Source organism: Eupeodes corollae, chromosome 3 (genome assembly GCF_945859685.1).
Source record: "Eupeodes corollae chromosome 3, idEupCoro1.1, whole genome shotgun sequence".
Taxonomy (NCBI): Eukaryota; Metazoa; Arthropoda; class Insecta; order Diptera; family Syrphidae; genus Eupeodes; species Eupeodes corollae.
In genome coordinates, this window is record NC_079149.1 from 62810334 (window position 1) to 62874115 (window position 63782).

The 63782-nt window shown below is 34.8% G+C and overlaps 2 protein-coding genes and 1 pseudogene across 3 annotated transcripts; 2 read left to right on the top strand and 1 right to left on the bottom strand.

Moving 5' to 3' along the window:
• The first annotated feature begins 12708 nt into the window (after positions 1 to 12708).
• On the top strand, positions 12709 to 13303 carry LOC129950510 (ATP synthase mitochondrial F1 complex assembly factor 2-like; annotated as a pseudogene).
• A 23938-nt stretch (positions 13304 to 37241) lies between these two features.
• Positions 37242 to 44474, bottom strand: LOC129951954 (acyl-coenzyme A diphosphatase NUDT19-like). Its single transcript, XM_056064344.1, has 6 exons — positions 44235 to 44474; positions 43970 to 44181; positions 43593 to 43853; positions 38097 to 38178; positions 37562 to 37763; positions 37242 to 37506 (listed from the first exon to the last, which is right to left on the bottom strand). Exons 1-6 carry the CDS (start codon positions 44319 to 44321, stop codon positions 37301 to 37303), a joined length of 1050 nt encoding a protein of 349 aa, XP_055920319.1. The 5' UTR covers positions 44322 to 44474; the 3' UTR covers positions 37242 to 37300.
• Positions 44475 to 47941: 3467 nt separating this feature from the next.
• On the top strand, positions 47942 to 60507 carry LOC129952063 (DNA topoisomerase 3-alpha). Of its 2 annotated transcripts, XM_056064488.1 has the most exons (13): positions 47942 to 48203; positions 48269 to 48902; positions 48989 to 49304; positions 56989 to 57128; positions 57197 to 57412; positions 57705 to 57860; positions 57934 to 58189; positions 58288 to 59473; positions 59531 to 59610; positions 59671 to 59886; positions 59944 to 60071; positions 60162 to 60212; positions 60286 to 60507. In XM_056064488.1, exons 1-13 carry the CDS (start codon positions 48048 to 48050, stop codon positions 60417 to 60419), a joined length of 3669 nt encoding a protein of 1222 aa, XP_055920463.1. In that variant the 5' UTR covers positions 47942 to 48047; the 3' UTR covers positions 60420 to 60507. The 2 variants fall into 2 exon arrangements, with proteins under 2 accessions (XP_055920463.1, XP_055920462.1); XM_056064487.1 differs by having other exon boundaries at positions 58288 to 59610.
• Positions 60508 to 63782: the final 3275 nt, after the last annotated feature.

The following is a 63782-nucleotide window of genomic DNA, read 5'->3' on the forward strand; positions in this document are numbered from 1 at the left end:
AAGGGTTTTTTGAAGACAAACTTATTTTTTGGGTAAAATTTTGAATCTCAAAATATATTCTTTTTATAAAATATTTTAACTGTGCATGAGCCCAGCCCCCGAAAGAGCTCATTATTTTGACAAAATTGTAATTACATTACTATCTTTTATCCAAATTAATGCATTTGGTACACATTTATATGATATACTAGCGGCTCGGTACGTGCTTCGCTACGTAAACAAAAAATATTTTAAATTGTTTGCTATTTAAAAGTACAAATGACCCAAATGATATATTATTTATAGTATATTTATCAGTAAAGGGTAAAAACTAAAAAATAACAAAGAATTGGGTACTCTTACTAGGTGTTAGTCTAAAACAGTTGGATAAACAATATTTTTTGTTTTTTCCATTTTGGGCATAAATAAATAAACAGTTGGGGGTACCGACTCTGAAACAGGCAACATAAATTTGGCCATGTGAAAAATATGATTCATCCAAATTGACACCACAAACGTGAAGTGTTTGCCCTTGGATATTGTAATCTTTTGAATTCAAATGGCATGTCAGTTGGAACCATAGGGATACGCGGTATTAAACAAGCTTCTCCTTTTGATTTAAAAGTTAAAATTGTAGCTTCAATCAAATTTGGCATCAGTAACTTTTTTACTGCCAATCTGGTGCCATTACACAGTTTTAGTGGATTAATATTTCGCAATAATATAATGTAAGAAATAATTGTTAGATTCAAGCAATGTGGTGGTATACCAGGCGGTTCAAATGAATTTAAGAATTCAATTGGATAATTCATTGCATCATCTTGAATAATAACATTGTCGATTGATGACGTGACTACACCTGGCAGTTTCGCTTGAATTTGAAAATGCTGCTAAAATGGCGCTTTCTCTTAACCAATCATGATTTCTGTAATTCTGAAGAATATTTGGAAAAACACATTAAATCAACTCATCTATAGATTGCGCAACTGTACAAAAATTGTTCGGTAAAGTGATCAATCCGTTGGTAATGTCGATTAGTATTTTGCCATCACCAATTCATAGGCAGTTGCATCATTATGTAGGTGAATACGCATATTAATGTTCAGTGTCAAATTTCGTACATATCTCCAAAGAACTGATGACTTCAAACAGGCGTTTATTTCATGACATATGACAGGCAATGTTTGACGAAAGTCCCCTGACAGCAATATCAGAGCACCACCAAAACAGATGTTGATTACCGTGTGAATTTTGTATTGTTCGATTTAATGCTTCTATTGATTTTTTATTCGCCATTGTGCACTCATCCCATAAAATGATTGACATTAATCGCAGAACTTTTGCTATAGCAGAATTTCTCGAAATATTGCAAGTTGTAGTTTCAATCACCAGTACATTCAATGGCAATTTTAACGCAGAGTGTGCGGTCCGACCACCTTCTAATAATGTAGCAGCAATTCCCGAAGATGCAAATGTCAATGCAATTTTCGGTTCCGTTCGAATAGTCGCTAAAATCAATGATACAAAGAAAGTATCCTTTCAAGGAATTAGAAACGGCTTACACGATTGTGACATATTCATGTTTTTGTTTAATATTCAATTAGGTTACATTCGATTGTACAAATAAACATTAGAACTGAACTCCTGCTCACTTTGCAATTCACGAAAAAAAACATGTATCTCACGATTTGGTGCGGTCATACCCAAGTGTGCTAATGCTTTATTTACAATCGTTAGACACATATCTTGAATTATTATTAAAGCATCGTTGTACATTTCCAAGGCAATCAACAAATCGGGATTTCTTTAAGTATTAGTACAATTTGTTTGTATATGCGAGTATAGAATGATGTTGATTTTACACCTTTTCAAGATTTGTTTTTAAATTTTCTCTACGTATAAACATTCTATGGGCTTTCACGAATAATTCAAGACCAAAATTAGCCAAATTTTTTAACGTATTGTTTAGTTATAACATTACAACGAAAAGTGGCATTGATTTTTATATATATAGATTTAATCAACAATCTATTTTAAAGTGTCTATCAAGAAGTATTATCTTGGTACCTTCGTATATGTGATTTTAAAATATTATTCTTTACGAATAAGGTTGCTGCACACATATTTTACTTGCCTTCGCCTATATAAGAGAATAAATACTTGGTACAAGTTTGAGAAACGGACCAGAAAGAGTAGGTATTTGTATTTTCTATTAGAATCACTTTTTCAACGTATGTATACACATTATACCTGTATAGCCGTTACGTACAACCTCTAAAACTATTGCTTTACTGTCACCTCATAACTAAAAATCACATAAGAACCTGACTGTTAACAATACAAGAATAGCAATTTCTTGTTCTTTCATTCATGACAATTGTCATCATAAACATAGCTGAGCACGCCAATGAACTATTCTTTATTCGTTTTAGACAACAGCCTAACTTCACAACCAATAGGCGATCGCTTTACAATTTAAACATACATGTTCTGCCTCTTTCTTATCTTCAGATAATTTACTTTCCATCCTGGTCCTTCTAATATGAAATTAAAATAAAGCTATCCAAAGGAAAAAGCTTTGAACGAACTAGTTGAATACACAAACAATTGTTTTTGTTAAGTACGTTTTCAAGTATTTTTCATTTCTGGGATGAGTTATCCTAGGATGAGTTGTGTCTTGGGATGAATCACACGTTTTTGGACAAATCAAATGGCATTTATATCTTTGAAGACAAACTTATTTTACAGGTATATTTTTAAATCTTCTATATATACTTTTTAAAATAGACTCTTTGCATATAGGAGCAAGTTCGTGCAACCCAGTCGTGCATTTTATTTTTGTAAAGTACTAGCAATAAATGTTAAAACCAAAGTGCTAATATTGAAAAAAAGTTAGTTTCCACCCTCACCTTTGACCAAACTTAAAAAATTGTGATTTTAATTATCAAAACCTGTTTTTATTATGTATATTGTTATAATAAATATTTCATCTCAGAATCAACAAACAGAAAGCTGCTGTAGCTGTACGGAGACTTTTTGGACTATGTGTATATATTTTTAGAGGTACTAAAATATTGCTAGTAATTGCTAGCAAACTTCTTTTTTTTAATCACTTCAGCACATCTTTGAGACCAGGATACAATTAAATTGCTTGTTCTGCTATTTCGAATACTTTCCCAAACCTATTTAATTTGATCAAAGAGATCGTTTTTATTTTTGCAATTAGGCCTTACAATTCGTCGGTCTACAATTTCCCATAGATTTTCTATAGGGTTGAGATCTGGGGACAGTGTTGGCCATTGTAACATGTCAATCTGGTTTTCTTGAAAACTCGCCTTAACCGTATTGGACATGAGCTTTGTGTCGTTGTCCTACCGAAATACCCATTTCAGAGGCAACTGATCCTCAGCGTGTGGCAGCATTATATCTTGCATAATGTAAGGGTACACAAAACGATCCATTGTACCGTCTATTTGCTGAGTTGGTCCCAGTCCATGAACAGAAAAACATCCCCCCACTATTACATTGCCTTCTAAGTGTATCGTAGTAGCTTTGGTGTAACGTGGATTAAGTGCCTCTTTGACTTGAATTTGAAACTCGTCCGAAAAGAGTACTTTCCTTCATTTTTCAACAGCCTAGTTGATGTGGACATGAGCAAATTTTAACACCGCCAGCTTGTTTTTTGGTTAAAAATTAAAGGTTTTTTTACAGCTTTGAAAGATTTTAGTCATCCATCAAAAGTTTGCCTCCGAATTATTTTCGCGCTTACGTTCAGATCGAGTTGGGTTAGTATTTCTCTTGTTAAAATAAAACGGACTTATACAATTAATTTTACTATTGCAGAATCATCTCGTTTCGTTGTTTTTCTTGGTATAAAATTAATTAAAAGTTTATATTAAAATTTTGTATATTTATGATAAAATAAGTTGGATTTCAAAATATTTTTTTAATGATTTTAGTAACATTTTTTGAACGTTTTTATTTCTTAGAAAAAAATACCGATTGGATTTTTCTAAGCAACTTTTATGTTAAAAACAATATTTTACACAGAAACAACAAACTTGAAGTCAATACCTCAATTACTCTGGTTATATGGAAGGCGAAAATTAGTTTTTATAAATTTTGTGCAGTATTTAGTTTTTTATAAAACAAAACTGAATATTGGGGTTATATATATACATGTATATATCAGGATTCAGGGGTTTAACAATTTACTTGTTAGAAATTCGTTAAATATTTAGAAATTTACTAATTGAGCCCAAAATTTTAAATCTTTGCTTACTAGTAAATTGCTGATTACCTTTTATAGACGAGCATCCAAACATGCCCAAAAAGCGACAGATTGGGAAAATAATCAAAGCAAATATGCTTAAACGGACCTATTAATTGGAATTTCCAACTGTTAAATCGACCACTCCATGTTACAAGGATAATTGTACACTTGTCATATTGATTTAGCAAATTGTTTAAAAGTTGAAGTAGCTATTCCGTGATTTTAACTTTAGCAAGTTGTTAAGAGATATTAATCACCTTTTTAGCCTAAAGTAAATTTCTAAAAATGGATTTAACAATCGTTTGCAATTTAGCGCCAATATTTTTTCATAACGTCAAATTAGTTTGAAAGCGACTTCATCTAATTATTGCAAAGTTATTCTGGTAGAAAATTTTTACCAACTTTTAGTAGTTTTTTTGTATTGCTTTTTAGTATTTGTAAAAAAAAACTTAAAATTCGATTTTGTTAAATTCACGAAAATGTCAAAAGACGATGCAATATTTTATCGTTTTGTGTTCGCAAAAAATTGCACGTGAAAAATGTTCAGCTTTTGTGATTTATAAAAACAACGTTGGTTATTTTTTTTTGGAAGTTATTCCAATTAAGTAAAACAAATTTGACATTTTTGATCTATTATTAAGACAATAGGACAGCGTGTGCAGAAAAATAATACTGAAATTTTTCCATGAATACCTGAGAAAATTTGGAAACAAAACAAAATGGTTCTATGGGAGGTGCCACTTTCGAATAATACAACTATTTTTTATTGAATGAAACCAAAATTTCAATATTAATTTGAATTTTAATTTTTGACTAACAACTTTCTATGGAGACTACAATTATACTTGACATTAAAAGAAAAATGAAAAAACGACGCTTTACACGAATCTGCTTTAAACTTTAACTACCAAGTTTGAAATCAATCGATGGTTTAGGCTGAAGGAGGGAGGACAGCCAGACAAACAGACGGAACCGATTAATCTACTATCGTAACATCATGTTCAAAATGTCTTACGAATGTAAAACTTGCCATAAAGTCCTTTCCCTATCTTTCGTATTATTATATTTAAATAAAAGTGTATTTGTAGTCGGTATCTTTGACGGTTCTTGAGATATGGCCGAAGAAGAGAGGTATCCCGAACGTACGGACGTTCGAAAACTCGGACACACGCACGCACAGATATATCTCTAAAATCCTTTTATTTAGATTCCAGGGACCTTGAAACGACGGAAAATGTCAAAATTATCAATTCCACCAATCGTACCGATTACAATAATTTCCTATGGGGAGTTAAGAAATATTGTTATTTTTTAAGTATATTTCATGCTCATTCAAGCCCACAACACCATGTGTAATAGTGAGCGAGCTACCTTCAAAAAGGTGATCGTATCGTGTAACAGGTTCATGTAATCTAAGTCTAGAATTTCTGATTTTACTAAAGCTATCGATACTAAAGTGCAATTCATTAGAGCACATAACTACGTCTGCAAATAAAAGCTTATTATTGTTTAAATTCTTAACAAAGTAAATCAATGGGCATATACCAATACAAATTTAAATAGAGAATATTCGGAATTAAAAACAAAACACATTTTGATAGTTTCTATGCGACCAACAACTAAAAACTGCCAAATATAAATTTGCACTCCACAAATAAAAGACACATTCCAAAAAGCTACTAACAAAAAACTCGCTCGAATTCAACCTCAAAACTTAAATGTCACTTCTGTTTGTCGTAATGGCCTCGGTGTTTTGTTTCAAAAATATGTCTGATTCCGATGGAAAGCCAATAAAGAACTTAAAAATGCGTTTCTTCCGATGAATGTTAATCGACTATTATCGCACAGGCACACGCAGAATGAAACTGGATTTCTTCTTATAAAAAAACTTAAATTCTAAATTTTGGACTTAGATAAAGAATTTTTGTTTATGAAGTTTACGTTTACGTACTGCAAGGCCTCAAAATCATAAAATTTGTCAATATTTTGCCTGTGGTAGTTCCCACTGCTAATATAGTATATGGTTTTCAAATTGAGGCGGTAAGATTTTGGCACCCCGTGGTAGCCATTTTGTTTTGGTGATATCTGTAAAATCATTTGTCTTTTATTCAGTTGGTATAAGGCCAAGCCATCATTGCAAGTTACAACTTTATTAACAAAATGAGTGTCTCTAACGCAAACGTTGCACGCTTTGCGCCCATTTTACGGTGGACGTGGTAGCCCTTCACAGTAGACTCTTCAAAGTTTGGTGTGCAAATTTGAGACGACCGGTTCAGTAAACAATCAGCCAACACCCGTATGTTCAAAGAATGGAAGATCGGCCCAGAACATCGCTGCGGTCCATAAAAATGTACAGCAGAACCCGAGGCAGTCTATTCCTCGTCGTGCACAAGAACTCGGCTTTTCTCAGATTTCAACTTGGCGAATTTCGCTCCAACTTTTTAAAACTGACAAATGCGCTCAAAGTTCATGACCAAAGACACAAAAAGTGACCTTTTGGTGTGAGTTTTGAGCTACTTTGCGAACATCCATATGATTTAAATGCAAAATTCAGCTATTTTAGCATTTCAAATGGCATTTTCAAAGCCCAAAAATAAACTTTGTAAACCATTATAAAACGGGCACGGGCATGTGCTATGAATTAAAATTTTAAAGATGGATTAAGTTTTTCCTTAATGAAAACAAAATTTACATGGAAACTTATCCAGGAACCCCTTATATGGAAGTTGTAAATGTTCTGAGCTAACAGTATGGTGACTAAGTAAGAGAACTCTCAAAAACAAAGAGGCCACTTAACTTAATGTATTTTTTTTTAAATACTTTTTGCTACCTTAAAAAAAAATCGAATACCTTTGTTTATTCATTCATTATTCTCTTTTACACAATAAACTAACGTATATACATAGTTACAAAATCTTACTTTTTACAATTGAGAATAGCTAGTGACATTTTGTATTTTGCTTATAAAAGCTATAAATAGTGTTAGATGTCACTTTAAAAATGACAAAATTAATCAAAGTGGGGTGACAGTCATTATTGTTTTTTTTTTTCTTTGTTTTTTTCTTTTTTACAAAATTAACAATAAAATTTACAAATATAATTAAAATTTTAAAGATTTTAAACTAATATTTATGCAACATAGGAGAGCAAATCTTCTATCTCATCGTGATCAAAATCAAGAAGCCATGATTTAACATTTTTTAAAAATTTACTTTGGGTTCTTATAACTCTTATATCATGAGGAAGATTATTAAAAAGTTTACAAGACACAACTGGGTAGGAGTTCCTAAAATGAGTAGTGCGGAAAGCTGGAATTAAGACAACATGACGGCTAATGCTACGTAAGTTACGTGAATCAAATATAGGACTTTGCATATAGCCACCTCTCATATAAAATATTTTAGAGACCCTAAAATAAAATAAATGCCTAACTGGAAGAATTCTCAAGGATCTAAACAATGACATAGAGTGAGCAAGGCGATGAGCGTTACTAATTTTTCTTATGGCGCACTTTTGTAAGATGACGATTGGCCTTAGATTGGACATGTAGGCACCTCCCCAAACACTAATCCCATATTGCAGTTTTGAATGGAAGATTCCATGGTAAACAGTAATGAGTGTTCTATTAGAACAACACTTTCTTAACCGATATAAACACCTAATAGAAGAGCGCAAGTACTGTTTCAAACTAGAAATGTGTTGCATCCAACTCATGTTTTGATCGATCGTAGTACCAAGATATTTAAAGTTCCTGACCACTTCAATTTGAAAACAACTCGAACTGCAGGCCTCATTTTCATTAAAGGTTGCTTCAGACACAGATGTACAAACACAACCATTTAAGCTGAAACGCTGACAGTCAAACGAGTGGAACTTGACATCGACATATGGTGGCTCAAGTGAACCTAATCTGAAAAACATTAATTTAGTTTTTCCACTTACAATTAACTTATGTGAAGCAAACCATAATCTCAATAAGTGAATATCGTGGTTTAGTTCAGCTGTCAGATTCAGTGGGCTCGTTGAGCCATATGCGATTCCAAGATCATCTGCAAAAGCTGTAACTCTACCTGCAAACGGTAGGGAAAACAGAGAGTTAATGAAAATCAAAAACAGAACCGGTCCTAAGACTGACCCTTGGGGGACACCTAACCTTAGCACCTGGGGGCTACTTAAGAAATCACCGATTTTTACTCTTAGTTTACGGTTCTTTAAGTAAGAAGCGAACCAGTTGTATATAAAGCCACGAAAACCGACATTATATAGTTTATCCAAAAGAATATCATGAACAACCATGTCAAATGCTTTGGTAATATCCACAAAGAGACCAGCGCAAAACTTCCTTTCATCCAAGGCTTTGTTAATAAAAAAGCAAAAACATAAAAGAGCATCCTCAGTGGAACATCCTTCCCTAAACCCAAACTGAACTGGACTAAAAAAGTTAATTTTTGCTAGATGCGCGCACATTCGTTTTTTTATCATTTTTTCAAAAACCTTAGAGATTGAAGATATCAAAGAAATGGGCCTATAGTTGTTTTTCTCTTTACGATTACCCTTTTTAAACAGTGGTAATACATCTGCACATTTCAGTTGATCAGGAAAAGTTCCACTAAGAACACTTAAATTGAATAAATGTGCAAGGATTTCAGCTAAATTTGGCGCAATTTTCTTAAGTAGTACATTAGAAATGCCATCGTTACCACAAGAATTCGAGTTCTTCAGAGAGTAGATCGTGCTGACTTCTAACCCAGTTATTTCTTCAAAAAAGAAGCTATTTGCAGTCGTGGTACTAACATACACTTGATAACTTACACATCTGTTGCAAAGCGACCTACAGTTTGATTGGAAAGACATATCTCCTACTGAAACAAAGAATTCATTAAATGTATTAGCTACAACTACAGGCTCAAAAATGTCAACTCCTGCTTCTTTCAGCACAATGGGGTTAAATTGATAAGGCGTGATTGTTTTTACAAACACATACTTTTATTTGGACCTTTCACAAAAAAAAATTCATAAACCCGCCATATTTATAATTTGTAATAATTCCGATAAACCGCGATCACAAAGCACTTTATGCGCCCTCGTTCTTAATTTGTCCACTCTAAGCATGGTCTACATAAAATACAATGTTCTAATTGACACTTTTTGAGCTATTTCCTATCGATTTGGTGGTTATAGTGTTTTCATGATCTATGGTTTTCACATAAGGACTACAAATTTTCTGTATTTTTGTCTCTTTTTTTGAAGCTGTTGAATAGACCTTGCAAAACAACTTCACGCAGACTTTTCTCAAATTCGACAAACTATTTTGGCAGAAAAAATGTTACCAACTTAAAAAATATTAAAAAGGACTGTTAAGGTAAAAACGTTGAGTATGACCAATGAAAAACGACAGAACTTTATATAAACTTTATAGACGATTGACAATATGTTTTGGCGGTACTCCGAACATAAGATAAATTACATGTTTTGCAAATAAATGTAGACTTCAAACGGTTTGAAGGAGATATATTAAATATATTATGAAAACGTTATAAATAAAATTCCTAAATATTTTTACAGTAATAATTAAATATAATAAAACACTGTTATAAAGATTCAAACTGCCTCATCATCCTGACGTTCTTTCACAATAAGCTTCTCTTGACACTCCTCCGAAATATTTTACCCAGAAGAAGACCACCAAAATAAAAGAACCACAAAAGCTTCCAAAACAAAAAAAAATCCAGAATTTACGAAAACAAAACGCTTTAGTTTTCGAATGAATTTTTGACAAATTTTAGAATTTAAATCATAGATTTTATTTTTTGAATACGTATATATACACATTTTTATCATTGTAAATTTAAACATGAATTTAGTATATCGTCTATAAAATCAGTCAAACTCCAAAACACCAATTTCATCTCTCTCCGGATTATACATAATATAGCATGTTTTTCAAATTAAAATAGACTTCGCACGTGCCTGTTATTGAACTGAAAGAAGAAAGTGTGAAAAATTGAAAATATGAAATTTTCTCTTGGGTAAAACTTTAGAATATCTTTAGACGTGCGGAAACAATATCAATTTTAAATTTATTTTTTTATTATACACTGAATCCTTAACCCTTTCTCGTTTTCGATGCTTCTCTTTTCTTAAATAAATCCAATTGCCGGAACGTCAAAAATTTCTTCAAGGTTTTACAATTTACATAGTTATATATACTTTTACATATGTATGTATATGTTCATAAATATTAAGTCATAAAAAGGTGGGTGCTATAGTCTTTCCAGATATATGTTTATAACATGGCAAATTAAATGCATGAGTGCACGCACAACGAACGACTTTAAATTTCTATAAAAGTTGTATCCTCCATAGATTGGATAGATTGGAATACTTTCTTATGGGGAAATCAATAAAGAGATTTAAGTATCTAGAGCTAGACAGACATTTCAGGAGGATGTACTATGGTCTTTTTGTTTTGACTGCTAAGTCTGCTATTATAGATAGTTAACGACTTTTGAGTTATGAATCTTTTCGAAGCAAAAATCAAATCAATGGTGGATAAACTTGCCTGACTTTAGTGGTGGGTGAAGATTTCAGGAGTTAATGTTTAGAAGAAGGTTTTAAGCTCTCATATTGCGTTTTTTATTTATATTTATATCAGTAGACTATTTAGTATCATTCTTTATCAAGTTCAAGAGGATAAAATCAATAACGCGTTTAGGTACAACTTCAAGGCTGCCTCCCTTCTCATGTCCATAAAATGACCCACACAATTAAAATTGTTTTTGAATTTTGGATCACAGCAGCGTAAATAGCTGTTGCAATTTTTTTATTTTAAATGAATAATATATGGTTTTTTTCTAAGTTAGTTTTGACGATGAAGTCAATACAAAATAGTCCCACGGCTGACAGAAAGTTTTTTGCTTGAAGTCATAATCGAATTTCAAAAACAGGTAAGTTGAAGTGCTAGAGTGTTGATTTCGAAACCATTTGTCTGGCTGTTTTTTTTTTGTCGCTGATACAAGGGGTGCTGGCTTGAAAACAGGGATTTTCCGCATTTTTTGATTGGCAGGTATACAATTTTTTAAATAAATGTAAACCAGTCCAAGTCGTTTTATGTTAGAGCCGATGCAACTTTAAATTCGACAAAACCATCTGTGGAAAGAAATATTTAAATTTGTAGCTTATTGTAAAGCAAGAAAGTATGATTATTGATATTTCCAACGTATTTGATAGGATTTTGAATTAAGGTCTCTTATAGAAAATCCTTACAATTGATTTCGATTAATCTTTTTTTTGTAGCAATATTAATAGTTTTGATAGGACACTTGACTTAGTATTTGTTGATAAGGATTTTGGAATGTCAGTAAATGAATCACTTTTTCCAATTTTTCCTAATTATATGCATCATATTGCTCTAACTTTAAATTTCAAAATACTTAATTTCTTTAAACATACAACTAATAACTCATTTAACTTTGCAAAAGCCAATTTTGTTGGCATGGCGAATTATTTGGGTTGTTTAGTTTTGCCCGATGATTTTAATAATAATTTTGATTTGTCTTACTTCTATAGTGACTTTCTAAGTACTCTTAAGGAAGCAATTGACATTTTTGTCCCTAAAGCACAAATTAAAAATAACCCTAAGCCACAATTGTACAACAAAAGACTCATATATTTGAACAATAAAAAGAATAAAGTTTATAAACTGTTACGGGTTTTGTCCGTCTGATGCCAATTTGAAAGTTGAATACATTGCTCTTGAAAAGAGCTTCAAGTTATTAAATACATTTCTTTTTAAAAACTATATTCGTTCAATGGAATCTAAAAGCATCTTTTATAACTCCTATTCATAAAAGAAGTCCAAAACAGGACATATCCAACTATCGCCCGATTTGCAAGTTATCCGCTATACCAAAAATTTTTGAAAAAATTGTTTGCGATAAGCTTTCGTTTTTATTAAAAGAGACTATATCCACATTTCAACACGGATTTGTATCCGGGAGATCAACTTCTACAAATCTTACAATTTTCTCTAACTTTGTTTTAAATAATCTAAAAAAAAGATATCAAGTCGATGTCATATATACGGATTTTGCCAAAGCATTTGACAGAGTTCACCATACAATTTAAATTCATAAACTGGAAAAACTATGTATACATTCTAACTTGCTAAATTGGTTGCGTTCATATCTTACAGGACGCATTCAATATGTCCGTATTGATTCGATCGTCTCACGTCTAATAGATGTTTCCTCGGGTGTTCCACAAGGTAGCCATCTTGGACCACTTTTGTTTCTTATAGGCTTTTCACACCAAACCCAAAACCGGGTTTTCGGCATTAAGTTTTTTAAAACCGAAAATCGTTCATACCGAACATTTACACGTTTTCATTTGACATTTAAATTTGTTTAACACCAGCTGTCAAATTTTGTATTGATGAAAAAAAAAAACATTTCAGAATGAGCTGCAGAACTTTAGATATACTCTGCAATGAACTAAAGGATCTGGAAATGCAAGATACAAACCTTAGCCTTATGAAGGTACTTATCAAGTTGAAAAAGGAAGGTAAAGATCTATACGAGCTCCAAAAGAACGAATGGGATCCGGTCATTGTGTGGTTTAACAAACGTTTCGATATGAATATACAAAAAATTCCCAGTATATCGCCACCCACCGTGTCGGATGGGGATAAAATGAAAATATCCAAGTAATTCCTTTCACACAGTGAAGATGTTCTATATGGTATGTATTCTCTCATGATTCAATTTTTTGAAAATTCTTGAAGTGCAAACATTCTCCTAAGGATTTTTCTTTGCTGTCGACACCCTTGAGTTGATAATCCTTTCCCATGCTGTGATAGAGCAGCATATCAGCGTAGACAAGTCCGTAATACCAGCTCGTCTCGAAGAGGAGTTTCAACTGAAGTTCTGGGAACGGGTGGAATGGGCTCACGACATGAACCATCAAAAACTAGAAGCTCGATTGGCTGCAGCTATCCTCTTTGTTTACTTCAACCGGTCAGAAAAATTCACCAAAGAGAAGATTATTGTGTAGAAAATATATGATCAAATCAATAAACACAAAACTGTTATAACAAAAATTAACTTTACTTAAAACATATTCTTTTTTTTTCACAACAAACTCAATCTAAAATACTGCTTATGACTATTGCTTCTGTTGGATAATGTGCCTTCAGAATCGCCATGTATTGTGACCGACCAAGCAGCTTATAGGCGGGCTTGAGAAGATTCTGAACGATTTCGTGTAGGTCCTTATGGCCGGAACAGTGAAGGTTAATTCCTAGTTCCAGATTCGTACCAAAATCACACTCGCCTGGCTTGTCCAAAGCACTGAGGATCTTATTGATGTTGGCATCGCTGTCCATCAAAGGGCGATAGCCCACTGTTGTGGTTTTATTCACTGGAACAATGATTCCCACATTGTGGAATATTTTGGCGCAAATTTTCCTAGCTTGCTGCAATTTAGCTCCCACCAGAGATTTCCTTTCATACTTATTTTCTTAAACAAATTAACTTATAGACTTTCTCATATCCCCCAAAACCTTGTGATTGAACGGAGTTACCGGAAAGTCTCTCTCCAGGTAGTAAGCGAAAGTTTCTAACATATTTGTGACGACGAGTTGAAAGACGCATCCCTTTGAAACGTCATTACGAACTATGAGCGAGTCTTCCTCGTCCTTGGGGTCGTCACACCAGTAGCCATAGTGAATCCCGGTTCCTCGCTTAACAAAGTGCGTTTGAAACTCTGGAGGATCATAAAAGAACCGCCATCCAGTGCCGCAAATAGTCACCGAGGCTCTTATGCTCGACGTTTGCAAATTTTCCATATTCTGTACATAAAAAACAAAAAGCAATAATTCTTATTTTGTAAAGAAATTGTATAAATAATATTACTTACCACGACCAAATTTATTTCAAAATGAAATATTTTTTTTACAGAAGCCATCAGCTGTTTTGTTTACATTAATTTGAGCGCTGAATTTTACGAAACGTTTGTTTGTAACTAGTTTTCGAGTGGTTTTATATAAAGCTTGTCGTTTACTTGTGGTTAATCAAAAATGTATAGGAAAACTTGAGTTTCCGATGTAGGTTTTCGGCGAAAACCGATATTTTGGCGAAAACCGGGCTTTGGGTGTGGTGTGAACAGCCTATTATATTCATAAATGATCTACATGCCTGATTTTCTCTTAAATTCCTTTTCCTTGATGTTTGTTGATGATTTAAAATTTCTGAGATGCATTAAGGATCCGGTTGACTGTATGCTTTTTCAAGAAGATCTTCAAAGCTTATCAACATTTTGTATATGATTATCATATTGAGAACAGAGTTCTCGATAGAGTCTCAACAAAAAAAGATCTGGGAGTCATTTTTGGCTTTAAATTCAACTTCGCTAATCAATTAGAATTCTTAGTTAATAATGCCAACTCTATGCTTGGATTTGTTTTCCGAAACTCTAAAGGTCTAAGTGATTCCTATTCCTTAAAAACGCTTTACATTGCTTATGTTAGATCAGTTCTGGAGTACTGCTGTGTGCTATGGAATCCGTTTTAAAAAACAGATTCTGTTAGAATTGAAACAATTCAAAGAAAATTTACAAGAATAGTTATTTATAAACTTAGATGAAACGTTCTTTTACATAGATGGCTCAAAGACCAAAGAAGGGGTTGGTGGTGGTGTGTACTCTGAACGACTGAAATTAAGTCTCTCATTCCGCCTTCCCAATCATTGTAGCGTGTTTCAGGCGGAACTTTTGGCGATTAAGGAAGTCTTGTCTTGGCTCAAAGAAAACGTGATATCAACATCTGATATCCGTATTTCCTCCGACAGCCAGGCCGCTATCAAATCTCTGGACTCAGTCTCTACAAACTCTATAACAGTCCATAACTGTCGATCATCTCTAATGGAGATGGCGCAACAGTTTAATATTCACCTTTGCTGTGTGCCGGGCCATAGAGACATTCCAGGTAACTGTAAGGCAGATGAACTCGCCAGGAACGGTACAGTACAACCCATCCTACCACGTTTGGCAAGTACTGGCATACCGATCGCTACTTGTAAACTGCTACTAATGCAAGACGCTGTGAGGAGGGCAGGCACCAGGTGGACCAACATCACCACGTGTCAAGCCACAAAAAACATCTGGCCAACACTGGATTTAAAACGTTCAAGGTGCTTGCTCTCTCTAAGCAAATCGCATATAAGCTCGATAATAGGTGTCATAACCGGACACTGTCTAATAGGAAAGCACGCCATGAGACTAGGCGTATTCTCAAATGACTTTTGCAGAAGCTGTATAGACGAGGAAGAAACGGTTCTTCATCTTCTCTGCACATGCCCTGCTCTAGCTCGAAAACGCAAGAATTACCTAGGAGAATTCTTTTTTAACGATCTAAACGATCTAAATCATATCGGGATAATCAGCCTCTCACGTTTCGTAAGGGACTCAAGCTGGTTCCATTGAGCTTAGGAGGAAGCCTCAAGATTCATGTGGTATCACAATGGGCCATTAAACTGGCCTAAGTGTGTCCGTTTCCAACTTGGACAGCCACTATAACCTAACCTAACCTATTGTATCATATTGACTGTCCGTTTCAACTGTCTCTTATAAATTTGCATACCCCAACTCAAGTGCTTAGGAATTATTATTTATTCCATTTAATTATGCTGTTAACAAACCAATATCTAGCTGTGTAAGAGAAATTTAATTAATTTAAATGTTCATTTAAGAAGGAATACATTTAAAAATATGCTCAGCCGATTCTTTCTGGTTAAATATATATTAAGACAAATTTATTTATATTTCGCTAGTCTCTATAAGAGCTATTATAAACTCTAATTGATGATGAAAATAAATAAATAATTTGCCTTTCAAATCGTTTATTACAAGAAGCATCGGTTTTAAATGTGATATCCAAAAAAAGGAGCCCAGGGCAACTTTTTGTCTCCAATACTCTTCCTTATTTTTACAAATCATCTTGTATCTGAAACTTCTTATCCACTACATTAACAATACCCTAAACTTTCCATATCCGTTTTTAGAATACAGTCAGCTTTTCATATCCGTTTTTAGATTGACATCCTTGTTCTTCGTAGGAGGACTACTAACACAGCGTATGATAAGCTCATTAAATTATGATCTCGACAGTATTGTCCAATAGTGAAACAAAAATCGTGTAGTATCAAATGTTTCGAAAATTCAATGCTGTCTGCTTTTCAAAAGCTTAAACCTCTCCAAATACAACTATCCATGGGTGACACTTGCATCGAGGAGACTTAATAGCTTTCAGTTCTGGATATCTGCATCACAACCCATCTCTTGTTGAGTGAGCACATATTTTAAGCTAAACGATGCTATGTACTTAGGTTTTCTCCGAACATGAAGGAAGTTTTGCTTTCTCTTCTAGCTATAATTTATAAAGCCTTTATTCATCAAAAACTGCAGTACAACTCCCATTTTCAAGCAGGTGCTCCAATAAATAATTTGAATCTCTTAGACAGAATTCAAAATAAGGCTCTTAATATTATAAGTAACCCTTAAAATATTTGTATCTATTGAGAACTGCTGAAAGGTTACATGTCTATAATTATTGTATAGCTATTTTAGTAAAAGTTGCAAAAGTTTGGCAGAATGATGTTTGCCAGATTTCTAAGAATGCTCATCAGTTAACCTTTGATTCCAATTTCGGATTAACTGCGAAGGAAGGGATTCTTTTTAAGTCCCACTATACTAATGTGGAATGCTTTACCTGACTTAATATTTCACAGTCATTGAAATGTGCAGACATTTTATCACATCATCTTCCTTAATTACCTGCATTGTGTTTAATCATTATAAGTGAGAGAGTTTATTAAATTAATTAATAATTGATTTTTTCGCTCAAACAAATTATTTTATATTTTCGTATAATCCTTATAAATGGTAAAAATAGAAAGAAACCCGTTTTTTCAATCGATTTTTTTTATCGAACAAAGACAATAAAATGTAATTATTCAAAATAGTGACAACTACATATTACCTTTACCGATTATAATGTAAGTAAATACATATCCCCTGACCTTTTTGTTCTCATCTCATTCAACCCCCAAGTTATATCCTATTAATGAAATTCCCACAGGGCCTAAAGAAGCTACACACATCTACAACTAAGTGACAAATTACTTTCCATTTCCGAACAAATTCTCACTCATCAGTTGATAGTGCTTCCGATAATGACAACTATAAATCCTTTCAGGATTTGCAATAGCCTGGAAGGAAGGGAGGTTATGCTACATAACGAAAGTTATGTTGAGTCGATAAAACTGATTAAGTTGATTGCAAGTTTTGTTGACATGGGTTATGGTTTCTCTTTTCTTTTTATTGTTTACTTTAACTTTGACATAAACTTATTTTTATGACAACCAATATTCCTTAAAAAACAAAAATACATAGAAAGAAAACCTTATTAATCCATTGGAATATTATCTTCTTGAATGCATCTTTGACCAACAAAACCAACATCCCCTTTTTACAAAGGTGTCAACCACATTGTTAATAATGACCTGGGGATAAATTAATAGATATGTCCTGTCCATGTCCAGTCTATCGAAGAAGGTTTGTATAACGTGTAAGACAGATATCCCAAATTGGATCTAGTTAGAGTAGAGATATAGACGAACGTGATGGGAATAGGAGATATTCGAAATGCAATAGATTAATGTACACAAAGAACACGAATTTTTATTCTAGTGGTAATTGTTGTGTGTTTTTCGAAAACTTTCGGTGGAGGGATGATCGATTTTTTCTAAATCAATTTGTGAAAACGTTTTTATGAAGTCACTTATTCAATTTTTTGTTTTGGGCCAGGTGAGTATTGAAGAGAATTCTAGAATTTATTGTAAGAACGGTGTTGCATTCATAAATAGATTGTGACTTACAAAACACAATATTAATGTACTCAAACGTAAACCCTATCCTGTTTTACTACAACTAACTCGGGACATGCTCTTCTTCTTTAATTCAGTATATATTAAGTTCGCAATAATTTTAAATTTTGCAAAAGCTAGTTGATTTAGTTCTGTTGTAAATATAATTGATTCAACAGATATCAAAATTAATGCATACGTATGAAGAAATGTTCAATATAAACGTTTTATAGTTACTCCATACACTCCATGTCACTTGAAAAGAACCATTGCTTTTGAAAAATTGAGTTTTCTCGGTACGCATTATTTACCTATTTTAAACCACCTACATTTTAAAGAAATAGCATTCAATCTTAACCATTGTAAAAATTTGATATCTGCAAAATACCATGTATTAGGAAATCAACTTAACAGATACATAGGTTAAAAAATTAATGTGCACTCAATCCAGCACAAAAATATTTAGACCTTATGTTCAAAAAATTGTTAAAAAAAAGCATTAAGTCCAGCACAATGACGAATTGTAATACATATGTTAAGGAATTCGAGGTTTTTAACTGCAAAAAGAAAGGCTGACCTGTCAGGCAAGATGGCCCATTCAATGTAGCCGACAAAAGCCAACAATCCCGACATAGACGAAGATTGTCATATCTAAGCTGAAATGTACCAAAGCCGATGGAGCAGATGGGTTGAATTCCGAGATCTTCAAATTACTAGAGATAATTTGGTAAGGAGCATGCACCAACTTATCTTTAAGATATGGTCAGAAGAAAGCATGCCCGATGAATGAAACGTCAATATATTGTTTACCCGATTCGGAAAAAAGGACATCAGTCTACTCAACATCGTTTACAAAATCTTCTCTGACGTAATATGTGAACGTCTGAGGTCCATCATTAACAACCTGATAGGTCCTTATTAGAGTGGTTTTAGACCAGGAAAGTCAACAGGCGATCAAATATTAACATTACGGCAGATTTAGGAGGTTGCATAATGACAGTGTCTACAGGGCCGAACTATACAGAGCCATGACCATGACATTGAGGCAGAGGCACATCAAGAAAGAACCTACAACACCGACGCCTTGTTACCATCGACAGACGTAACTTCGAGGTAATTAAAGACATTGTTGACTTAGACTTTTCTATGATTACAGAAAACAACACCAGCGCTGGGATCAACCGAAGAATTAGGTTTGCTATTTGCTAACCGCTGTTTTTGTGGGCTAAGAAAGCGATTGAGTGGTAGAGCCCTTTCTGTCGCTATACAAGACCCTTATCATCCGCGTTCTGCTATACGGTACAAAAGCATGAACTATGACAAAAGCGGATGAAAGCTCCTTGGATCGTTTCGGGATGAAAGCTTTTCGCGTGATCAACGGAGAATTGGAGGGGTACAAAAATACAGATGCAAGTACTAGTTGTACGGACTTTACAGCGACAGCGTAGACTTAGCTAGAAGGATACAAATCCAAAGACTGACTGGAAAGTCTTCGCAGGGCCGGATATAGAGGTCCAGAGCTCTCGGGGGCAATAAAGGAGCGGAGACTCCCTCCCCCCAAATTATTTTCAAAATAAAGTAAACCTTTTTTTTAAATAATTTATTGTGAAACCAAGTAGATTCCTTTATTGAACAAACGTAAAAAATGTAAGTCCTATCGTGGCTTGAATCCTTTTTTTAAAATTTTCATTTTTGAAAATGAGCGCTCTCCAGTGCAATTTGTTGCCATCAAAACCAAATATATTCTCAATGGAATTTCAAGGTTTGGGAATTTCTGAAATTTTGATTTTCGATAATTTGTTAGTAAAAGAGTTCCGGCGATTGATCTGTTCCATTTTTGTATGAGTCAATCAAAGACACAAATTGAACCAACTTATTACCAAGACTAGGCTCTAAATCATCCGGATACACTTTCATCAATGCCTCTGTTGCAGCAGCGTGCAAATTTTCAGCATTCATCTTCTCGATGTGATTCGGTATTCCAAATCTCGAACGTACAGCTTCATTAGCTGGTCAATCACTAGGATGAAGGCGAATACTTTGTATTTTTCTTTGGGTGACAGATTTGCGTCTTGTGCTTTCCCGTAATCGAGCGAATTTGACCTCACATTTCTCGTTCTGGTGCGAGTCCGTGATTTTATATATTCATCAGTATGGGATATTTTTTTTGGCTGCTTACTCGTATTTATCAAAATCATTTCTTTTCATTTTCAATGCACGCATTGCCGATTCAAGAATCATTTTCGGGTTTTGCAACATCATGTTTGTAGAATTGAATCGCTCCAAGATATCGTTTCAAAATGTTGCAAACAAATCGGTTTCGAGACTACTCATTTTCTGTAGAAGGTGAACCGCTTCATTTCACACGATGTCTTTTTGCTCTTTATTGTAAGATATGCTTTTTCAAGACTAAAAACTGGCCGCTTTATTTCTCCGACAATTTCTCAATCAGAATTCGGTGCCTCTCTGTACTGGCTGTGAAAAACGTGTACAAAATCCCCACGAAATTAAATAATCAAACAGCCGATGGACCAGAGTTAGCAACTGCCTTTCCCACTAAATTCAGAGAATTACCAAAACAAGGTACGAACGCTGATAAATGATTTTTGAGATACTGATATTTCACTAATTGCCTGATTGGAGTGAACAAATATAGATCAATTATTTCTGTTATTTAAGATTATTATAGTTAAATAATCACGTATCATTTTAGGCTGTATGTAAATGTAAAAGAGCAAAAAAAATATATATGAAAGGAAATAAGGTTTACTATTTGGAATTTGAAACAAAAATGTTCTGAAGTCTCTGTTGTCGAGGGTTTGTGGAGGCCACGGGGCTTCAGCCTCTGTTTCTCTCCCCTAAATCCGGCCTTGAGTCTTCGAATCCACACCCACAGGACAGCAGATCAGGTGGCGCTCACAAATGGCAAGTGAACTCGACCAACTTGCACAACTGGAGACATCTATCTAGTGACCTAGCTAGATGAAGAACTTTGTTGGGTGAGGCCCTAGTTCACAGAGAACTGTAGCTCTACCTTAAGTCAGTAAAAAGAACAACTATCAATTGGTAACAAGAACGTCTCCCAATAGGAAGCAAAATACAAATTGGAACTTACCTTACCAAGTTAAGTCGCTGATAAGAGAACAATCCTTAGAACTGTTTGGAATTCAAAAGACAATGCCTATATCCATACCGTGAACTAGTGGATTAATGTTAAAAAGTTTCATTACTTGAATGGTCCGACCCTCTTTAAGTCAGGGGAACAATATTCCAATACCATGTGACATATCTATGGATTATTTGGTCAAACTGTATTATTCCATACCAAAAAGGTTTTATGAAGTTACTCTTACCTACAATTGAAGAACGACTTATTACAAATTTTATAAAAATGGTGTTTTAGGTTTTTTTAAACGTTTTCTCATTATTTTAATGGGGATTGTCGTTAAAAGATGTATTATTTATACAAGCCATTGGATGTTAATTGTTATGTAGTAAAACGAATTTATGTGTTTTCGTTAAAATTATACGTAAACGGATGTTTTGAGTAGTGGTGTTTACTAGAGGTTTGATTTTTCTAAGAGATAAAGTCGAATTGATTTTCTTTAAAATTTTGTTTGTTTAAAACAGGTCCAAGGGACAAAGAAAATTCAATTTAAAATTGTAAAATTGTTCTACAAAAATTTAACATGTTATTAATTGAAACAAACCAAAATTATTTTTGAAGGTAGTCAAGAGAAAATAAATTAGTGGCTTACAACTCTCAACCATTTCTGTGTGCGACTAATGCCGCTGGACGGCTTATTTGAGAAAATACTTGTCATGCCAGGAATAATTATAGCTCTTGGAAGATTTGTCAACGACAGTACCCGTGAAAAAAAGCTTTAGGTGGCACAGGCAAAGATTTAACCCAAATACTCCAGACTGACAGCCTTACGTTACCATCAAGCCACGGGTATGTACAACTATTTTTAAGGTGGTAGTAGTTTTTCTCGCAATAATGTTACTTATCAATATTATAATAAATCGATATTCGAAAAAATATCTTATAAGATAATTTAATCATTGAACTACCTTTTAATATGCTTAACCTATGCATGTACATATATACTGGAAAGAAAGAGTTAAATTTCCCATTCTTCTTAATAACAAAACAATAATAATAATAATCATAAAGTGGTTGAAAAACATTAACACAATGATAAATCACAGAGACAAAACCATTGACTCTCTTCTTGAATTAATCATTCTATTTCCTGAAACAATTCTTACAACAATGGCTTGAATAATTTGCGGAATAAAGTCGATTATATGCTGTGAATGAGAATTTCCACTTCCATCTATTCGGTCTATACACTCAGCCAGCGCATCAGACATCACCCTCTAATTTGAATTGAATTCCCCGAGTCAAGTCCAACCTTTCTTCCCTTCTTAACTTGTTCACAACTACCATTGTGAAAATCAACCCCCATAAAGCACAAGAGAATGAATTGACTTATTAAGCGGCACCATTTCAAACGTGAAAATGCACCCGCACTTAATACAACATTGAGCTGAGCATTTAACCATTCATTCATTTTACCAACCACAAATCAGACAATTTTATCCCATTAAGGACGCATTTAAATCACTTTACCATCAACTTGAAACACTCGCATACTCCAGCTGTTTGCCTTTGCATCTTCTACTATGTGTATATAAATTTGGAGAACTCCGGTGTGCGGTGGTGTTGCCTCAATCACCCCCTGTTTAAAATGATTTTCAAAAGTGGAATGGGAAATTTTGTTCGTGCCTTTTTCGACTTTTCAGCTCTGCATCGTTGGGGTATTTTCGTATCTGCAGGACAATGGCATTTAGGGAATTTCCGTATTTTTAAACTTCTTTTTAACTTGTTTTTAAGGATACTTCTAGTTTTAAGAAAACAATTTAACTCAAAACATATATTTCAATCTTTGTTGGCCTTGGTTGGATTCATCCATTCTTGACATACATTTTCTCTATAGAAGAACTGTATGTTTCATAGGATATTCACATTTTACTCCATATAGACTGTTAAAAATAAAGTTTTTAATTTTATAAACAATTGAATGTTTTCGGAAAGTCAATTTGCTGAATGTTAACGAAGCTGGATGAAAATAAATGAATCTATCAATGCAAACACATTTTTCAGGAGAGCAAATCATTCCGTCTTGTAGAATTAAAATTGAATGTTATCAACTGAAGGTAGTTCGTACTTAAATCCATTTCCTTAAAAAACGAATAAATTTCTATCAACAAATTATGCGGACAAAACAACTTCACGAAAAAGAGGACTTTACAAAGACAGAATTCCGAAGAAAAAGTCGGTAATTTATTTCCTCCAATTTACAAAACTGCTTGAAAACTGTGTCTACAGTTTTATTTTCACGGAATTTCTTCTTCGCAATTAATGCAGTTAAAAAAAGTAAGATTTCACGGACATAGCAACCTGCTTTGAATTAAGGTGGCGCAACAGTCCGTTGAGAACCAGTGCCTAGTGACTTACAAAACAACTCTCAACCATTCCTGTGTGCGAGTAATTGGAGGGACGGAGGGGACCTAAAGTTTATATGCCGAATCCGAACGGCTAATTTGAGAAAACACTTTTTCATGACAAGAATTACTCTTGGAGAATTTGTCAATTTCTCGCAAGGGGCAGTATCCATGAATAAAACTTTAGGTGGCACAGGCAGGGATCGAACCCAAGATCCTCGCATGACAGTCCAACGCACTAACCATAATGCTGTCATACTTAATCATTTTTAAATCTTCTTATTAAGTGGAAACACCAAAAACATTTATTTAATCTTTGGTGGAAACATAGAAAAACTTAATTATCTTTTCTATTGTTTAAGCCCAGTTAGTCCATTTTCATTATCAAAACTAGATAATATCAGCAGTAACAGATTGATTGTTTTCCCAAATGGAAAACACATGATTTCAAATGCACAACTACCCAACGAGCACAGCCATCGAAGTACAAATGTAATATCAATCGTACCTACATTTGAGAACGAAATCACATAAGATCCATTCGAGAATCGTATAAATGTCAAAACCCAACAGTAGTAAGATTCTACTTTAACTTTTATAGGTAGTATTCATACTACGGATATTGTTTTTGTTATTCGTGTAAAATTCTACTATACTTTTAATAGATTTTCCAACAAAACACGGTCTCTGCTTTCCCTTGGGCATTCAAACTCAAACTATACGTGTTTGAATGCCCAATGGAAACCAAGCAACTACGAACAACACAGCTCTGCTCTTTAAGTTGCTGTACCTTTAACATGACACAAAGAAAAATCTCCTTGTTTTCTTAATTTCTTTAGGTGTAGCGTAGGACAAACTGAGTCTCAGTATATAAAACGATAGAACACCAACTCATCACGGTTGGATACGGTTTTTATAGCTGTGAACTTTGATTGTACTTCGTGCGTTTTGGGTTGTGTCGGCGCTCCCTGGAGCGTGAACTTTTTACTCCTGACGCTCGTTTAAAACACAGGGGTTGTCATGTTCCTTTTTTGCTCTCTTTGCCACTACTGGTTCTGGCAATGAGACATGGACTGGGACTGGGACTGTAACTGGGATTGGGATTGGAGACTGGACAGGGTGCGTTCTTACTTTTGAAAATATACACTGACAATTTAAAATTGACTATTATATTGCTGTGAACACTGAAAGTGAAACTAGAGATGAAAACAATTTCTCGGTATAACTTGTTTGACCTTTGAAGGGAGTATAAATATAAACTCAAAGTTAAAGCAGTGATTTTCTTTTCAACACTTATTCACAAATTGGATTAATAATAATGTAAAGGCATTGGATGGGGTTGGAAATTAAGATGGAGATGGGGATGGGAGTGGGTATGATGGTGGTAGCTGGTAGGTATAGTGGGTCACTTTGAGATAATTGAATGCAGCGGAGTGGTTATAATTTTATTTAGCAATTAAGTTTATTTCGACTTATATTTGAAGACTTTTGAGGGATTAACGATTTTTATATTTTTTTGAGAATTTGGTGAAACCGCGTTTAAGTTCGTTTTAAGAAGTGAAGCAGTCGTTATCCAACTCAATTATTTCTTATTAATAATGACAATGAAGTCTTATCATTCCGTGGCAGAGCGTTCGGACGTAATGAAACAACCATGCAATCAAGATATTTTATGTAAATATAAAATAGTAATTTCAGTTTGTTAAAAAAGAAATTGCCTGAAAACTCTAAATCTGTAGTAAATTTTATAGAGCTTCATTAAGAACAAAGTATGTATTTAAATTTTAAGAAATCTTGCTTGGCTGACGAACATCTTATTAAGACAAATCAGATGGGGCTTGATGGTTTTACATATGTTTGGTGGCTCTCGTTTGAGGTTGTTTTTACCCTAGAAATAGATTAGCCCAATTCATCGAATCAATGGAACACTGACAGCTGTGAAATACATAGACATTCTAAAGGACTAACTTGTTACTAGGGACGAAGAAACCACGTCAGTCATATAGAAGTTCCAGCACTTCAATGAAAGAAGCCACAGTGCTGACAATTTTAAGGAACAGTTCTATCACTGTACCTCAATGAGAATAGGTTAATGCAGACCTTGGCCCAAATGAATAACTGTGTGTGGACGTAAAATACACGGATGCATTAAAATAATGTCAACTTTAGTCTTTATTGAAATACTGAAACCACTCCACTGTTTTTTTTGGCTTATAAGAATGTCTTTTTGGAGTATCTCCAAAACATAAATGTAATTGGGTACGACTGCTAGCAAATTGTAGCATTTCTGCAAACTTTCTTTTAATTACAGTATTTTCAAATCATGTCTGTAGCATGTGTTTTGGATGTAGGAAAAACTGGAACTAGTTATGTCATTTTCCTCTGTCACAATCAATGAAATTGTCTGGATGTCTTTGGAACTCAACAATCGAAAACGCCCTCTAACGATTTGGAGCATTTCTGCCAACTTTCCTTCCATGATAGTATTTTTAAATCATATCCGTAGCATGTGTTTTGGATGTAGGAAAAACTGGAGCTATAGTTATGTCATTTTCCTCTGTCACAATTAATTTAATTGACAGGATGTCTTTGCAACTCAACAATAGTCAAGTTCAAACAACCTAAAGCACAATTGCAGTCAACTGCACTCTTTGAACGTACATTTTGACCAAACCAACTATAGTTTGCAATTGATCCGTATTTTTTCGAAAATAATACTGGCCAAACCATCACCGTCAACAGCGATCACTAAAGGTCGCTGCTTACCAACTTCTTGTGGTCTGAATTGGATGATATGGACACCAAAGACATATGGATTTGACAGGATGGTGCAACGTTACGAACAGCTCAAGACACAATCGATATTCTGCTCGAGTGGTTTCATGAATTGGCCACCAAGATCGTATGATTTGGACCCTTTAGAATTTTTTTTGTGGGTCTTCTTTAAGTCACCGATCAATATAAAAATCCCTGCGGCCTTCAAAGTTAACATTATCGATTCCATCGGTCATCAGGACAAAGCAAAGTCGCTGTGGCCATTTAAACAATATTATATTTCACACATAATGTCATTGATAGGGCTCTCAAATATTAATAAAGCCTTATCGATATTTATTTATGCAAATTGTTTTATCCAATTTTAAAATTGACCGAACTTTAATAGAAAACCCTATATTATGTATATTAATAATGCTTTTTTAGATAACTGATTTTATGAATAAGAAGAAGAAGAACATATTCAACAGTGTTTGAAGAAAATTTGATAAAATAGAATGAGTATAAGGGTTGCTAGAGAATTGTTTTATTGAAAACCATATATTTAATTAATTGAAGATTTTCTCAAACACATAAAGCAATTATACTCAATTTGTCAAAGAAAATCACGAGAGTAACATCATAAAATCTAATTTTCACTTGTTATGATATATGTACTGTACGTCCTCTTACTTATATAGCTGCCTAAAAGCTATAAGTTAATTTACATAAAGAAGAAAGATACTTACAACACAAAGCAACCCCCAATGAGTAAGTCTCGAAGAATATATTATGTGTGTACCTATTTCCTACTCCCTCAGTTTAAGATGTTTTTTTTATATCTCAATTAAATTTGAATAAAATAATTTACCCACAGGTTGAGGTTGAAATATTTAATTTAAATGTCACAGGAGTTCTGATTTATTAGGCGACAACGACACTAAGAGGCTTTTCTTTAGCTTGAAATCTTCTTATTAAATAATATTGTCCTCATAAAATATTCAAGTTTATCGTTTCATTAATTTATTATGTGGAAAGAGTAGCAATTTCTTCATAATTCTTATGTTTTAGAATATTTTCTTAAGTAGCTATGAATGCATATAAAATAAAATAAAATATTCTTCAAAAAAAACGTTTGGATGTATTTTACAATTTTGAGTTTGACCCATTATACCTAAATGGTATTCAAGGTGTTGAATTAAAATGAAATTGGTGGTAAAAGGATGATAACGGTGAATTCATAAAAAAAAACTTCATATTTGTCAAATTGGACATTTTGAGATTTCCCGAAGTTTCAATGTCCCTAGAATAAAAATAAATTATTTATTTTGACTTATCTGATTTGTTTAATGTGTAGTTATGTTCGTACGTTCGTCTGAACATTCTGGATATGTAAAGTAAGGACTATGGAAAACATCGGGCATGACAAGGGTCATATATAGCTACAGAGAGGGGTTTACTACTCAATTGCTTTCTTAACCCAAAGAAACAGCGGTTAGCAAGAGTAATTCTTCGTTTGAATTCAAAACTGGTGTTGTTATATGCGCTAATAACGGAGCCTAGGTAGACGAAGTCCTTAACCACTCGTTTCGAAGTCATTATAGCGCAAAGTTGTAAATAAAATCTATTTATACAGTTGGAAATTTTTCGTACAACTAGACAACTGCAAATCAAACCTGAAGAACATCAGAGCCGGAGTTGCACAAGGCTCAAAACTTGTTTCCTTCCTCTACAGCCTGATGACATTCGACCAACCCACACCAATTGGATGCGAGAATCTGTTATATGCTGATGACTCGCTCACATATGCATCATCCATATCACCCCTTATCGCTCTTTAAAAAGTAGAAGCTCACATAGGAACCTGGTCTTAAGACTCCCTGACGGATCCACCATAGCTACCAAACTGAACGTGAAGTACCATGGAATCCATTTCAATGAGTTGCTAAGGTTCAACCAGCACTCCAAAAATGTTCTTAAAAAATTCAATTTGGCCTTCCACCGCCTACACCCTTTGATGAAGAAAAGAACATGAATATACTTGTTATATTAACTCAGCCATCAACGCCTATCTTAGAACAGTAACAAATATAAAAGCTCTAAGATTTGAAGCTGGCTATGAATCCTTTGGAAAAAAGGGCAAAAAATCTCATCAGTAAAACACTAACAAATTCAACTTATCCTCTCTTCAATACTGCCTAAATTGAAATTAAGTCAGCAAAAACGAATAAGAAAATATCTACCTATGCACTTATAAAAATGATTTCTCTTGTTTCCAATCTTAACTCATTTTCATGCAACAATATACAGATATTAGTAGATACTCCAATATCTTGGAAAAGAGATTCACTTCCCATTTTCACTCAGCTTGCAAAATTAAAAAAAAGAAAATACTACTGACGGCTGACGAGATCTTTAGAATGCTTCACGAAGAAATGATCTCTGCCTCAAACGCTGATAGAATCATTTACACACTTGGAATCAAAGGAAATGAAGAAGCTACTTTACTCATTAAAGAGTACCCCAAATGTTACCAGGTCTTTCGCCGAACAGTCATTGAGGACCATAAAAAGAGTTTATCGAAAGTTGGCGAAATTCTAAAACATTTCTACGAAAACATTAACCTGCTTATACGCGTATCTCTTACAACCGATCTCTTAACAGGGAAGATATCATAAAACTTTTTCGAATAAGAGTTGGAAATGCAACTAACGCAAATTTATTACAGTGCTGTAAACTATATTCTACCTGTCAAACCATACTCTCTGTTTTTCATATCCTTGTCGAATGTCATTTATCTCGACAAACTGATGAATCATCAGACAACATTGGGCAGGTTCAGGCGACATAAGGGACTTGAAAATAAGACACGTAGAAACGCATTTGATTGGCCAATAAGGTAAAAAAATTGCTTATAATTAAGGGAACTTTATTGCAAACTTGGCTGGAAAGTTAGTCAAGAAAAATCTCCCTAACTATTGGATGCGTTCATTCTAAGACAGATAGGGTATCCGGATACCTTTTTGTTAGTGTTTTACGTGTAAAATAACAGCTGATCAAAAACAGCTGAGATATCAATAAAAGGAATCCAAATGTATCCAAGAATTTCTGGGGTATGTACATAGGTATCTGACAGTACAGCTGATTCAACACATGGTTAAATTTCTAGAAACTTGAAAATTGATTTCAGCTTTTTGCATTTGTTGTAATAGACGATGAAGAAGCTATTTACCTCCGAATTTTAAAAGACAATTATGATCTATTTAGACTTCGAAGCTTAAATGTTTCTCTGCTTTTTGTGAACAGCTGAAACTTGTTTTTATTTTTTGACAGCGATCTTAATACAGCTATCCAACTTGTTCAACAAGGTATCTAAAAATCCACCTATCCAAGATACCCTATCCAACACGAGATTGAACGCAGCCATTAAGTCAAGTCAACTTAAGTCAGAATGACAATCGATCATGTTTTTTAATCAACTGAAAGTTTAACTTTATTCCTCTACGATTTATTTATTTTTCGCAAAATTGAAAAAGAAATAAGTAATATTTTTTAATGCAAATTGGGATGGACTTGTAGTTTGCCTAAGGACTATTTTGTAGAGAATAATGTGTTTGGTAGTTTTTGGTACCGTAAAGGGAAGTAAAGTTCTGAGTTTATGACACTTGAAAAACTAACCAGTTGACTTGGTCAAGATGTACATAATATGTACATTTAAGGAATGCAGTTGACTGCAAATGAAGTACCTTATGTTGTTTGAAACTGCCCATTTGTTCCTTCTAATTTAACTTAATCATATTGAATATTAATGTAAATACATAATATGTAAATAAAAGACCGCATCATACATATAATCTGCCTACCTTAATGCTTTAATAAAACATTTTGTAAATTATTTTAATAAATAAAAAAATAACTATTTTAACGGGCACCAATGGGAAGATATCAGTTTGGGCCAACTTTTTTTATTTTACTTTTTAATCTCTAAATTATGAAGTAAATCATGTTTACAAATTTATCGTTTTGAATGATATTAAACGTTTTGCAATTATTATTAACAATGCCCATGGTGGTTTCGTGTGCGGGAAACGTTGGAAACCCAACAGCAATCAAGGTAGATGATATTAGAAATGCTCCAATCCTTCACTGACCTTGCGTCAATAGTAGCTGCCGATAATATCTTAAAAGAAGAAACATTAAATCCAAACATTTCAGCATAAAATATAAACCACTGCTGTATAAGCATAAATTATAAACCGCTGCTTCGTAAGATTTTCACTCTACCAATACTCACTTATGAATTTGAGAATTAAGAGACCTTTACCTCTTATCCGCGTTTAAAAACAAAATCCTGTGGAGAATAGTTGACTCTATTTGTGAGAAAGGACAATTCCAGAGGAGGTATTCCCAACATCGGCACTCTATTAGTTCTTGTTTTGACTGCACATTTTCGCATAGTGACCATTTTAACTATTTGATCTTGATCTAAGATGTTTTATACATGTTTTATGTACCTTCTGTACATGCACACATTCATTAATCTTAATAATTATACTTAAAAATGAGTCTCCGTTGCTATCTCTGATTATTTTTGTTTCATGGTTATTTCAGAACTTTCAATTTCATTGTTATCCCTTATTGATTTGGTTGGGAATTGTGATCTACCTACCTGCTGATAATTTCTGTTTTTGTTTGTTTGATTTTAATGTTTAAAACATAATGTCCCAAAATGTTATTATGATTCATCCGATATCATAATTCTATTATTTGTGTCCATAATCCTAAAACAAAACAATGAATTATCTTCAAACTGATGAGTATCAGTATTTACAGGCTAGTATAGTAATCAATCAAATAAAACTATTTAAAATCCCTGCTTGTTCTTAAGAACCAATCAGTGTGTATTACGGCTTGAAAGTGAAGAGTGGTTTCTAAGTTTTTAAATCTTCAGTTTTCTTTAATATTAAGTAGTATTTAAGTAGGCAATATAGTTTTAAATTTGCTACTTATATACTATTTTATGTTAAGGTGAAAAATAAAACAAAATTCGTTCAAATGTTAATTTCAAAAATCGTCTAACAAAAGTAAAAACAACTTGTCTTGAGTATTTTGTTAAGTAGACGATATGGTAGGTGAATTTCCAATTCAATTCTCCTTATATCAACTACTTATTAAAATGCTTCAGATTTCATCAAGAATATTTATTTGATACGATACAAAAAAGATCAAAAATGTGTTTTTTTGTTTTTGAAGCAGATTAAAACGTCGATACGATTTGAAGATCCTTCTAAATTTAAATCTTACCTTATTTTCTTTTTTCTAAAGAAATATTTTTTTTATACAAATATTTTCTGTACATAGATTTACTGTGAAATAGTTGTTGATTAATCGTACTTTTATGATAAATTTTTTCGGATGAATTAAAATCAGCCAATTATACAATAGAAGATAGTATACACTTAGTCCAAAAAGTCTTCAAAGAGCAGCCTAATTTTAGTGTTTTTTGAAAAAAAAGTACTAGGAATTAATTAAAACCAAAGTGGTAACATTGAAAAAAACTTAGTTTTCACCTTTACCTTTTTACCAAATTTTAAAAAAAAAAGTGATTGTGATTTTCAAAAATACTTGTTTAATAATAATTAATAATAAATATTATTTACCTACCGAAACACACAGCGTCGTTGTTGAAGAAGCTGATGTATACTCGCCTTTAATTATTACCAATCTTACTAATTCTGTTGTAATATCTGAAGCATAGACGGAGCTGCTGTAGATGTCAAACTCACCAGCTGCGCCATCGCGGCAATTTCCTCATAGCGTTGTGTACTCGATAACTGTACGGTTGTGATAAGGATCAGTGCAGATTTTTTAAAATTATTTTCAAGTTTAAATTATCATTTATTATGAGCGAAGCTAAAGATAAAATTAGTGATGACGAGCATTCGAGAAAAAGGAGCGACTCGTCGGAATCGTCACCATCTTCTTCCGAAAGTGAAGGCGTCGCTTCACCTCCTCCAAATAAAAGAAAGAAAAACATGTCCAAACATGTTTCTTCTATGGATCAACGGGTAAATGATCTAACGGACCAGGTTTGTCAGCTTTCGCAGTATGTAAGTATGCTTTTACCACAGGACATTATGACACCCAACCAGCCGAGTACCTCCTCCTTTTTATATAATCCAGAAAGTTCACGGAGAACTTTAGACCTGGGTGAGTTGCATACGGAATGCGATTCTAATTTAGTTCAGCCAGCTAAACAGGAAAATCTGAAAGAGTTAATGCAATTGCAGCACTTTGGTTTGCCTACTTGGAGGAGCGTCAGGTATTCTAAAGCTATGAAATCATTAGCTGCGACCCCGGGTTTTGTGGAACTAAAAGTGAACGATGAGTTATGTACCCTAAATAAGGGAAAAGATTACCTCGCTTCAACAGAACAAGTAATGGCCGCATTGTCAAATGCATTATTGGAACAAAAGTCATTACTCAAGTCCGGGTTGCAGTCTATTATTGATTGGGCGTTTAAATCACCGAATGAATTGAACCCAAATACTCTTTATGAACAATTCACTGCAATATTCGGATCTTCGTCTGCTTCTTATAAGATCTCTGAACTGGCACTTCAGGTGGTCTGTGGCAAGAGAGCAGAATGCATTGAGGTGCGGAGAGAAAGGCTAGTGGGTGAAATAGCTAATAAGAACGTCCAAGTTGCCCTTAGAGGTGTAAATCCTAGTGCTGAGAACCTTTTCGATAAACAGGAATTGTCTTCCTTAATACAGTCATTGGGGGGAGTGCAGTCATGGCTTAGTGTTTCGTCTCACGTTAGAGAAAAGAAAACTTTTACTCCAAAGCTAGTCCACATCCAGAGTAGAAGAAACGCAGTTGATAGTAGAGTGGGTTCTCGAAAGCATTACAAGTATAATCATAAAGACCAGAAAGTAAACAACTCAAATAAGGGCCAAGGCAAAAAGTTTAATTCTTCCTTTCGTTCCAAAGAACACGACAGAGACAATAAATGATTCAGGTTCAACTTTCAGAGGGGGTCAGTTGCAAGCTTACCAAGAAAGCTGGAAGGATTTGGGTGCAAACTCTTTTATTTTAAAAACTATTTCAGGAACAAGAATCCCGTTTTGCAAAAAACCCCATTTAACATACCCTTCAAGAGCTACTCGGATCAAGTTTGCAACAGCATTTTCAGACAAAATGGACATGCAGATTACAGAGATGAAAAAACTGAAAATCTTAGAACCCCCTTCGGAAGTTGGACCAAGTTTCCTTTCAAAAATGTTCTTAATAAGGAAGTCGGATGGAGGTCTTCGTCCGATTTTCGACTTGCGAGCCCTAAATTGTTACGTGAATGTAAAAACATTCAAACTAATTTCTCACTCTGCGATTCCAGAGTTTTTGCAACCAAGAGATTGGATGATAAAAGTGGATATTTCTCAAGCATATTTCCATGTGCCAATAGCAGAGAGCCATCGACGTTTCTTAAGATTAATGTACAAGGAAGAGCTCCTTCAACTGACTTGTCTGCCGTTTGGCCTTGCTTCGGCTCCAAGAGTGTTTTCAGCACTAACTTGCTGGATCGCGGAGATCCTACGCAAAAGAGGTATGCGAGTGTTAGTTTATTTGGACGACTTCCTTTTAGTAAATCAGGACCCCTCCATACTAGAAACACAGGTTGCGGAAACCGTTCGAATTCTAGAGGAACTTGGCTGGGAGATAAATTTCAAAAAATCAGTCCTTATTCCAAGTCAAGAATTGGAGTACCTTGGAATTACTTGGAACACTTTCAAAAACATTATGTTCCTACCAGCAAAAAAGGTGGAGAAGATTCGATCTTCCCTTCAGGTAATGTCAAATTTAAAGTGTTGCAATCTGCATCGGTTGCAGCAGATACTGGGCCAATTAAATTTCGCCAGTTTTGTAGTGCCCAGAGGTCGACTCCATTCTCGTTACCTTCAGATTTTTTCAAGGCAGTACGACAAACGTCCGAGACAAAAACTCATCATCCCTCGGAGGGCTCTGAAAAAAATAGATTGGTGGCTCCAAGCGTTAACGAAGGACGAGTTAATACACAAAAAAGAAGTGACACATTTTCTGGCAACGGATGCTTCAGATACAGGATGGGGTGCTCATCTGAACGAAACAGTCTTATCAGGTCAGTGGTCGAAAGATCAGAAAAAATGGCATTGCAATTTAAAGGAAATGTACGCAGTTTTCATGGCAATAGACAAGAGGGCATCAGTTCTGAAAGACGCACATATTCTTCTGCAGTCAGACAATCGAACTTTGATTGCTTACATACGGAAAGAAGGAGGCACAAGATCAGTGAACCTTTTAAGTTTAACATACCAACTCCTTCAGCTTGTCGATCGGCTCAATATAACAATATCCGCATTTTATCTTCCGGGAAGATACAACGGAATAGCCGACAGATTGTCAAGAGGTCGTCCGACGCCGGAATGGCATCTTCTACCCCAAGCAACTGCGGAAGTTTTCAAAAAATGGGGAATTCCAGAGATAGATCTCTTTGCTTCAAAAGAAGCAAAAGTTCTCGACAACTATGTATCAATAGACTGCAAAGATCAGGCAGCAGCTTACATAAATGCTTTCAGCCGGAGTTGGGATTATTGCCTAGGTTGGATTTTCCCACCGCCCAACTTAATGCCGAGGGTTCTAGCACACTTGAACCGACCTCACGGGAAGTACCTAATTGTGTCACCAGAATGGGACCAGACCTTCTGGATGTCCGACCTCAGAGCTCGAGCGCTGGAGCCCCCCTTTGTAATTCAAAACCTGCGGAAGGTGTTAATAGATGTAACAACTGGCCAGCCTCCCTCGCAGGTAGACAATTTAACCCTGAAAGTATGGATAGTTGGGGCTGGGGAGGCCAGCTAGTAGATTGGACTTCCGAAGAAAAGAATTTATTGAGTAAAGGATGGAGAGATTCTACACTTAAAACCTATTCTCCTGCTATCAAGAGATGGCTTCTTTGGTGCGAAAAGGTTGGGATCAATCCTAGATCCCCTAAGGGTTCTAGCTTAGCGAGATATTTGGCCAATCTTTACCTGAAGGATAAATTTGCTTCCAGTACTATCCTTGTGCACAAGTCTGCGATTGCAACCTTTTGTGATCCAGCGTTAGTTGATAGTCTAACAAAAGACTTTTTTGTACGGCGTATTTTAAGAGCTATCTGTTCTTCTCAACCACCTTCCGAGAAACCACCCATTTGGGATCCAAGGTGCGTGTTTAATTGGTTAGCAGAGAATGAGTTTAAAAATGGAAACTTATTTGAGGCCTCGAGGCGAACAGCTTCCATTCTACTCTTAGCGTCAGGTAGAAGAGTTCATGACCTCACACTTTTGAAAATATCATGCGATAACTACATAGAGAATGATGGCAATATAATTTTACATCCCTCATTCGGATCCAAGACTGATTCAGCCAGACACAGGCAGTCTAGTTGGCAGTTAATTTGCCATGAAAATAAGAATGTCTGTCCTGTTTTTTGGATAAAACAGTTGATTAGACTCTCTCAAGCTAGGAGGGCTCTCCAGAGCAACTTAGATAGCTTGTTCATAACCATTCATGGACCGGTAAAGCCGGCATCAAGAACAGTAATTGGAAGCTGGATTCGCACTGTCTTAAAAGATGCGGGCGTTGGTGCTCCTCCAGGAAGTTTCAGAGCAGCGGTTGCTTCATTGGGTTGGCTAGAGAACCAACCATTAGATGAAATTTTATCAAGAGGAAACTGGAGTACTGAGAATACGTTCCGAAAGCATTACTGCAGAGAGATAAGTTCAAATACTAACCTAAGTTCAACTTTTCTTTTTAAAAACTTTAAGCCAATATAATTATAAAATTTTAAGTTATGTTATATGATAGTCACGGAGACTTTTATGTTATTAAAAATGAATTTCTTTATTTGTAATTAGTTGAATTATTTATAAAAATAAAAAAAAAAAAAAAAAACATTCATCATAGCGTTGTGGGCAAACACCAGCAGATAACAGACAGGTCTTCAACAACGACGCTGTGTGTTTCGGTAGGTAAATAATATGTCGGTTTTACACTAAAATAAAACCGATATTATTTGCCGCAAAACACACAGCGTCGGAGCAAGTTCCTTGCTGGTGAAGACACTATGAGGAAATTGCCGCGATGGCGCAGCTGGTGAGTTTGACATCTACAGCAGCTCCGTCTATGCTTCAGATATTACAACAGAATTAGTAAGATTGGTAATAATTAAAGGCGAGTATACATCAGCTTCTTCAACAACGACGCTGTGTGTTTTGCGGCAAATAATATCGGTTTTATTTTAGTGTAAAACCGACATATTTTATCTCAGAAAAACAAAAAAAGCTGCTGTAAGGAGACTTTTCGGACTATGTGTCTTCTATTGTCGACTTTATCAACCGAAATTTTACATATTCTTGTGCCTCTTCTATTGTTGTATTATAATATAATAAGAATTAAAAACAATAATTTCATTAACAATTCAATACAATTACAAACAAGGAACCCAAAACACCCTTTTACCTTTTTCATTTGGTTCAAATCAATAAAACTATAATAATAATAGAAAAACATGTATATACGTGACTTATTGTAATTACTATATTCAAATACTTTGAAGCATCATTTAAGTTTCCAACATTCAAAGGTTGAAATTAGCCTGAAAAGTTACTTTGTCATACCTATTTTTTAAGATTTGAATTTTTAGAAACCAGCGAGAAAATAGTTTTTCATAACATTCAAAATGTGCACAGCTCCTACAATCTGTACCTGCAGTCAAAACGAATAAATTGCAAAAATCTTTCAAAAAATATGTGTGTTTTTATTTAAACATATTATTTGGTAGTAGTTATTTTTTATTCACAATATTTCTTACATTTATAGGACTTAAATGACCATCAAAAGGTTCAAAATTTAAAATGGCTGTGGATTCTTTACTTCCGGAATTAATAATCCGATGACATCTTTTGGCAGTTGAGCAAAAAGTATCTACGTTTTCATCAACTCGTACAACTTCTGTACAATTGTTTGGATCATCTGGATAACAATCGTCTCCTAAAAATAAAAATATTCAAGTTACAAAACTTAATAATATATTTTTAGTCTTTACCTGGCAATATCCTTACTGAACCATTTTTACATTTGTGACTTACTGGAAGAAAAAGTGTTGATCCCTTGGAATTTCTTTCGGAAGCAAATTTTTGAACCTTTTCAATTTCACTCAAGTTAGCCAGACGCGAAAGTTCATAAACTTGTGGCGGTTGTAACGATACTTCTGCGTTGCGTTCAAAATATTCTGTTGGGGATTTCCACTGCAACAATTAATTATTTTATTATTGATTTTTTTTTATTCAGGAAATTAAGTTATGATCAAATAAATAAGTAAGTTATTTATTTTAATATTTTTTTTTGAAAAACGAAACTATTTAACCATGTTTTTACAATGAAAGCAGACTTGTGGTCTTAGGGATTGAGTGAAACCTATATTTTTGGGACTCGAAATACTCTATTAAAAAAAGATGATACCGAAACAGACAACAATTATTGTAAGCTATTTATGAAATGTCTTTTGACAAATAATGAAATGAAAATGAGTTTAAATCTACAGATCAATTTTTCTTATATGATTGTATTATTTTTCTTACCAATATTTCAGTCACTTCGTGTTCTTCACTGATCAAATTGGGTTTTTCGTTAAGGGTCACTAAGAAAAATGCTGTTTGAAATCTGCAAGTTTATTTTAAATTAAATAAAGCTATTGGGCTGAATTTATAAAATATTTGAGAATAACATGTTCGTGTATTTAATATACGTATAATTATTCTCTATTCTCTTATTAGCTATGTACTCATTTCTGGGTCGTAATGCTACGAATCTTAAATAATAGATTTTCATTATTTTGTATCTATTGGTTTAATAAAAAAAAATACGTTAAGTGGCACAACAGTTCGTTAACTAGGGATTAGTAACTTACAACTCTCCACCATTCCTATGTGCGAGTAATGTTGTCAGGGAAGGAGGGGACCTATAGTTTAAAGCTGAATGCGAACGGCTAGTTTGAGAAAGCACTTTTCATGGTAAGAATTACTCTTGGAGGATTATTCAATTCCTCGCAAGAGGTTGCACTTTGCAGCGCTTGAAACTAAGACCTCTGGCATGAAAGTTCTACAGTCCAACACACTAACCATCACGCCTTGTGTACTAACATTATGTATTATAAAAATATACTACACCTGTTGGAAGTTATCACTTCCTGTATCAAAATTTGTTTTTTAAAACCAATAAACGTATGAGGTGTTACGTTTCTATGAACCTTACTTAAAAACTTTGAATCCAGAGACATGAAACATAGATCCAAGTCTATGACAATAAGCTTTTACAGTTAGATCTGCATTTCAAATTCAATGCGGAGCCGGATTGTGCAACCTAAAACTTTTCAAAATGCCTTAAAAGGTTAAACAATCCCTTTAAACGAAGTGGCTATGTCGTATTTGTATAAAAAAGCTAAAGGGTTCCTAAAATCTTTTTTCGTTGATTAAAGCGATACAAAAAAGCTTGTTAGTTTTTCAGATCAAAATTTACGATTTTTGAATTTAAGTTTGTGAGAGTTTCTATTGCAGATGTGTAAATTTAATGCAAAATGCTGGAACATTTTGCTATATTCTATAAAAAGCGAAACAAAAATGATTTTTTGTTTTTCAAGAACAAAATAAATTGTGTTATATTGGTAAACAAGATTCTGTAACGTGTGCAATCAAAGTTGTTCGTTTTTCAGTTACTCACATGAACGAAATCATTCGTTCGATTTTATTTTACAGATCTTCGCCACTCAGTGATAGAACGAGATTTAGTTGATGTCCTTTCATTTGTAGTCTACATTCAATTTCAGTGTTTTAATAAACAATGGAGAGTTTCCTCTTTCCAGTATTAACATGTAGTTTGGAGCATTGGATGGTAATCAAAATATCCTTCTTATATAAAATCGGAGCAATTTTGCAATTTTTTGCTACCCCACACTTGAGCTGCATTAATTTTGACTCCGCTAGCTATTCAAATAATTTGTATTTACTGCTGTGAGCTATATACTTATTATTGAAGATGTTTTTCCATGCAATATTCGTATTTTCGCCTTTTGCAATTTATCGGCAAGATGTTTTTCAATGCTATTTTCTATTCTCCACAGTGAGGTTTAATTTTTTGTTAAATGTTTCCTAACTGCGCATTTTAAATCTCCATCAAAATGTTGTATGAGATTTAAGTCAGGCGATTGGGATGTCCACTCCAATACGCTAATTTTGTAGTCTTTAAAATACTTTTGAGCAGATTTGGATGTGTGCTTTGGGTCGTTGTCCTGCCCGTCCGCATAAGGCAGCATAGTATCCTTCATGATATTCACCTTCATATTTTGATCCATTGCAAATCAAATATATTGGTCTGCCGCCACCATTCTTGACCGTTTTCTAGATGTATTTGGGATTTAGTTATTTCAAAGGAAACTTTTTAACGGATCTTCCACCATCACTTTCGAACAAATTTATCTTTCTTTCGTCCATCCACAAAAAAAATTCCTCCACTTTTTGCCTCCTTTTGATCCACTAAAATCATAATGATGGTGGGTGACTTTAAACCTAATATTTATATTTTTTTTCCTTGGAAAGAGCACTATTCTTACGATCCTCAACTAGTCAAATAACTTTTGCAAACAACTTAAGAGATTTGCTCATTATTCTGGCTATTTTCCTCAAAGATTTCCCAAGCTTAGTAAAACTAAAATGACAGTTTTCTCTTTAAGGAACAATGCTTACCGCGACTCAAATTTTCCTTAAAATTGACTGTTATATTATTAAAATAATTTTAATTCACGTCCTAAAGTGAAATTATTGTATAAAAGTAAAAAAAATATTAAAAACTAATATTTTTGATAATAGTTAAATATTAAGGTCTGGGTTCCAATGTGTTTCTTTTTTAATGTCCACCAAAAACACAGTCTTACCTAAGAAAAGGATCATCTGCAAACAATCAAAAAAAAAATAAAAAAATGTTATTGTGCATTAGAGATCCTAGCTTGTTTTTTGATAACTGTAACAATTGCTTCTAATGCATGTTGATGTTTTAATTTGGTTTTATTCCTAGAAACTATCTCTGTTTTTTTTTTAATGTCCATATCTGTATATATGTACGAATATATCAACTAGAGTTGATATATTCTCACTTATTATTATTTAATTAAGTTTGCTAAATATTTCCTCCTCTAATTAACCATTGATATAACTTTGCCCATCATTGAGATGATCTTTAAAAGTTGTATAAATCTGGTCTATATACCTCAGAGCGGGAGAGATGTAAAGGTAGTTTTCATTCCCAAGGCGAGCAAATGCTCGCATGTCAACCCTAAGGACCTAAGACCTATTAGCCTATCATCTTTCATTCTCAAAACTCTGGAACGATTTATCGATATCCATATACGTAACAACATTGAGAAGAGACTATCAATGTCTCAGCATGCTTACTGCAAAGGGAAATCGGTAGAAACAACCTTGCACACTCTGGTAAGAACTATCGAATACTCCCTAGAGAAAAAGGAATACACTATGGTGGCCTTCTTGGATATTGAGGGCGCTTTCAACAACGTTGACGCATTCGCTATCACTTCTGCTATGACGACCTTAAACGTCAAATACTCAATCTGTGAGTTGATTAATCTAATGCTAAAAAGCAGGATCATCAACTCTAGTTTGGGAGATTTTTGCACAAAAAGGTCTGTCAGTAGAGGTGGTGTTCTGTCCCCTCTCCTGTGGAACATAGTAGTTAACCAACTACTAATATCCCTTGAGAGGGATGGCTACAGAGTGGTTGCGTATGCCGATTATGTTGCTATCGCTGTCACAGGGGAACATCCTAATACACTGAGAGACCTCCTCCAAAATGCACTCAATATGCTCACTAGATGGGCTGATAACTGCGGACTTAGTATTAACCCTCAAAAAACAGACTTCGTCCTTTTCACACGGAAATACAAGATCCCAGTAATTGTACCTCCTTCAATAAAAGGTATACCACTAATTTTTACCAATGAAGCCAATTACCTTGGTCTGATATTGGACAAAAAAATTAAGTTGGAAATCCAATAAACAGGAAAGAGTTAAAAAAGCTACAGTAGCTCTTTTCTTTTGCAAGAAAGCTATAGGAAGCAAATGGGGTTTTCAACCTCGCATAACCTACTGGCTATACACATCGGCCATCCGACCAATACTTATGTACGGGGTTGCAGTATGGTGGACTGCACTGGAGAAAGTCACATACTGCGACATACTCAGCAGAGTTCAGCGCACTGCATGTCTCTGCATAAGCGGGGCATTGAGAACCACACCCTCAGCAGCGTTAGACACTCTCCTCCATCTGACACCCCTCGACATATCCAGTAAACAAGTGGCAGCGAGTACAGCAATAAGACTCGACGCCTCATCTCAATGGACCAACAACAATGTGGGTCACTCCATCATTTTGAACCTCTTTGGTTCTATACCAAAGTACATAGACTACACTATACCTAAACCCCTATTTGGAAAAAACTTCCAGGTATCCATTCCATCCAGAGATGAATGGGAAGACAAAAAACTCCTGGATAACAAAAGTATTCATTTTTATACAGATGGATCCAAGACAAATGAGGGAGTTGGTGTGTACTCAGAAAAGCTTAATATAAGCATCTCATTCCGCCTCCCTAATCATTGTAGCGTCTTTCAAGCGGAAATTTTAGCGATCAAAGAGGTTCTCTCCTGACTAAGAGAAAACGTGATATCAACTTCTGATATCCGCATCTTCTCTGACAGTCAAGCTGCTATCAAATCCCTTGACAGTGTCTCGACCAAATCTTTGACGGCCCTCGATTGTCGATCGTCTCTTATGGAGATGGCGCAGCAATTTAACAATCACCTCTGTTGGGTGCCGAGCCACAGAGACATCACAGGTAATTGTAGAGCCGATGAACTCGCTAAAAATGGAACCGTCATACCTATTTCACCTGAAAGGGAGAAGATAGGTATACCGATAGCTACATGTAAACTTATGCTAAAAGAAACAGCTTTTGCGATAGCAAATTCTAGGTGGCACAGCTTACCAACATGCGCAGCCACAAAACTCATATGGCCTTCACTGGACCTAAAGCGCTCTAAAGACTTGTTATCTCACAGCAGACTTCATATAAGCTCCCTAATAGGTGTCCTTACAGGACACTGTCTTATAGGCAGACACGCAATACGACTTGGCGTAGCCTTAAATGACTTCTGTAGGAGCTGCATGGACGAAGAAGAAGAGGAAATAATCTCTCATCTCTTATGCACTTGCCCTTTCACTCAGACGCAAACTTCATCTGGGGGACTACTCTTTTGATAATCCCATTGAACTAGCTAAAAAGGATATCAAATACCTTCTTCGCTTTATAAAAAGCTCAAAATGGTTCGACTAGTAAGAAGTAATTCTCTAGATTCATGTGGTATCACAACGGGCCTTTCTCTTGGCCTAAGTGTGTGGATTCTAAATCCGCAGCCACGTTAACATAACCTAACCTTCCTCCTCTAATTAAAGGTAACTGTTACTTCTTTCTTATTTTTTGTATTCGTATAACCGGTGGATCTAATCTGTACCAACTTTACAAGAAAATTCTTCGAGAAATGTATATAAAAATGCACTTTAACCCTTTCACTATCTTTTGTGGTCGCATAATAACTTTGTATGTATAGATTTACATAAAATGTTTGTATCAACAAATTATAAACAAATAGCAATTGTGCTCTCCTTCATGAAGAATATTGAATAATTGAGGATATATAGGTTATTTATTTATTAATTATTATATAATCAATTCGCATCATATGTAATGTAAATAACGACAAAACTATCTTATTGTGTACTTACTTTTCTTTATTTTCTAGATTGTATTTTGATAATAAACTTGGAGTCTAATTGTTTAATTAAATGCATATAACACTACAAATAATACTGATACCAAAGTCTTTTTTTGAAAGTTTGTTTGCAATGCATTTGATGTGTGTAAATATTCTAATCTTGTTATTTTTAAATAACATACAATATAAGAATGTTTTTGAATGTGTGTAATGAATATGGATTTAGAAACTTACCTTTTTTTGTCTGATGCCGGAGTCAACCAAACAGACCATTCGTATAAACTCCACAGATCTGGAAATACATTTAATTCTTCGCACATTTCTAAAAACTTTGACGGATTATTATGTACTTCTTGCTGCCAATGTTTTCGATCAAAATCTTCTTTAAATACCCCGTATTGTCTTTCTTTGCTAAAGCTATCTTTTCCTCGACACAGGAACAAACCAACTTCTTCAAATGTTTCTCGAATAGCAGTGATACGCAATGCAATTTCCCTAAAATAAAAATCTTAATGTAAATTTCAAATAGTTCTCAAGCCTAACAATAGTTTAATTACACACTCATAGATAGGTATATAAATATACTAGTAAAACCTAAAATAAAATCTTACTTCTCAATAGAATTAGGTGAGGTTTTTGTGAAAATTCCAGGTCGTTGTCCATGAACAAGAGTAAGATCTTTCAAACATTTCTCTTGAATTCCTATTTTGTTCAAATGTTTTATCCAATTAGTGGACTCGTCCAGAGATTCTTTAACACCTCCTGGAAAAACCACATGATTTGGCATTAAAGAAGTTTTTTTAGAGCGTTTGAACATCAGAACCTGAAAAGAGTGAATCAAGTTAGTTTTCTAATTGTAATTGTAGTTTAATTTACATCATAATTGAATGTTTTGTTCTTGGTTCCATTCTTCGCTAGTACTATCATACTCGCTGATTCCTTCCACAACGTTTTGACACTCATTTTCTTGTGGAGTTTATAAAAGTTGAATAGTTTCTGATTTTGTATTCAATTTCTGGATTTCAATGTTCTTGAGGATTTTTAGAAAACTATGTGTAAAATCCGTGTTATCAGTTTATCAGGTCTTTTAGCCAGGCCACTGGGGTAGGGGTTTAAAGGTTTAAAGGGCACTTTATGTCAACATCAAGGTCGACTTCAATGAAATGTCTATTTCAACAAAGTGAAGAGTTTACCCTTTTAAAAGTAGGCAAGAAAGAGAAATAGCAAAATATTGCAAGTGCTGCTGCTCTTTTCTCACAATTCAAAACAAAAATTGAACTCGTTCGTTTATGAGTTCCATGTGTTCCCGAGGGAAAATAAGTTGCTTGCGATTTTCTTAAGTTTTTATTGTCATCATCATACGTCTTAAGTTACCGTACTGTACATGTCTAGCACTCTAGGTCATATATTTTTAATGAACAGAGTCTTTGAATGCCGGTCTCACGTATTTTACCCAGCCACAGCTACTTGGACAGATTGATTATTTTTATATTTTCCTTTTATCTGGATAAGTAAGTAATAATCAACATAAAAATGGTTTTTATAAACTAAATTAAAAATGTCTGGCTGTTTGTTCAGAAAAATATCTTTAAATTACTTAACTTGTAAGTGTGTTATTACACTCAGACTTTCTGTATGCTGCGTGTTTCGCATATATTCTTTTGAACACGTCACTCTCGCATTATTGCACTCGGATGTTTTTCAGTTGCGTGTTTTTGACATTTCTCTTTCATTTGTTGTTCTCATTTAATCAGATGAAGATAATGTAAGATGTGTAAGACCTTTGTGAGGATGTTTTAAAAAAAGTCAAGCAAAAGAAAAAAGGGAATTGGATTAAAATTTAGAAAGAAAAAAGATCTGATTTCGGATCCTTCACTTTCTTGACAAAAGAACTAAAATCGAATGATAAACCATCGTTTTTAAATTATATTAGGATGAATGAAGAAACTTTTAACCTGCTTTTGTCGTTTAATAAAAACGACATTATAAAATAAAATTGAGAGACGCAATATCGCCAGTTTGCCAGTTTGTTTCAACGGATGAACGGGACTCTCTTGAAATTTTCCGGTGGCATATTTCTTGTTTACTCGGAAACACTAGAAAAATAATAAAGCAACGCCAGGAAACAAAGAAAGGCAAGAAAAAATAACGTCAAAAACCTTCCAAGACAATCCTGAACTCACAAATCTGCGGGTTGAGACTTTTAAAGTATTTTTATTTCACCTACTTTCTCTTTTGCACTTATTATCGTCTTTCTAAAAACGTCAACTACGGTAAGCCAGTATATAAAGTTGGGCACTCACCCAAACAAAATAAAAATCGAGTTTTCGGCGAAAAGTTTTCGAAAACCCGAAAATCGTTCACACCGAACATTTACACGTTAACACGGTCTGTAAAATTTTGTATTGATGAAAAATTTTATGAGTAAAAAGTTAGGACTATTTCTTCCTCTAAAATTCTTTGTGAAAATAAATTGAATTTCTCCTAGGAATTTGTCTTTGCCGTCGACACCCTTAAGTCGATAATCCTTTTCTGTGCTGTGATAGAGCAGCATATCAGCGCAGACAAGGCCGTAACACTAGCTCGTCCCGAAGAAGAGTTTCAACTGAAGTTCGCATTCCTTGGAATGGGCACACGACATGAACCAACAAGAACTACAAGCACTTGGCTGCTACTATTCTCTTTGTTCACTTCAACCGGGCCAAACAATTCACTAAGGAGAAGCTAATTGTCTAGAAAATATATCATAGAATCAACACCAAAAAAACTGTTACAATAAAAATTAATTTTATTTAAAACATTTGTTTCTTCTTTCACAACAAATTCAATCAAAAATACTGAGCTTCTGTTGGCCAAATATGCCTTTAGAATCACCAAATATTGTGGCCGTCAAAACAACTTATAGGCGGGGTTGAGAAGATTCTGAACGATTTCATGTAGGTCCTTATGGCCGCAGCAGAAAAAGTCATTTCATAGTTTCAGATTCGTACCAAAATCTAACTCATCCAGAGCGATCACTGAAGCTTTATGGTTTGGTTTCTTTCTTTGTCCAAATCACTGAGGATATTTTTGATGTTGGCATCGCTGTCCATGAAGGGGCGATAGCCCACTGGAACAACGATTCCCACAATATGGAATGTTTTGGGCACATTTTCGTAGCCCGCTGCGTCTTAGCCTCCACCAGAGATTTTCTTTTATAATTATTCTCCTCCACAAATGAACTTATCGCCTTTCTCATATCCCCTAAACCCTTCTTATTGAACGAAGTGACAGCAAAGTCTTTCTCCAGACCCATTCCTTTTAAACGTCATTACGAGCTATAAGCAAGTCTTCCTCGTTCTTTGGTTCATCATGCCAGTAGCCATAATGAGTTCCCATTCCTTGCTTAACAAAGAGCGTTTGAAACTCTGGAGGATCATGAAAGACAAACCAGTGTAGCAAATAGTCACGGGGGCTTTTATTATCGACGTTGGCAAATTTTTCTACAATTTTGTCTGTTGCCACGCAGCTGCCCCAAAGGTTCCTTTTTGTCTCTACCATATTCTGTAAATAAAAAACATTGAAAATTGTATAAATTTTACAAATTTATTTAAAAATGAAATATTTGTTTTGACAGCAGCCATCAGCTGTTTTGTTTACATTAATTTGAGCGCCGAATGTTTCGAAAGGTTTGTTTTTTTTTAGTTTTACTTTAAATTGCTATTAGTTTTCGAGAGGTTTTATATAAAACTTGTTATTGAAGAAAACTTGTGGTTTATCAATAATGTATGGGAAAACTTGAGTTTTCGATTTAGGTTTTCGACCAAAACCGATAATTTCGCGAAAACCGTGTTTTGGACTTGGTGTGAAAAGCCTATTATCCTGCAACTACTTTTTACACTGCATTACCATTTACCAGACGAAATATCCATCTATCCGGTATAGTGAAAACTATGTATTTCTTAGGTTTCTAAAACTAAAATAAAACAAATTGGGTGGCACAAAAGTCCGTTTGAAAAGTAGAGCCTAGTGACTGACAACTCTCAATCATTCCTATGTGCGAGTATTGTGGTCAGGGATGGAAGGGACCTACAGTTTTAAGCCGAATCTGAACGGCTAATTTGAGAAAGCACTCTTTCATGACAAGAATTACTCTTGGAGAATTTGTCAATTCCTCGCAGGAGGCAGTACCCGTGAAAAAAACTTTAGGTGGCATAGGCGGGGATCGAACACAAGACCTCTCGCATGACAGTCCATCGCTCTAACCATCATGCCACGGGTACGACGGTTTCTAAAACTAACCCAGATAAAAACTGGTATCCCAAATTATTGTTGTATAAAGTGTTAAAAGATAACCCATACAGATCAATGTACCTACCAATGTTTGTTTATGTGGAGAAGTGAAACTTAAATTAAATTATAACTAAACACTCTCCGTGCACTTCAGGCAAGCAAACTAAAAGTTTCCTTAAACTTAATTCCCTCGAATGGAATGTTCCCAACTTAAATCGAACAGAGCTCTTATGTATGTAAATATTTTCCTTTAAAAACAGCTGTTGAATTGTCTTTCTATCTTATGTAATGTATCCTTGGCAGAAACTGACACTTCTGACGGTTCTTGGAAATCAAAGAAACAAATAACGAATATTAAAGCAAAAATACAAATAAATAAATGCAAACAACAGATAAACCCAGAATTTTCACATTCAAATGTTTAAAATATGTCCAAATCTGCCTAAAATTATCACGGCAATTCGTTTCATTCACACGAAATCCAATAAAGAGATGAAGTATTTAAACGTTGCCGAAAAAAATGATGCCGCCAAAACTATAGCCGGTTTGCTCTCAAATGGCTCAGCCAGGAGGGTAAGCAACTCACGTTGCCTTAAAATGAAGTAGAACAAAATTAAATTTGTATTCCCTATCGCTAGCGTGAAGGACTATCAGTTTACAACAAGATCTATGAGTTCGAAACACCTGTCCGGGGTAATAACTCCAAAATGGTAATGACATCAGTTTCGGGTCACCTACTGGGGGCAGAATTCTTGGTGTCTTATAAAAATTGGAAAAATTGCGATCCGCTACAGTTATTCGATGCTCCTATTCGTAGAACTTGCATCGAGGACTATCTTCCAATTAAAAAGACACTAGAGAGAGAGATAAAATCATGTCAAGGCCTTATCATCTGGACTGATTGCGATCGGGAAGGTGAAAGTATTGGCTTTGAAATTATCGAAGTTTGCCGAGCTATCAAGCCCAATATAACCGTTTATAGGGCGAAGTTTTCAGAAATTACAACTGCAGCTGTGCGTAGGGCTCTAGCAAATTTAGAACAACCAAATAAATTCCTAGATAATGCTGTTACTGCGCGTTCGGAATTAGACTTAAGGACTGGAGCTGCTCTAACCCGTTTACAAACAATGAGGCTTCAACGTTTGTTTCCTGAAAAAATTGCCAATAAACTGATTTCATATGGAAGTTGTCAGATTCCTACTCTTGGTTTTGTTGTTGAAAGATATAAAGAAGTGGAAGCCTTTGTTTCGGAACCTTTTTGGAAAATTAAAGGTAGAGTATGTGTACCTATAAAGTCCTAAGTTAGGTTACTTTAAGCAACAATTTTTACATTTTAAATTTGCCTCTATTATTTATAGTCACCCATGAAATCGATGATTTAACCGTTGAATTTAATTGGGCCAGAAACCGTCTCTTTGATAAGGAAACTTGTGAAGATTATTTAATGCTGTGTTTAGCAGACCCTAAAGCCAAAGTAGAAAATGTAACTACAAAGCCAAAAAATAAATGGAGGCCAACGCCTATGGACACTGTTGATATGGAGAAGCTTGGTTCACGAAAGCTCAAACTATCTGCAAAAGAAACAATGACCATAGCCGAGAAACTATATACTCAGGGTATAATAAGCTATCCAAGAACTGAAACGAATATGTTTTCAAAGGAAATCGATTTAAGGTACTAATTGTTTACTTAGAATGTTTGTATTTAGTTTTCGATCATTGTTTTTAATTAAGACACTGGTATTTTATTTAAACAAACATATCGCACCCATAGAATGAAAGTGACCTAACTCAAAAAATGCAACTTGTGGGAAATGACCAAAAAGTCTTCAACAAAGTGTAGTTGTGAGTAATTTTAATTGTATTTCTCACATAATTTGGCAACTAATTAACTTTCATTAAAGAATGTATGTGAGAAATACAATCAAAATTACTCAAAATTACACTTTTTTTAAGACTTTTTGTTCATTTCCCACAAGTTGAAATTTTTGAGTTAGGTCACTTTCATTCTATGGGTGCGATATATGATAGGGTAGACACCATAAGTCTTCAGTAACCAACTCCAATTTTTACCATGACTTGTTTTATCAGGAGATAGCCATTTTTGGCCTCAGTACCCGTGGTATCATAGTGCGTTGGACTGTCATCCGAGATGTATTGGGTTTGATCCCTGCCCGTGCCACCTAAAGTTTTATTCACGGGTACTGCCTCTTGCGAGGAATTGACAAATGCTCCAAGAGTAATTCTTGTCATGAAAATGTGCTTTCTCAAATTACCTGTTCGGATTCGGCACATTAACTGTAGGTCCCCTCCATCCTTGCAATTACTCTCACACAGGAATGGTTGAGAGTTGTAAGTCGCTAGGCCCTGGTTCTCTACGGGCTGTTACGCCACCAAATATATTTTTTTATTCTTTAGCCTCATGCAAACTTTGGATATCAATTTAACGAAGTATCAGCTCCAAACGAATAATATTGCGGCGGATAAAAAGACATCTTTTTACACTCAATGTTAAAAAGTGTTCAGTAGCGGTTTAACTTTGAATGAAAAAATTATGAGCTGGCAAGAATTTTCACTACACTAAACAAATCCAGTATTGGCTCAACCATAGACACCCCATCCTGTGAATTTAAAGGCATCGTTGTTAACAAGATTACTCAAGAAACCAAAAAAAGATGGAAAGGCCAGGAAACTATGCCCAGCTTTAACAAAACAAAATCCCGATCAAAAAGAAACCTAGAAAATTCCCAACCTGCTGGGAAGAACAAGAAGACAAAGTCCATTTCTAATTTTTTTTATTATAAGCGCACACTCAAGGGAATATTCCTACCCTTATTTGTAAATACACAGTGTGAAAAGGAAAGGGAGAGTTTGGTTGAAAGGAAGAGTCGGTGCACATTGGTTTTGAATTCCTGAATATTGCAATGGCTGGGAATGACAGAGTGTGGTTAGGAATTCCACATTCGCGCAGTACGGCTAAAGAACGAATCTCTGTTCTTGACAATACGCGAGTATAACGGTTGGACTTTTAAGGGAAAGGAATGTAAAGAGGGAGACACAAGAAACTTTACGACGATGTTCCAGCGACGTTAATGATTGTATGATGGTACTATTACCAATCAATCTAAATGCTCTACGTTCAATACTGTCCAAGAGGCTTAAATAAGTTGCAGGAGCACCAGGCCAAATATGGGAGTTCTATAAGCTTTAGACGTATATAAGTTTTGTAGATAACAGCCAGATCAGAGGGGGAGAAAAACTTCTTGCATCGCAATGCAAGTGCCATCTATGGATAATGGCAAGGGGGATATATCTTGCTTTAACGATACAAGACAGCATTGGGTTTTCGAAGCATTAAATTCCAATCGGTTGTTTGGATTGTGATGTGGATGTGATTCTGAAAACGAATATGAAAAGCTAAGAGAACTATCGTCAGCGAAACAATGTATTGCATTAGAAGTTGCAGACAGGAGATCATTAATAAAAATGAGAAAGAGTGTTGGAGATAGAACAGAGCCCTGATTTAGCCAGCATTTATTTTGTGGTTTTCAAACGTGAACCCTTGAACTACTTGTATTGAACGATTCGAAAGATAATAACTAATCCAATGAAGAACGGATTCATGAAAGCCGAAAGCACGCGTTTCAATTAGAGAGCCTGATGCCAAACCCTATCAAAAGTTTTTGAAATATCAAGTACAGTAATTTTACTTATCTCATATCTCTATTCAGCACTGCCACACTAAAAACAAAATTTTAGACTTTTTTAATAATGTTTAAAAATTTGAAAATCTTCCAAGAAGCAGCCTATTGCACTTGACCAAAGCCTCTTAGTGACTAGAATAAGACCCATTAAATTATAGGTTTAATCACTCTTTTAGGAAAGTTCAATACTTCAGTGTATCACAATAGGTCTCAGTGGGATTGAAAAACAACATAAAACTTCTCTTTTCAATCTAAGTTGGTCTCATCTTTGAAAATCGTCCGCTCAAAGTAAGCTACGAATATTGTTTGTATCTATAATTAAGTTCCTAGTAGTTCAATTGTTGCACTACTGAATTTATACATATGAAAAACAACAGTAACAAGCGAAATATTACCAAAATATCACCCGAACCAAAAAAAAAACTTCGGTAGATTTGAGTGAAATAACGTTGGAAGTTGGAAAATGATCTATCGAAGAATTGAAAATAATTCTCAATGGCATCTTTTCGGAAAAGTTTAAGCATCTCGTTACAAAGGAAGATATAAACAAGCTATACACTGAATTGGACTCTTTGCGGGCTGTCAACATTCAATTTAAGCAAAAGATTAATTTTATGTCCAGAAGATTTGACCTTTTTTAAAATTAGCTAGAATTCATATTACGTAAACATAACGAAGGTTCTATCGTAGTTTACCTCCCCTTAAATGCAGAAACCAATGCAAATCAATTTGCAATACAGACTTGCAAGGGGCTTCTTAAGCTAAACGAAGGTGATCTTTCTGATTTAAAAAATTCCCGAGAAATACACAACAACAATGCACAACGCGGAACCGTCATACTGGAACTTTTTTCAACTGAAATTGTACACAAAATTATATCCAAGGCTCGCAATGGTAAACTTTTAACAGATATTTTTGAAAATTTTGGTTTGTCTGTGTTGAATGGAATATCTAGAAGTGATACTTCTGGTGAATTCACCTTTATCAGTTTGCAACGACAATCCGTGATTGAGGGAGCAATAGCGAGAGATTGGCGGAATACAATTACAGATTTTTAAGTGGAATAAGCGAATTTGAATCTTAGTTCATCAATAATGTTGCACAAAGTAACTTAAACAAATTTTTGAAATTGAATTGGAATAAGAAGAATGCTCAACTCTTCAAATCTCGCTTAAACCGACTGTTTAACTCTCTTCCTACTCGTCCTTTAAGCAGAGTAGAGCAGTATAATGAGCATTTAATACGAATTATAAAAGCGTCACCTCCGTCACCTAACAACAACCTCAACTCACGATTTAATCTTAGAAACTCATGGTTCGATAGTGATTGCAACAGATTACGTGAATTATCTTTTGTTTTTCTAAAGATGTTTAGATCCACAAACGCTTTAATTTTCAAAAATATTTACCTACATGTCAACAAGGAATACAAACAACTATGTACAACGAAAAAACGGATTACCTTAACAACCTAGCAAAAAAAATCACAAACTGCAAGAACAGCACTGATCAATTTAAAAACTATCTTGTGGAGTACTTTAACAGGTTATATAATGATGCTTATGTGCCATAAAACTCCAATCAAGCAGTTATTTTTGACATTTTATAGAAAGGAGATTCAAATCTTGCGGAAAACTACAGGGGAATTTCTATTCTTAACTCTATGAGGAAGATTCTGACTTCAATTCTGTACCAAAGACTCACTAAGTGAATCGAGAACACTAATCATCTAAAAAGCAAGTTTCAAGTTGGTTTTCGATCGGGCTTTTCAACGATGGGACACATTTTTGCACTTACCAGTATTGCCAGGAAGTCTATTGAAAAGAAAAAGAAATTGTATGCTTGTTTTGTAGATTTCAAAGCAGCATTTAATAAGGTCAACATACAGGCTTTAATGTATAAGCTCTCCCGAAAACTCCTAATGATGTATTTTAAATTTTTGGAGTCATCATGCGCCTTTGTATAGGATGAATGAGAGTTTTTGGATTGGTTGGTTTGCAACAACAGCGGGTTGTTGCATTTTGAGCCCAATAATGTTTGCTTTGCTTATCGATGATATCTGTGATGAACTTCCTGGAGGAATACTCTTTGCCGATATCAAAGTGAAAGTATTGCTATACGCGGACGATTTAGTTGCACTAGCTGAAAATCCTTTCACTCTGCTGCTACAAATAAACAGATTGAACTCCTTCTGGGAAAGGTGGGGCTTGCATGTTAACACAAATAAAACGAAAATAAAGAAGGCTGCCGGAAGAGAATTGGTCACTCAATAATGAACGTATTGAAGTAGTACAAGAGTTTAAATATCTTGGAGTTCTGCTTACGTATAATTTAAATGTTTCTCAGCATGTTAAACAAAAAAGCAAAGAGGCTAAAATTGCGTTGAGTTTATTATGGCCAAAGATTTTTGCCAATCCAAAAATCAATTTTTTATCAAAATATCGGGTTTTGCAAGAAACTGTCAACTTGTATGTGCTACGGTGCCAAAGTTTTTGGATACTTCGCTTTCGAGGAGTTTGAATCAATTCAAAGATATTTTTTCAAACGCTTGTTTAGATTACCTAATTCAACACCAGCGTAACGCCAATCTATACTCAAAGCCTCAAAATGAACTCGGATTATCTAATAAGAGTGATGAAGAGGGATGAAAGAAGTCTTCATAAAACCATCTTGCTAAGACTACTGCAATTTAATGACACCTTTTTCAAAGAATGGAGTCAGCTAGCTATCTCAAATGAAGCTAATTTAACTTTATTGGAGTTAAATGTCAATGAATGGAGCTCTATGTTTGGAAATGTTACTGCTAAAATTGATGAAAAAAATTACAATCAACATCTCTCTACAGCTTCGTCAACATCCTCCACGAACACCTATAGGAACCTCAATCACCAATTACCATCAGAAGCTAACTATTTCAATAATGAATTATCGACCGAAGCTATAAGTTATACACCTTTAAGCACGAGTTGAAATTTTAAATCTTAACTATATGCCTCATCATGCAGATCTTCCAGAAATTTGTATTTTATGTAACAGAAGAGAAATAGAAGTTATACATCATTTATTACAAGGAAAAAATAAAGAATTTATCTATCCTATCTATCTAGTGTAGCGATAATGTCATAAATCGCAAGCCCATCAAACTAACGTAATCTAGTGTTAACCCATTCTCCCACTGTCCTTTTTAGAGTACAGCAAAATGCAGTTACTTTATGTGCATATAAAAGTAGGCTATGAAATTAAAATTATCTCTTTAAAGGCTTTTGCGGCTTTATTGAGTATTTTTGAATTTTTCTAAACAATTTTTTTTTTATCGAAGTAGGCGTGTGTTGCATTGTCTTTTTGCGCAAAGCATTTTAAAATATTCTTAGTTGCGCTCCCATCAAAAAAGTTTGTTTCTTCAAAAAATTCAATCAACGAGATAACTTGATCGTTTCTGCAGAATTTATTAAAAATAAACATAAAGATCAGTTAAAAATTAGTCCCCACATAGTTTTGTATAAACATACGGAGGTAAGCAAAGCTTAAGTTAGATGTACTTTAAAAAGGACAGTGCGTTCATGTATACACTTTTCTTTTAAGTATCCAATAGATTTTAGATCGCTTTCTACAAAAATATTTTATGGAAAACGTTTCCACAATCTCAATTCCGCCCCCCTGGAAGAAATTGATATTAATACGAAGATAGTCAACGCTGATATCGTCATGATTCCTTCACCGGTGGACTATGTTACGGATGAAGAGGATATCGATAAAGATAACTTAAAGACAACAGAGTTACCACAAGATGTTCCAGGTGAGGTTGAGATTTTTGTGGAATCTTATTTAGCCCAATACGACGCGACGGTGAATTTGACCGCGAAGATGATATTCCATTGTCTGAAAGTCAATTACTTCACCGTTATGGACTAAGTCAATTACGTCAACAGATGGAATAAATCCAAGAACGAATTATTTGGCTAGAATCCAAAGCTGCGCTTCTGATTTAGTTGGCCTCAACGAAGTTCAAGTTTTTGAAAAACTGTTTGATGTCGAGGGAAGGCATCTTATCGTAAATCGAAACAATGTTGTATGCAGGCCAAAAAAATAAACACAGCTTTTCGTTCAATGATGAAGATTTAAAATTTTTTATTGGAATCCTTCTATTTTCGGGCTATCACTCTGAAGCAAGAGAATTTATGTACTGGAAACAAGCAGCTGATACACATGTACCTATTATTGCAAACAGTATGTCCAGGAACAGATTTCAAGAAATATAACGATTCATTCATTTTACTGATAATAATAACCTTGACCTGAACGATAAAATGGCAAAACTCCGTCCGCTCAATAAACTTTTGTGCCAAAAGTTTCAAAAGTGGGGATATATGCATGAGCATTTATCTATAGACGAATCAATGGCGAAGTATTTCGGTCGACATTCTTCTAAGCAATTTATAAGAGGAAAGCCTGTAAGATTTGGTTTCAAAAATTGGATGCTTTGCAGCAAAGATGGCTACATGTATGCATTCGATACATATTGCATAGCTCAAAACGTAAGGCCTTCATTTAAACCCCTACCATTAGGGTCTAGAGTGGTTCTCGGGATAATCGGTTAAAAAATGTCCTCTTTCTTCTAATAAATAATTTCAAAAGCAGAAAAGGGGAACTTTTGCCCACCAATTTGATAAGAGAAATGAATTGCTTTTTGTCAAATGGAAGGACAATAGCATCGTAACCATGACCACCAGATCGAACCTCTTAAAAATGTCAAACGGTGGAGCAAAGATGAGCAGAAGAAAGTCAATATTCCTCAGCCACTTCTTTTCAAAAACTACAACACGAACATGGTTGGTGTTGATCTGCATGACCAGTTCATCAACACTTGCTCAATTGAAATAAGAGGCAAAAAGTGGTGGTGGAACCTATTCACAGCCATGATGTCGTCTACTACGTCCAATGCCTGGAGGCTCAACAAGCTAGCGAACAGCTACAAAGGCGATCTACTAGAATTCACGAGATCAATAACACTACATTACCTACGGTTTCATACTTTGAACCAAACACAATCTAGACTCACAGTCAAGCGAAGCATTGTGGAGAGCCAAGGGTACCACTTTCCCAAAAAACTTTCAAATCAACTAAGATGTCGCCAATGTTCTTTAAAATCGAAATGGTGCTGTGAAATGTGTAAGTATTGGAAAAGGGTGTTTTAAAAGCATTAGGGTGAACTATAAAAATGTTTTGTCAACATTACGAACCTCTGTTAAATTCGTAAGTTTAAATTAGCATATAAATCCTTCCCATGATCAAGGTAATAGGTCGAGAACAACTTGGAAGCTATTTCTAAGCTCTTTTCAATCATAGTTACAACTAAAGTTAGTTGCAAGTGGTAGGGGTAGATGAAAGAATTTTGTTGCTTCCCCAAGATCCTCTTTTATACCCTTTACAAATTGCATGTAGTAGAATGTGAATTTGATTCAAAATCAATCAATCAATTTTTGTAAAAAAAAGTTTTTTTTTTAAATTAAGCCCAAATCGTTTTTAGAACAAATCTGCGCGTTACGTAAAAGACGGTTTGAATAGATTGCTTTTTTCTGTTTCTTAAATTATTAATCGAAACTCCACCCTTAATGTTACTTTAATTGAATGAATAACATTCTTTACACTTTTGCAGGAATTTAGTTGAACAACATGTAACGCATTCTGACTGGGGTCAATTTGCTTCTAGAATACTTGAATGGGGTCCAAATCCAAGAAATGGAAATAAAACTGATCAAGCCCATCCTCCGATTCATCCCACAAAAATGGTAACACGTACGGAAAATTCAAAACATAGAAACGCATACAATAGAAAATTATTAATTTATTTTTTGCGCTTATAGATTTAAATGGAAATGAAGGACGAGTCTATGAACTTATTGTGAGACATTTCTTAGCTTGTGTAAGCAAAGATGCTACAGGCTCCGAAACCGTTGTGAACATCGATATTGCTAGTGAAAAATTTAATGCAACTGGTCTTTGCATTTATGAAAGAAACTATTTAGATGTTTACGTTTATGATAAATGGAATGCAAAACAAATTCACAAATATGAAGTTGGTAAGTAAAGGATTTTCAGAATAGTGTGTAGTTTTTCAAAAGGCTTGCCTGTGTTCCTTCATAAAATCTTCAATTATAGATTATAGAATATAAAACCTCACTAAATGGGAATTGTCTTATTAACTATAATATGAATCGCTACCAATAAAATCCCAACGTAAGAATTCAAACTATGGGCCAAACGATATTTATTTTTAATAAGAAAACATCTCTTTAACAAGTAGATGAAAGATCATTCGTATATTATTGTAATAATCATTTCAATTTATCAAATCGTCATTCGCTCATGCAGGACAAATTTTTGATCCAACTGAGATTTCAATGCAAGAAGGAGCAACCACTGCCCCACCTTTACTCACCGAAGCTGATTTAATTGCACTTATGGAAAAACATGGTATAGGAACAGATGCTACTCATGCTGATCATATAAATACAATCAAAGAAAGAGGTATTATTATGTCAACGTTAACGTTTTCTTTCCTACCATCCTAAGTTTATTATTTTGTAAACTATTCTCTTAGGCTATATTGGTGAAGCAGATCGAGGATGCCTCGTACCTGGTGTTATTGGGATGGGTCTTTTTGAGGCATATGATGCAATGGAGCTTGTTCTCGCAAAACCAATGTTAAGAGCTGAATTTGAATCAGATTTGAAAAAAATATGCCTTGGTCAAAAAGATCCTAAGTTGGTACTTCAGGAGCAAATACATAAATACAAAGAAGCATATAAAGTGATGATAAGTAAGATAACAGCAATGGACGAAAAAATAGCGCAAAGGTAATAAAGTTCATATACTTCAAATAATGAAAGTTAATAACTGGAAGATGACCAAAAATAGAAATATTAAAAGCATGCATTTATTTTTTTAATTTTAGGATCAATGAAACACCCGTTGCAAACACAACAAACGAAGAAACCAATGCAAGTGAAAATCAGATTAAAGAACTCTTCAATTGTCCAAAATGTCAGCTTTTTCCAATGGCCTTAAGAAAGAAGAAAACATCTGGCTTTTTCATAGGATGTTTGAACTTTCCAGATTGTAAGAATGCAGTTTGGTTGCCCGATGAATTAAAAGATGTGTCTGCATTGGACGAGAATTGCAGACGGTGTGGAACAGCTTCGAAAATGTTGAAAGTTAAATTGAGTGCAGCTTATTATCGTAGTCTATTCAATGTACCCGATGGCTGGTATACAACATGCTTAAGATGCGATTCGAAATTTAGAGAAACTTTCAATATAAACAGTGATCAGATTAAGCAAGTAGGAAGAATAGTAGGTGACACAAGCTCGGTGAGGAGAAACAACACTACTGGAGTTGCAACTAATCCAGTTAACAATCATGCCCGAGAAAATATTCCTTCCAACACGAACACAAGTTCTGGATCAGCTGGAACTAGTTCAGAAGCCACAAATACGAATGGAAATAAAACTCAGAGAAAAACCAAACCGCTACCTCTTACAAAAAAATCCTCAAAGAAACCCGATTCACAAACAAGTATACGAAACTTCACAACGAACGCCCAATGCCACACTACAACAGAACTTGGAAGACAAGTCGAAAATGTGTCCGACTTCTTTGGTTCCAACGATGAGTTCGATGATATACTTGGAAGTGTAGATTTCGAGAATGTCATACAAGAAAATCCTAGAAATAGTATTATAGCCTCAAATGAAGCTGCTGAAGTTGCTTCGTTGCTTAGCAGTGATGATTGGGATGACATGAGTTGGGGTTCTTCCAACAGAAACGTTAGCATAACAAATCAACCAAAGCGAATTCGAGTTGAGTCATTAGAATCGCATTCAAGTACATCAGGAAATTCTCAAGAACGCAATTGGAGACCAGAAGTACGACAGCAACCATCGAGTACAAGCACCTACCAATGGGGTTCATCTTCATCACAAAAAAATAGTATTAGAAATGAAAATGAATGGGGTTCTTCTTCAATGCAAAGAAACAACTTGAGAAATGAAAGTGAATGGGGTTCCTCTTCAACACACAGAAATAACACAAACGAAAGTGAATGGGGTTCCTCTTCAACACACAGAATTAACAGAAATGAAAGTGAATGGGGTTCCTCTTCAACACACAGAAATAACAGAAATGAAAGTGAATGGGGTTCTAATCAACCAAGTTCGAGTTCACGGACAATATCGTCACAAGAGGTGAAATGTACTGGATGCCATTTACCTGCAATAGAGTAAGCCACTGATTTCTATACAATTGATTCTTTTTTGTTAGTTCTTTATTTTCATTGTAGACTAACAGTTAAAAAAGATGGACCTAACAAGGGAAGACCTTTTTATAAGTGCCCGAAAACACCAGCTTGCAATTTCTTTCAGTGGTCTGATGAATGTGAAAAAACTGAAACACCCAGTGCAATGCAGAATAGAACAGTTAATCGAGAAGGACCGAGTTCATCGAAAGCCTCGGTAAAAAGCCAGGAAATGTGCAACTGTAAAAAGCCAGCAAACAAGTAAAACTTGTTTAATTTATTATTAACCAATATCTTATAAATACTTTTTTTTTAAAGATTGATTGTTCGTAAGGAAGGACCTAATAACGGGCGATGGTTCTATGGATGTGCTGATAGGAGCAAGTCTTGTGGTTTTTTCAAATGGTGTGAGAATGATGATTCTGACACGGAACAACAATATCAATGTAAGTAACTTTTACTTTCCATCCAATAAATATCTACTTGAACCTATTTTCATAAAGATGAATTAATAAACGAAATATTTGTATTTGTAGCTTCCTGGGGAAGTAATCCATCAACAAGTGCTGCATTTACAAAAACAAAAAGTAATAAGAGTATTTTTGCGTTTCATATATGGATAATTCATATATATATAATTTAAAAATAAAAATATTTCAGGGCCAGGTGCAAGTACTAATAACAGGAATGATTCAAGTTCAAGTAACGATGTAAAGAAAAGGAAATGTGGGTTGTGTCGCCAAGAAGGACACACGCGATCAAAATGTCCCCGAAAAGCTGAGTTTGATATTTAATAATAAATGTGTTCATAATAAATCATCTTTATTTTTTTGTAATGTTGGCGTTTTAAGTTATTTTATTAATCTTAATTGAAAATAACCATTTGTATGGTCTTTGTCTGTTTTGGTTTTCGATATTTTTTATTTTGCAATGGCTGTTAATTTCAGGGTAGATTATTGTAATATTCGTGGGCTTTTCTCTCTGCGTACTTCCATACTGTTTTGAACAGGCCAGCTGTTTTGGCACTGAGTGAAACCCAAGTAGGTGAGGAGTCCTATCCTGCTGAATTTTTTATTCATGGGTATATTTGGTGCTTTGTCTGACTCATTCAAAGAATTGTTTTTTCCTATCCTCGTACTGAAATCGTTATTACGAGCGATTTCAATGTACACAACACCAGAAGGACGTGGTAGGTCGAGCAGAAAACACTCTTGACTTGTTTCTTACCTCCGACCCCGGGAAGTACACTATTAGTGTTCTATTTCCTCTAGGCACATCTGACCATTGTGTCTTATCAGCAAATTTCTCGTGTAAAAACTTTCCAGTTAAAGAAAGAGCTCATAAGAGAACCATTTGGCAATACGAGAAAGACAACTGGGATGATCTTAACAATTATTTTAGGATCTTTGACTGGTCACTATGCTTCCTCGATAGTGACATTGACGCCAGCGCTGATATGATCACAAGTTTGATTCTCCTGGGAATGAAAAGGGTTAAAAGCATCAGACCTAAGGAAAACGCATAGTTCGATGGGAGCTGTAAAGAGGTCATTAGGATTAAGAAGGTAAGTTTCCGTTGTTTTAAAGCCAATCCAACTGAGGAAAATCGGTATAAGTTTAACGCCCATATTCGACGGACCAAATTTTTACATGACCAAAAACTTCGGCAAAAAATACAGCAATGTCCCAAAGGCAGTAAACATTTTGGGTCATTTGTAAAAAATATGAGGAATTCTTCCTCTTCCTACGCTCGTTGTCAATGACACTCCATTAGTTAGCTCTTTAGAGAAAGCTTATCTCTTTGCTAGGCAGTTCACCGCCAATTCAACGCTGCCAGTGAGTGTTATGACTCCGCCTGTACTAGAGCGAGTTAGTGATTCTATGGGACTAATCTTTTTTCGCACTCGTACTATGGCAAGAGTTCTTAAAGATCTCAACATTCATATATCCGCTGGTCCAGATGGTATCCCCGCTATTGTTCTGAAGATGTGTTCTTCAACGATGGCAAAACCATTGCGTAAGCTTTTTCATCTATCCTACTCCTCAGGTCTCGTTCCGAGCGGATGGAAAACCGCATTTGTCCTGCCTATTCAGAAAAAAGGCGAATCTTCTTCACCGTCAAATTACCGACCGATTGCACTTACATCCCTTCTTTAAAAAGGTAATGGAAATGCTCATTAATTACCAGCTCAAGAAATATCTCGAAGATAGAAAGCTTCTTAATGACCGACAAAACGGCTTCCGTAGCAATAGGTCCACTGGTGATCTCATGGTTCATCTCACCGAACAGTGGAACTGTTGATATTACAAAAGCATTTGATAGAGTTTGGCATCAGGCTCTCTTATCGAAAATGCGTGCTTTCGGTTTTCACGAATCCTTCCTTCATTGGATTAGTAATTACCTTTCGAATAGTTCAATACAAGTTGTATTGGATGGATTCAAGTCAGAAAACCACAAAATAAATGCTGGTGTGTCCCAGGGCTCCGTTTTATCTCCAACACTCTTTCTCATTTTTATTAACGATCTCCTGTCTGCAACTTCTAATCCAATACATTGTTTCGCTGACGATAGTACTCTTAGCTTTTCATATTCGTTTCCAGAATCACATCCCTCACCTTTGAATGTGGAACTGCAACGACAAAATATGATAAGTTCATTAAATTCTAATCTAAACAGCATTGTACAATGGGGAATAAAAAACCGCGTGGAATTTAATGCTTCGAAAACCCAATGCTGTCTTATAGGTATATTGTTAAAGCGAGATATACCCCCCCTGCCATTATCAATAGAAAGCACTTGCATCAACCACCTTTGTGGAATGATCACATACGCGATGTCGCCAAAAATGCCTCAAGATGTTTGGGTTTTCTAAGGCGATGCAAGAAGTTTTTCTTTCCCTCTAATCTGGCTGTTATTAACAAGAATAATATACGTCCAAAGCTTGAGTATAACTCCCATATCTGGGCTGGTGCTCCTGCCACTTACTTAAACCTCTTGGACAGTATTGAACGTAGAGCATTTAGATTGATTGGTGATAATACCATCGTATTATCGTATCATTTACGTCGCTCGAATATCATTGTAAAGTTTCCTGTCTCACCCTCTTTTACCGTTATTTTAACGGTTTATGCTCTCGTGAAATAGCCAGATGCATTCCTCCTCTTAAACAGTTCAACCGTAATATTCGCGCTTCTAGGAATGCTCATCAGTATACCCTCGAGTCCAACTTCTGTCGTACTGTCAAGCATAGAGATTGGTTCTTTAGCCGTACTACGCGAATGTGGAATTCCTTACCACACTCTGTAATTCCCAGCAATTGCAATATTCAGGAATTCAAAACCAATGTGAGCCGATACCTCCTTTCAACCTCTCTTTCCCTTTCCTAGTGCTCACACTGTGTCTGCATAATAAGGGTAGTAATATCCCCTTAAGTTTGTGCTTATTATAAAAAAAATTAACCCTTTACTGCATAGTGGCTCATATATGAGCCAAACTGTATTTTTTTCAATATTTTCCAGTTTTCAACAAGTTCTGTTGTTTTTTGCATACAGTGTGAAATTAGTAAATTTTATTGATAAACGCCATCTATGAACGAGTTTCGACACCAATTTTTGCTAACAGAATTCAGATATGGGCCCACATCGGCTTTACAGAGGTATCCATACTTCTATACAAAATTTTCACGACAACAGCAGTGACGATTCTTCAGATGGTGAGCACGAGGTAAACAGATGCAAAAATCCGATTGGGAATAAGAGGATAACATTTTTCTATCCCAGATGGCACCTCCCTCGAATAGAAGTCCGAGCTGAAAAAACCCAGAGGCGGGATGGGTTTTTGGAAAAAGGTGATAACGATAACACCAACTCGACGCAAGTACCCAAAGGACAACCAAGACATGATCCCAAAAAACACACAAATGGGGATATCAACATTTTGTTCTCAGTGGGAGCTCTGGGTTCAGCTACGATTTTGAACTTTATACTTGATTCCAAGGACATGTACAGTTGTACACCGATTTGCCAAAAATTAGTAGATCCAGTGACGTTGTTGTTAGACTGCTGAGAACTATTCCCGACGGATTCAACTACAAATTTTTCTTTGACAACTGGTACACGTCCACTTGACTGTTGACTTATCTGGCAAAGAAAGCGAAT

Bases quoted from the DNA above. Each gene is read 5' to 3' on its own strand.
- LOC129952063 (XM_056064487.1), top strand. From the start codon at position 48,048: ATGTTTAAAATATGTCCAAATCTGCCTAAAATTATCACGGCAATTCGT. The intron at 57,413-57,704 runs GTAAGTAAAGGA...TCGCTCATGCAG, and splicing joins AATTCACAAATATGAAGTTG to GACAAATTTTTGATCCAACT. The intron at 59,887-59,943 runs GTAAAACTTGTT...TTTTTTTTAAAG, and splicing joins TGTAAAAAGCCAGCAAACAA to ATTGATTGTTCGTAAGGAAG.
- LOC129951954 (XM_056064344.1), bottom strand. From the start codon at position 44,321: ATGAGTGTCAAAACGTTGTGGAAGGAATCAGCGAGTATGATAGTACTA. The intron at 44,182-44,234 runs GTAAATTAAACT...CACTCTTTTCAG, and splicing joins ACAAAACATTCAATTATGAT to GTTCTGATGTTCAAACGCTC. The intron at 37,507-37,561 runs GTAAAGACTAAA...TTTTATTTTTAG, and splicing joins TTCAGTAAGGATATTGCCAG to GAGACGATTGTTATCCAGAT.